This window comes from Ursus americanus, chromosome 12, assembly GCF_024610735.1.
Source record: "Ursus americanus isolate L20-20 chromosome 12, mUrsAme1.1.p, whole genome shotgun sequence".
Lineage (NCBI taxonomy): Eukaryota > Metazoa > Chordata > Mammalia > Carnivora > Ursidae > Ursus > Ursus americanus.
Window position 1 is genome coordinate 68401634 of NC_142138.1, and position 72089 is coordinate 68473722.

The window sequence follows — 72089 nt, forward strand, 5'->3', positions numbered from 1 at the left end:
TTGCCTTGAAGTCTATTTTTCCTAATATTATTAGTGTAGTCATTCCAGTTCTTTTAGTTACTGTTTGCACGGATTTTTCCATCCTTGTACTTTAACCTATTTCTGTTTTTGAATCAAAAGTGTGTCTTTAAACTAATGAATCATCGAGCCTTACATCGAAAACCGGGGATGTACTGTATGGTGACTAACATAATATAATAAAAAATCATTATTTAAAAAAAAAAGTGTGTCTTTAAAATTGGATCGTTTTTTAATCTAGTCTGACAACTTCTGTCTTTTATTTGGAGTGTTTAATCCACTTAATGTAATCACTGAAATTGTAGGATTTACATCTGCTATTTGACCATTTGTATTCTATGTATTTTATGCATTTTTTTGTTTCTCCAGCATATGTGTTAAATAGATGTTTTCAAGTATACCATTTAAATTCCTTTATTGCTTTTTTGTTTGTTTTGTTTTGGTGACTGCTTTTTTAAAAATGGATTTTATTCTTTAAAGAAGTTTTAGGTTCATGGCAAAATCAAGAGGGAGGTATGAGGTTTCCCATATACGTGGCTTTTTTTACTATATGTTTTTAAGCTATTTTCTTAGTGCTTGCTATGAGGATTGCAGTATGCCTCTTTATCTAAATCAAACTAGTTCAGATTTATTCTAACTTCATTCCAGTAGTAGAAACTTTGCCCCATTATAACTCCCTTATCTTCCTATTAGCTCATTAACACAGACTTGTAGTTATTCTTTTATATAGTAGTCTTTTAAATCAAGAGAAGAATTTAAAATACGTATTATAGGGGCGCCTGGGTGGCACAGCGGTTAAACGTCTGCCTTCGGCTCAGGGCGTGATCCCTGCATTATGGAATCGAGCCCCACATCAGGCTCCTCCGGTATGAGCCTGCTTCTTCCTCTCCCACTCCCCCTGCTTGTTTCCCTCTCTCGCTGGCTGTCTCTATCTCTGTCGAATAAATAAATAAAATCTTAAAAAAAATACGTATTATAATGTCTTCTGTATTTACTTATTTAATTACCTTTACTGATACACTTTGTTTCTTATGTGGAGTTGTTACCCTCTAGCGTCCTTTTTTTTTATTATTATTCTATTTATTTATTTGACAGAGAAGGAGAGAGAGAGAGAGCACAAGCAGGGGCAGTGTCAGGCAGAGGGAGAGGGAGAAACAGGCTCTCTGCTGAGGAAGGAGTCCAAGTGAGGCTCAATCTTAGGACCCTGAGGTCATGACCTGAGCTGAATGCAGATGCTTAACTGACTGAGCCACCCAGGCACCCCTCTAGTATCCTTTCTTTTAATCCTGAAGGATTGCCTTTAGTATGTCTTGTAGGACAGGACTGCTTATGATGAATTATTTCTGCTTTATCTGTGAATGTCTATTTCTCCTTCCTTTTTTTTGTTTTGAAATAATTATATTCAAAAGAGTTGTAATTATAATACAGAGTCTGTAATGATATCCCTGTGACGCTGTTGATTTTGATAATTGTGTCTTCTTTCTTTCTTTGTCAGTCTTATTAAGTTTGTCAATTTTATCAATCTTTTCAAATCACCAGATTTTTTCATAATTTTTTTGCTATTATTTCCTGTTTTCAGTTTTATTGATGTTTGCCCTGATCTTCATTATCTCTTTCCTTCTCCTTGATTAGGGTTTATTTTACTCTCCTTTTTCTAATTTTCTTTCTTTTTTGGTGTGTGCGTGTGTGTGTGTGTAGTGAGAGTTAAGATTAATAATTTTAAACATTTCCTCTTTCATAATGTCAGTATGTAGTGCTATAAATTTCCTTCTCAGCACTGCTTTAGATGCATCCCAGAATGTTTGATATTTTGTATTTTTATTTTCATTCCATTCAATATATGTATTAATTTCCCTTGAGACTTCTGTCACTCATGTACTATCCAGAAGTGTGTGGTTTGGTTTCCCAGTGTTTGGAGACTTTACTCTTACTCTTCTGTTATTGATTTCTGGTGTGATTCCATGTGGAGAGAGAACATACTGTGTATGATTTCAATTGTTATAAATGTAATAAAGTTTGTTTTATCATCTATCCTTGTGTATATGCTCTGTGGGCACTTGAAAAGAAGATGGTATATGCTGCTGTTGGATGGGGTGTTCTATAAATGAACATTAGATCCTGTTGGTTGATGACATTGTTGAGTTCTTTGACATCTGTGCTGATTTTCTGTCTAGTTGTTCTATCAATTACTGAGAGATAAATATTGAAGTCTTCCACTATAATTGTGGATTTGTTTATTTATCCTTTTAGTTCTATTTGTTTTGTTTAACATATTTCAAAAGTCTGTTTTTTGGTGCATGCAGACTTAGAATTACTTGATCTTTCCAGTGGAATGATTCTTATCATGATATAATGTCTCTCTCAATTACCGGTATTTTTTTTTTTTTGGTCTGAAATCTAATGTTAATACAGCCATTCCTGTTGGTTTTTGTTAATATTGGCACAGTATATTTATTTTCACTCTTTTACTTTCAACTTTATTGTTATTTTTAATGTGAGTTTCTTATAGACACATAATTGGGCCATGTGTTTTTTAGTCCAGTGTACCAATCTCTGCCTTCTGTTGGTATACTTAGTCCATTTAAATGTAATATACATATAGATATATTAGGAATTAAGCATGTTATTTTATTTTTTTATTTTCTATTTCTCTCTTTTGTTCACTTTTCTGGATTTTTCCCCCTGCCTTCCTATGAATTACTTTGCATTTTTAAAATAAGAAATAGGAAGATCAATAGGAGAAGGAAGGGAAGAATGAAGGGGGGTAAACAGAAGGGGGAATGAATCATGAGAGACTGTGGACTCTGGGAAACTGAGGGCTTCAGAGGGGAGGCGGTGGGGGATTGGGATAGGCTGGTGATGGGTATTAATGAGGGCACATATTGCATGGTGCACTGGGTGTTATACGCAAATAATGAATCATGGAACATTGCATCAAAAACTGGGGATGTACTGTATGGTGACTAATATAACAAAATAAAAATTATTAAAAAATAAATAAACCATAAATATAAAATTCCATTTTTATATATCTATAAAGTTTTGAGTGCATCTCTTTGTATAACAATTTTAGTGACTGTTCAAGGTATTATATTATATATGCATAACTTTTGTTATAATTACACAGTTCTCTGAGGTTCTATTAATTTTTTCAGTCTATTTTCTTGCCGTTGTTCATATTGATTAATTTCTATTGTTTTATTTGGACATTTTCTGATTCTTTCCCCTGTCACCACCATTCAGCTATTGTACTAATCCACTGCATTTTAAAATTTTGGTTATTGTATTTTTCAGTTCAAAAATTTTCATTACTTTTTTCTTTGTATCTTTCTTTGCTGGGTTCCATTTCCCCACCCCCACCCCTGCCCCACCCCAATTATTTTAGGCATTTTGTAATTGCTTGGTGACGTGGTTTTATGATAGCTTCTTTAAAATCTTTGTCAGATAGTTTTAACTTGTGTCATCTTGGTGTTCGTGTTTATTGATTGCCTTGTCTCATTAAAGCTGAAGTCTTTCTGGTTTGGGGTATGATAAATGAATTTCTTATTGAAATCTGAACATTGAGTATTGTTATGAAAATCTAGATCTCATTTAAACCTCTGTTTTCACATGCCACCCCTGACACCACCCTAGCAGAGGCAGAGTGCTGCCTCATTACTGCCAGATGGGCGTGGAAGTCTAGGTTTTCCACTTGGCTTCTATTGCCACTTGGTGATGGGTAGGGGAATCCTCTTTACTTCTAGGGAGGAGTGAGAAATCTGGCTCCCTACTAGGCCTCCACTGATACCACCATGGCTGGAAGTCAGGCATGCCTCATTACTGTTCCTCACATGCACTTCATTGATACTGTGGTGGGTAATCTTGTGTGGTGGTAAAAGTTCTGACTCCACTTGGCCTTCTCTAACACCATCCAAGCAAGGTGGGAAAGGGCCTTTTATTACCTTCAAGTGGGAGTGGAAGTAAAAGCTCCTCACATAGTCTTCACTGATACTGTAGGGAATAGGGTTGCAACTAGACAGTGTGCACTTCTATTCTCCCCACTTGGTCTTTGCTGGCAGGTTTGGGGTTGAGCCTGTTTTTTTCTGTGGTGCATAGCTAAAGTAGAGCAGTTATTATCTAAAAATTTTCTGTCTTCATATGCTGCACTTTTTCTGGTCTTAGACTGGAGAGAGCAAGATTTTGTTTTTGTTTTGTTGTCCATACCCATTGGTATTTCTGGGTTGCCAGCACTTAGTCTCAGGTATATATAAGACAGAATTCTCACCAGAGATTTTACTGTTATATATTTCCTCAGGTCCCAAGGTTCCTAAACAGTCTGCCTTCTTTCCACCTTTTAGAGTTTTTTTTTTAAATGTTTTCTAATATAAATATCCAGGTATGTGTATACAATGGAATATTATTCAGCCACAAAAAACCCTGAAATCTTGTCATTTGCAACATGAATGGACCTGGAGAGTATAATGCTAAGCAAAAAAGCCAGTCAGAGAAAGACAAACACGGTATGATTTCACTTATATGTGGAATTTAAGGAGCAAAACAGCCAGGGCGCCTGGGTGGCTCAGTCGTTAAGTGTCTGCCTTCGACTCATGTCATGATCCCAGCGTTCTAGGATGGAGCCCTGCATCGGGCTCCCTGCTCAGTGGGAAGACTGCTTCTCCCTCTCCTACCCACTCCCCCTGCTTGTTTTCCCTCTCTTGCTGCTTCTCTCTGTCAAAAAAAAAAAAGAAAGAAAGAAAAAGAAAAGAAAAGAAACAAAACAATGAACAAATAAAAAAAGAGAGAGAGAGACAAACCAAAAAACAGACTCTTTTAATTTAAATTCAATTAGCCAACATGTAGTACCTCACTAGTTTCAGATGTAAAGTTCTATAATTCATCAGTTGGGTATAACACCCAGTGCTCATCACATTATGTGCCCTCCTTAATGCCCATCACCCAATTACCCCACCCCCCCACCTCTTCTCCAGCAACCCTGTTAGTTTCCTATTGTTAAGAGTCTCTCATGGTTTTTCTCCCTCTCTGATAATTTCCCATTCAGTTTTCCCTCCCTTCCCCTATGATCCTCTGCACTGTATAGTCCACATATGAGTGAAGCCATATGATAATTGTCTTTCTCTGATTAGCTTATTTTGCTCAGCATAATACCCTCCAGTTCCATCCAAATCTATGTAAATGGTAAGTATTCATCCTTTCTGATGGCTGAGTAATATTCCAGTGTGTGTGTGTGTGTGTGTGTGTGTGTGTGTGTGTGTGTATACATATGCACACACCATATCTTCATTATCCACTCATCTGTCAATAGACATCTGGGCTCTTTCCACAGTTTTGCTATTGTGGACATTGCTGCTATAAACATTGGGGTGCAGGTGCCCCTTCAGATCACTACATTTGTATCTTTGGGGTAAATACTTAGTAAGCAATTGCTGGGTCATAGGGTAGCTCTATAAAAGACAGATTCTTAACTATAGAGAACAAGTAGATGATTACTAGAGGGCATGTGGGTGGGGGGATGGGTAAAACAGATGAAGGGGATAGAGTATATTTATCTTGATGAGTACAGGGTGATATATGAAAGTGTTGAATTACTATATTGTATATCTGAAACTAATAACACTGTATGTTAACTACACTGGAATGAAAGTAAAATAAAATAAAATAATAAAATAAAATATGTGCACAGAAGATATATGTGTGTGGCTTTTAGCTCTACTTAATGGAAGGCATAAGGAAAAAGTATTTATACTTTATCTTTTGAGGCAAAAACTTCCATATTTTATTCCAAAGGCAATATTCCTTTTTGTGAATATAGAATTCTTCATTAACTTTTTTTAAAAGATTTTATTTATTTATTTGACAGAGAGAGACACAGCCTGTGAGAGAGCAGGGGGAGTGGGAGAGGAAGAAGCAGGGTCCCAGCAAGGCAGGGAGCCCAATGCCGGGCTCAATCCCAGGACCCTGGGATCACGCCCTGAGCTGAAGACAGACACTTAATGACTGAGCCACCCAGGTGCCCCTAACATTTTTTTTTTTCTTTCAACACTTTGAATATGTTATCCCACTGCCTTGGTGCCTTTATAGTTTCTGATGAAAAGTTGGCTGTCAATCTTATTTATGATCCCGTGTATGCGATACATTATTTTCTTTTGCTACTTTTAAGATTTTCTCTTTGTTGAAGACATACAGATGGCCAACAGACACAGAAAATATGCTCAACACCACTAATGTAAATAAAAACACATGAGATATCACCTTACACCTTTCAGAATAGCTAGTATCAAAAATATAAGAAATAACAAGTGTTGGCAAGAATGTGGAGAAAAAGGAACCCTCATACACTGTTGGTGGGAATGTAAATTGGTACAGCACTGTGAAACAGTATGGAGGTTCCTAAAAAAATTAAAAATAGAGATACCATATGATCCAATAATTCCACTACTGAATATTTACCCAAGGAAAACAAAAACACTAATTTGAAAAGATATATGCACCTCTATGTTTATTGCAGCATTATTTACAATAGCCAAGATATTGTTCATTGATAGATGAATGGATATGGAAAATGTGATATATATACATATATGTATACACACACACACACATGCACACACAATGGGATATTATGCAACCATAAAAAAGGATGAGCTCTTGCCATTTGTGATAGCATGAATGGACCTAGGGGGTATTATGCAAAGTGAAATAAGTCAGACTGAGAAAGACAATACCATATGATTTCACTCATATGTGAAATCTATAAAACAAGTAAATAAACAAACAAAAAGCAGAATGAGATCTATAAATACAGAGAACAAACATGATTGCCAGAGGGGTAGGAGGTGGGGGATGGACAAAATGAATGGAGAGGAGTGGGAGATACAGGCTTCCAGTTATGGAGTGAATGAGTCATGGGAATAAAAGGCACAGCATAAGGAATATAGTCAATGATATTGTAATGTATTGTTTGGTGATAGATTGTAGCTGTACTTATTATGAGCATAGCAAAATGTGTAAACTTGTCAAATCACTAATTTGTACACCTGAAACTAATGTAACATTGTGTTAACTATATTCGAATTTAAAAAAAATTAAAGAAAGATTTTCTCTTTGTCTTTGTTTTTCAAGTTTGACAATGATATGTCTAGGTATGAATGTTTTTTAGTTTATTTTAATTGGAGTTTCTCGAGCTTCTTGCATGTGTATATATTAGTTTCCCAATGCTGCTGTAGTAAATTACCACAAATATGGTGGCTTAAAACAACTCTGGAGGTCAGAGTCGGCAACATGCTTCACTAGGCTAACATCAAAGTGTTAGCAGGTCTGTATTTTTCTAGATGCTGCATTTTTTTTCTACAGAGAATTGTTTCCTTTCTTTTTCTAGCTTCAAGAGACTGCCTGTATTTCTTGGTTTGTGGTACCTTCCTCTATCATGAAATTCAACAATTGTTACTCAAATCATTATCACATTGCATCCCTGTGATATTTCTACCTCCACCTTATAAGGATCCTTGTGATTACATTAAGCTCACACAGATAATTCAGGATAAATTTCTCATCTCAAGATCCTTAATTACATCTGCAAAATCCCTTTTGCCATGTAAGTTAATCTATTATGGGTTTTAGTGATTATGGACATGGACATCTCTGTCCATTTGTCTATCACAGTATGGAATAAAATTTTTTTTCAGTCAGATTTGCAAAGTTTTAAGATATCTTGTGCTTTATTCTAGTTGTTAAAAACTGGACATTTTAGGGTTGAAGATATTGTAACAACTTTGGAATCAGATCTTCTCTCTGTCCCCCAATTCCACTATCTTGCTTTTCTTTTCCTATTTGCAGTTTCTTGTTTCATGACTTTCCTGGATTGGTTCTGTTGATTTTTTATTTCTTGAAGTAAAGCCACTGAGTTCTCTGATTTCTTTTTAAAAGTTTTTGTTTTTACTTATGAGTCTAGGTTTCTAGGAATTACCCCTTGGTCAGCTCAGTTTAGTGATCAGCCAATGACTGGCCAGATAATTTCTTTAGATGATCCGGGAAGTTTTCACCTTTTACCACGAAGATGTGTGTGTGAAGGCAAATCTTCACATCTAAGGTAGTTTGCAAGTTAGCTGTAGTTTCCACTTTTTGCTTGCAAAGGGTCACCCAAATGTAAGTTACTAAGCCCTCTCTGGTTTTTCCTGTCCTTGCACATCTTCCTGTGTATGCATGTGCAGTCTTCTAGATCTTCTAGAACCTCAGGAATGTGAGAGCTTTTCAAAGTTCCTTGTGGTCTATAGTTTCTCTTCCCTAAATTTCCCTTTTAAACTTTGGGCCAGATTTTTTGTCATGGGCTGAATCGTGCCCTCTGTCAACAAATCCATATGTTGACACCTTAACCATTTGAGTATGGGACTGTATTTGGAGTTAGGATCTGTAAGGATGTAATTCACTTAACGTAAGATCATTAGGGTGAGGTCTAACCCAATATGGCTGGTTTCCTTATAATAAGAGGAAATTTGGACAGAGACCATGTGAAGACACAGAGAAAAGATGACTATCTACAAGTCAAGGAGAGAGGCCTCAGAAGAAACCAATCCTGCCAACACCTTGAGTTAAGACTTCCAGCCTCTAGAGTTGTGAGAAAATACATTTTTGTTGGTTTGTTTAAGCCATCTAGTTTATGGCACTTTGTTATGGTGTCCTAGAAAACTGATACACTCCTCTTTTCCCCAACTAAATCCACAGTTTCAACTAACTGCAATGTTAACATTTCCAGCTGATTGCTATTGTTTTCCGTAACTCCTATAAATAGAACTTCTTCCATGGAGCTGAACTTCAAGTTAGGTAAAATGTTGATAATGCCCTGAGAATAGGTTTTTTCCCAGGGAGCTTCTGAAAATATTGTCAAAATAGCGACAGTTCTTAGGGGATAGGGCATTTCACAAAGCTCCAAACAGATCAGCTGACTCTACTGCTGCTGATTCTTGACAGCTATCACCCTGGTGCTGGGTGGGTGGGAATAGTTGCAATTAAAACACCACAGGTGCCATTGTCTTATGAAGTTCAGTAGTTTTCCTTGAATAAATGCTTTTCAATTTATTCCATGCTATTAAAGGTTAGTTTCTGAAGTCTAAAATGATTGAGTTCTATTGTTTTGTCAGTATTTTTTTGCTTTTGTGGGAAGAGGATTCACTGAAGTCCTAATGCTGCCACTCTGAAAGTCTTGCCCTTCACCTTGTTTTTGAAAGGTATTTTTGCTGGACATAGAATTCCAGGTTTACAGGTTCTTTTTCTTCTTTCAGAACTTTATTGTGGAAGGAGCCAAGATGCCCTTCAATAAATGAATGGATAAAGAAGATGTGGTCCATATACACAATGGAATATTACTCAACCATCAGAAAGAACGATTACCCAACATTTGCACCAACATGGACGGGACTGGAGGAGATTATGCTAAGTGAAATAAGTCAAACAGAGAAAGACAATTACATATGGTTTTACTCATTTATGGAACATAAGAAATAGCAGGGAGATCGGTAGGAGAATGAAGGGAAGAATGAAGGGGGGATAAACAGAAGGGGGAATGAACCACGAGAGACTATGGACTCTGGGAAACAAACTGAGGGCTTCAGAGGGGAGGCGGATGGGGGATTGGGATAGGTAGGTGATGGGTACCAAGGAGGGCACATATTGCATGGAGCACTGGGTGTTATATGCAAACAATGAATCATGGAACACTTCATCAAAAACTAAGGATGTACTGCATGGTGACTAACATAACATAATAAATTTTTTTAAAAAAAACCTAAATAAGTAAGTAAATAAATAAATAACCATTCACATGTTTTGCTAAAAAAATAAAAATTAAAAATAAAGATATTGCTCCACATGGGGCGCCTGGGTGGCACAGCGGTTAAGCGTCTGCCTTTGGCTCAGGGCGTGATCCCGGCGTTGTGGGATCGAGCCCCACATCAGGCTCCTCTGCTATGAGCCTGCTTCTTCCTCTCCCACTCCCCCTGCTTGTGTTCCCTCTCTCGCTAGCTGTCTCTATCTCTGTCAAATAAATAAATAAAATCTTAAAAAAAAAAAAAGATCTTGCTCCACAGTCTTTTCACTTCCCCTGCTCTACTGAGAAGTCTGCTGTCATTTTTATCTGTTTTTCTGTACGTAGTGCCTTTTTTACTAGTTGCTCTTAAGGTTTTCTCTTTACCACTAATTTTAAGCAATTTGATTATGATTTTCTTAGTGTAGTTTTCTTTCTGTGCTGTCTGTTTGGGGTTTGTTGAGTTACTTGAATCTTTGGACTATATATTTTATCAAATTTGGGGAAATATTGGCCAGTATTTTCCCACATGTTTTTCTCCTCTTCTCTTTCTGGGCTCTGATTACAAGCATAGTAAACACTTGGTGTTGTCCCAAAGTTCCTTCATGTTCTGTTTACTGTTTTCAGTCTTTTTCTCTCTTGTTTCATTTTGGGTAGTTTCTATTGCTATGCCTTCAAGTTCACTGATCTTTTTCTGTGTATACTTCATCTCATACACTGTATGGTTTTTGCCTTAGAAGTTCAACGTTATATGTATATATAAATTTTAATTTTTTTGGTTGTCAAATGATCTTTTATTAAAATATTTTCTTTTGTTGTTCTTAGCTAGCTGGGCATTTCACTGAACCACTACTGATGTCATCTATGATGTCATCTATGATGTCATGAAGGTGGCAGACATCAACACTGCTGCCCACAGATTGGACAGTCCCCAGGATCTTTTTAATGGTTCCAGAGAAGTTCTCTGGCTAAAGATTGGTACCACATTTGTCAGGCAATTTTGACAGTCTCATCAAAAGTTATATTTCTACTGTGCTTAATGTTTCTTGGCTTCTTTCTGTCTTTTGGTGGTTCCTTGAGGACTTTGATAATCAGGGCAGAAGCAGAAGGTACCACTTAAATCTGGTCCTGTCTGTTCTGAATGGTCAGTTTCAATGTAATCCTTAGACCTTTCCACTCACCAGTTGCTTTGGTGATGTCATCACCAAACTTTTTGGAGACAGACCCAAGGGGCCAATCTTTGGGGCCAGGACAGGTGTGGCACCAACATCCCCATTGGTGTACCTCAGGTATATGACTTTGATCTTATTGGGGTCGAACTTAGGCAGCAGGGTGGAGGCAGCTGGTGTTAGATAAATCTGGATTTGGGAAAACCAGAGACAGTTGCCCCTTTGCCTGCTCTAAGCAGGAAGCCAAAAGTTATAAATTTTAATTTTTAGATTTTATTATTATATCATGATTTAAATATATATCAAATACATATATTTTTCCTTGTCTCTCCTTAATCATGTGCGTGCTTTCCTCTACCTTCTTGAACATATAAATGAACTTATAATAACTGTTTTAATGTCCTTGTCTAATAAGTTTATTACTGTATAATTTCCAAGTCTATTTTCATTTTTTTTTCCTTCTTACTTTAAGTTGAATTTCTTGCCCTTTTGTATGCCTGATAATTTTGGATTGATGCCAAACATCGTAAATTTTACATAGGTGATTGATGAATTTTTAATACAGTTGACCTTTGAACAACATGGTTTGAACTGCGTGGGTCCACTTACACACAGGGTTTTGGTGGGGTTTTTTTGATACAGTACAGTACTGTAAGCGTATTTTCTCTTTCTTATGATTTTTAATAACATTCTTTCTCTAGGTTACTTTATTATAAGAATACAAAATATGTGATATTATGTTTTCAAGAAGGCTTCCAGTCAACAGTAAGATGTTAGTATTTAAGTTTTGGGGAGCCAAATGTTATCTGTAGATTTTCAAGTGCATGGGAGATCTGTATTTCTTTAAGTGTTTTTGAAATTTATTTTTGGACATAGTTACTTAGAAATAATTTAAGACTAGCTATTAATTTTTGTTAGCTGGGTTCAGAATAGCCTTTTGTCTGGTGCTGTTTTGCCTCTTTACTAAAGCAATAGCCATCTGATGACTCTATGTGTGGTAAAAATTTACATTCTGATTTGTGGGACACAAACTATTCCTAGTTCTGTGTGAGCTCTGGATCTTATTCCACATGATCCTCTCTAATGATCTTTCCTTTGGCTGTCATGTGCTAATTAACATTCTGCTAAAGAGTTTAGGGGAATCCTCTGTGGAGCTCTAGATCTCTCTATATGTGCATCTCTCTCCTTTCCAGGACTTTGCCACATAAATTCTGGGTACCTTGCTCTCCTTGAACTCTGAATTTACTGAATGGAGATCACTGAACTCTGCTTGAACTCCTTGAACTCTGCTCTCCTTGAACTCTGAATTTACTGAATGGAGATCACTGAACTCTGCTTTCGCACACCTTCCTTGTGCTGTGGCCTAGAAACTTTCTCAATGAAGTGAACTAGGGCATTTACAGGGTTTATGTCATTTATTTCCCTTCTCTCAATGTTCCCTATCCCATACTACCTATTGTTCAATATTTGAAACCCTTTTTCTTTTTTTTATAATACTTTTTTATTATATTTTGTTAGTCACCATACAGTACATCCCTGGTTTTTGATGTAAAGTTCAATGATTCATTAGTTGCATATAACACCCAGTGCACCATGCAATACGTGCCCTCCTTACTACCCATCACCAGCCTATCCCATTCCCCCACCCCTCTCCCCTCTGAGGCCCTCAGTTTGTTTCTCAGAGTCCATAGTCTCTCATGTTTCATTCCCCTTCTGCTTACCCCCCTTTCTTTATCCCTTTCTTCCCCTACCGATCTTCCAAGTTCTTATGTTCCACAGATGAGAGAAACCATATGATAATTGTCTTTCTCTGCTTGACTTATTTCACTTAGCATTATCTCCTCCAGTGCCGTCCATGTTGCAGCAAATGTTGAGAAATCATTCTTTTTGATAGCTGAGTAATAGCCCATTGTATATATTGACCACATCTTCTTAATCCAGTCATCTGTTGAAGGGCATCTCGAAACCCTTTTTCTTTTAATTTTGCCCATTGTTAAGGCAGAAGGGCAAGTCTGGTTACTGTATTGCATCGTGGCTGGAAGCATAAGTCCTAAACCCTGATTCTTAAAATGCACCATTGACACCTGTGCTGATAGTCAATGACAGGTGAGTACAAGAGGACTAGGAACTTATTTTGTGGCTACTGCTGTTTAGATTAAATGATAATTTAAAGAAGACATTACAGGGCACCTGGGTGGCTCAGTTGGTTGAGCTTCTGTCTTGAGCTCAGGTTATGATCCTGGGGTCCTGGGATTTAGCCCCAAGTCAAGATCCCTGCTCAGTGGGGAGTCTGTTTCTCCTTCTCCCTCTGCCCCTCCCCCTGCTTGTGCTCTCTCTCCCTCTCTCTCTCTTTCTCACTTTCTGTATCTGTCTCAAATAAATAAATAAAATCTTTAAAAAAAATAAAGAAGACATTACAATTAATGCCACAGAAATAAAAAGGCACCTGGGTGGCTCAGATGGTTAAGCATCTGTCTTTGGCTCAGGTCATGATCTCCAGGTCCTGGGATAGAGCCCCATGTTGGGCTCCCAGCTCAGCAGGGAGCCTGCTTCTCCCTTTCCCTCTGCCTCGCCCACTGCTTGTGTTCTCTCTGTCTCTCTGTCTCAAATAAACAAATAAAATCTTTTTTAAAAAGCTTTGGAAGTCCTAGGCAGAGTAATCAGGGAAAGGAAGGAAATAAAAGCCATCCAAATTGGTAAGGAAGAAGCAAAACTGTCACTATTTGCAAATGACATAATAGTATGTATAAAAAACTCTAAGAACTCAACCAAGAACAAATAACAAATTATGTAGGTTGTAGGATAAAAATCAATATACACATGATATGATGAGCACTGGATGTTACACGCAACTAATAAATCATTGAAGAGTATATGAAAAACTAATGATGTACTGTATGTTGGCTAATTGAACTTAAATAAAAAAATCAATATACAAAAATCTGTTACATTTCTATACACTAATAATGAACTATCAGAAAGAGAAACTAAGAAAAGTATGCCACTTACAGTTGCATCAAAAAGAATGAAATACATAAGAACTAGGAAGATCGGTAGGGGAAGAAAGGGATAAAGAAAGGGGCGGGTAATCAGAAGGCGGAATGAAGCATGAGAGACTATGGACTCTGAAAAACAAACTGAGGGCTTCAGAGGGGAGGGGGTGGAGGAATGGGATAGGCTGGTGATGGGTAGTAAGGAGGGCACGTATTGCATGGTGCACTGGGTGTTATACGGAACTGATGAATCATTAAACTTTACATCAAAAACCAGGGATGTACTGTATGGTGACTAACATAATATAATAAAAAAAAAAAAGGAAAAAAGAAAAAAGAAAAAAAAAGAATGAAATACCTAGGGATTAATTTAACCAAGGTGAAAGACCTGTACTCTGAAAACTATAAAACATTGATGAAATAAACTGAAAAAGACACAGGTAAATGGAAAGATATTCCATGCTCATTGATTGGAAGAATGAATAATTTACAATGTCCATAGTACAACATCAATCTATAGATTCAATGCAACACCTGTCAAAATCCAACGCATTTTTCACAAAAATATATACACATGCACACAATGGAATAATATTCAGACATAAAAAAGAAGGAAATATTGCCATTTGCAACAACATGGTTGGTTCTTGAGGGCATTATGCTAAGTGAAATAAGTCAGGCAGAGAAAAACAAGTACTGTATGGCCTCACTTGTATGTGGGATCTAAAATAAAACAAAAACAAAACTGAATTCATAGATATGGAAACAGATTGTTGGTTGCCAGAGGTGGCAAGTGGGGTGGGTGGGTGAAACGATTGAAAGGAGTCAAAAGGTATAAACTTTCAGTTACAAAATAGATAAATCCTGAGGATGATGTATAGCATGGTGACTATAGTTAATAATATTGTATTGTATATTTCAAAGTTGTTAACAGCATAAAAGTTCACATCACAAGAAAAAATTGTAATTATGTATGGTGACGGATGTTAAGTAGACTTATTGTGGTGATTACTTGGCAATATATACAAATACCAAATCATTATGCTGTACACTTGAAACTAATGTTATATGTCAATTATATCTCAATAAAAAATGAGAATTTAAGAATTAACCTTCAAACCTAATATAACGTTCAGAAGCTAAAACACTAAGGAGTATAGTTAGAACTCAAATTCAGGTCTGTGAACATAGGTATATGATAAAGACTAAATAGGTTTTGGGCATTCCGACTGAGAAACCATAACAAATTACTCAAGTTCAGCAGCTTAAAACAATGTGAATTTATTATCTCACAGCTCTGTGGGTCAGAAATCTGGGTTCCACATGGCTTGGCTGGTTCCTTGACTTAGTGTCTCAAAAGACTGAAATCAAGATGTCAGCAGGGCTGTTTCTTTCTCAGGAATCTACAGGAGAACCCCTTTCTAGGCTTATTCTGATCATTGGCAGAATTCAATGTGGCTGTAGGATGTAATCCCTATTTCCTTGCTGCGTGCCATCCAGAGGTCATGCTCATTTTCTAGAGGCTGGCTGTAACCCCTAGTTAGTGGCCCCTTTCATAGGTAGATTGGGTCCCTCATGCTTTGAATCTCTCTGACTCTTCCCTTTGCCTCATCTCTCCTGTTATATCTCTTTTCACTCTAGTTGGAGAAATTCATCTGTTTTTAAGGGCTCAAGTGATTAGATTTGGCTGACCCAGATAATCTAGGGTAATCTCCCTATATGAAGGCCCATAGCCTTAAATACATTTGTAAAGTTCATTTCACCAAGTAACATAACATAATCACAGAATCCAGTGATTAGAGAATAGACATCTTAGGGGGGCCATTATTTAGTTTATCACATCAGTGTATTAGCTAAAATCCTCATCCTAAGAAGATGGAAGAATAAACAATTGTACCCTTGGGAGACCTCTGAATTTCTCACCCTTGCTGCCATTCAGTTTCACCTTGGAGACTGAAATAAACAGATATCAAATACCATCACAAAAAATCAAAGCTGGAAGGAATGTTATCAATCACCTAGTCCAGACCTTTTATTTTATGGATTAGAAAATTAATGTACAGAGACAAGAAGCTGCTTTGACTAGTTAATGGTAGAAATGAATATTTATTCTGATCTGCAGATCCTTGCCAATATGTGGTTTCATTAATTACCTGAGTAGGCATTTAACTATCCTTTCAAGCTTCAGTTTGTTCATCTGAAAAATGGGAATAATAATGATCTTTCCTTCTCAAAGATGTTGCAAGAATTAAAGGAAATTAGTGTATATAAGTACATAGTGCAGTAACTATACCTGGCATTTAGTAAGTGCCGGAAATGTGAGCTATCGTTGTTGTTGTTACTATTATATTATTATTTTATGAATCAAGGCTGCATCAACATATAGGCACCTTCTTTCGACTGAACTCATTCGATAACTGAATAATTTCATTGAAGTAATTGTGAATGTGAGACTTTTATGTTATATAACTGCTTTTTCAATATGATCACTTTTTTCTGCTTAAGTGACTTGAAAATTTAGATGGGTGAGAAAATCTGTACCACCTGGATTGAATCTTTATGTTAAAGTGATAAAGAAATATATAATCACTCTAATTCTCTATTTTAGTAAACCTGGTCATTATTGTACTCATAAAACAAATGTTTCTTGAGTGTCAGTTATAGGCCAGGTAATATATATATACAGGGATGAATAAAACAGACGTGATCCTTGGGGTGCCTGCCTAGCTCAGTTGGCGACACATGCGACTCTTGATCTTGGGTTTGTGGGTTTGAGCCCCATGTTGGGTGCAGTGATTATTTAAAAATAAAATCTTTAAAAAATGTTTTTAAAACAGACATGATCCTTGCTCACTCAGAGCTTATTGACTGGGGAGAAACTCACATTCATTGAGGAAATAAGTATGTAAATAAAGATCACTGTAAATTCTTTGAAGGAAAATAATAGGATGATACAAGAGATTTAAAAAGACCAATACTAGATTGGAGATCGGGATTCTCTGAGAAGTGACATTTTAGCTGAGACCCAAAGAAAGAGAAGGAATCAGCCATGTAGAGAGTGTTCATGTGGTTGGCCATGGAGATGGAAATAAATTCGTGGATTTGAAGGAGAGGAAGATGGAGAAGGAGAGAGGGGATGAGAAGGAGGAGGTTTTGCTGAAGAGTTAGATGAGGGCAGGTGATAAGAGAAAGGATGGCCTAAAGATGACTCCTAGGTTTCTGACTGGGAGTTAAGGAATATTGTTAGAAGGAAGTTTAGAGGCACTATGTCTAATTTTATCAATTACTTGTCATGTTGCATGTAGTTTCATATGATATTTGGCTTAATTTCAAAGGAAATCTTGTATAAAATATTGTGACAATCAAATCTACCTACCTCCCTGAAGGATTCTTGTGAAAAGCTGTTCAGAAAATGCAGTTGTAAAAAAGAAAAGAAAGGAAAAAAGAAAAGAAAGAGAGTAGATACAATTGTAAATATTTGTTTTACGAGAAAGAAATAAGTGAATTTAATTACAAAACAGTTGCTTAACAGTGGAGTTGATAGAGCTGATGAAATTAAAAGATCAGAGAAGGCAAGTCAATAAATAGAAAAGAATATTTTATTCTTAATACAAACAGTGTATCATTTAAGTCAATCTGGATGGAAGGGAAATAACATTTTTAAAGGGGAACTTGCAGTGGCAGAATGGAGAGACTTATGTGTTGAAGGTTAACTATATTCACTGATCTGTTGTTCAATACTTAATTTAATCTTAACAAAAAGTCTGAAATCCAGACATTATCTCACCTTAAACATGAACAAACTCAGGTTTGTAGTAGCTAAGTAAGTTGTTCATGGTCAAGGTTAACAAGTGACAAAGCTATGATTTAATCTCAAGTCTGTATCTTTGGGGTCAAGGAATGAACCATGAGAGACTATGGACTCTGGGAAACAAACTGAGGGATTCAAAGGGGAGGGCGGTGGGGGAATGGGATAGGCTGGTGATGGGTAGTAAGGAGGGCATGTATTGCATGGTGCACTGGGTGTTATACAGAAGTAATGAATCATGGAACTTTACATCAAAAACTAGGGATGTACTGTATGGTGACTAACATAATATAATAAAAAATATTATTTAAAAAAAACTAGAGATGTACTGTATGGTGACTAACATAATATAATAAAAATTATTATTAAAAAAAATAAATAAAACTGTATCAGTAATATAAATTAAATTAAATTATATTTAAAAAATCTGTGTGGAAACCCCCCCCAAAAAAACCCCAAAAAACAAACAAACAAAAAAACCAAATAGTGTAATTGCTAGGTCATAGGGTAGCTCTATTTTTAACATCTTGAGGAACCACCATACTGTTTTCCAGAGTGGCTGTATAAGCATTGGCTGGGTTTTTTTTTATATATATATAATTTTTATTTTGTTATATTAGTCACCATACAGTACATCCCCAGTACTTGATGCAATTCCATGACTCACTATTTGCGTATAACACCCAGTGCACCATGCAATATGTGCCCTCCTTAATACCCATCACCGGCCTATCCCAATCCCCCACCCCCCTCCCCTCTGAAGCCCTCAGTTTGTTTCCCAGAGTCCACAGTCTGTCATGGTTCATTCCTCCTTCTGTTTACCCCCCCCCTTCATTCTTCCCTTCCTTCTCCTACCGATCTTCCTATTTCTTATGTTCCATAGATGAGTGAAACCATATGATAATTGTCTTTCTCTGCTTGACTTATTTAACTTAGCATAATCTCCTCCAGACCTGTCCACGTTGCTGTAAATGTTGGGTAATCGTTCTTTCTGATGGCTGAGTAATATTCCATTGTATATATGGACCACATCTTCTTAATCCAGTCATCTGTTGAAGGGCATCTCAGCTCCTTCCAGAGTTTAGCTATTGTGTACAATGCTGCTATGAACATTGGGGTGCATATGGCCCTTCTCTTCACTACGTCTGTATCTTTGGGGTAAATACCCAGTAGTACAATTGCTGGATCATAGGGTAGCTCAATTTTTAACTTTTTAAGGGAACTCCACACTGTTTTACAAAGTGGCTGTACCAACTTGCATTCCCACCAACAGTGTAAGAGGGATCCCCTTTCTCCGCATCCCCTCCAACATTTGTTGTTTCCTGCCTTGTCAATTTTTGCCATTCTAACTAGTGTAAGGTGGTATCTCAAGGTGGTTTTGATTTGAATTTCCCTGATGGCTAATGATTTTGAACATTTTTTCTTTCATGTGTCTGTTAGCCATTTGTATGTCTTCATTGGAAAAGTGTCTGATCATATCTTCTGCCCATTTTTTGATTTGATTATTTGTTTCATGTGTATTGAGTTTGAGAAGTTCTTTGTAGATCTTGGATACTAGTCTTTTATCTGTAGTGTCATTTGCAAATATATTCTCCCATTCCATGGGCTGCCTCTTAGTTTTTTTGACTGTTTCCTTGGCTGTGCAGAAGCTTTTTATCTTGATGAAGTCCCACAAGTTCATTCTTTTTTTGTTTCTCTTGCCTTTTGAGATGTGTCATGAAAAAAGTTGCTGTGGCCAATGTCAAAGAGGTTGCGGCCTATATTCTCCTCTAGAATTTTGATGGATTCCTGTCTCACATCAAGGTCCTTCAACCATTTAGAGTTTATCTTTGTGTATGGTGTGAGAGAGTGATCAAGTTTCACTCTTTTGGATATAGCTGTCCAATTTTCCCAGCACCATTTATTGAAGAGACTGTCTTTTTTCCATTGGTTGTGTTTTCCTGCTTTGTCAAAGATTAGTTCCCCAAAGAGCCGAGGGTCCATTTCCAGATTCTCTATTCTGTTCCGTTGGTTTATGTGTCTGTTTTTGTGTCAGTATCATGCTGTCTTTGTGATCACAGCTTTGTAGTATAGCTTGAAATCTGGCATTGTGATGCCCCCAGCTTTGTTTTTCCTTTTCAACAATTCCTTGGTGATTTGGGGTCTTTTCTGGTTCCACACAAACTTAAGGGCTCTTTGTTCCAGTTCTTTGAAAAATGTCATCGGTATTTTGATCGGGATAGCATTGAAAGTGTAGATTGCTCTGGGTAGCATGGACATTTTAACTGTGTTTATTCTTCTGATCCATGAGCATGAAATATTTTTCCATCTTTTTGTGTCTTCTTCAATGTCTTTCAAGAGTGCTCTGTAGTTTCTAGAATACAGATCCTTTTTACCTCTCTGGTTAAAGTTAATTCTGGGATAATGTATGATTTTTGGTGCTATTGTAAATGGAATGGATTCCCTAATTTCTCTTTCTTCAGTCTCATTATTCGTGTATAGAAATGCAACTGATTTCTGAGCATTGATTTTGTATCCCGCCACATTACTGAATTGCTGTATAACTTCTAGTTGTTTGGGGGTGGATTCTTTTGGGTTTTCCATATAGAGTATCATGTCATCTGCGAAGAGAGACAGTTTGACTTCTTCTTTGCCGATTTGGATACCTTTTATCCCTTTTTGTTGTCTGATTGCGATTGCAAGGACGTCTAGTACTATGTTGAATAATAGTGGCGAGAGTGGGCATCCTTGTCATGTTCCTTAAGGGAAAGTCTTTCAGCTTTTCCCCATTGAGAATGATATTTGCTGTAGGCTTTTCATAGATGGTTTTTATGAAATTGAGGAATGTACCTTATATCCCTACACTCTGAAGGGTTTTAATCAGGAAGGGATGCTGTATTGTCAAATGCTTTTTCTGCATCTATTGAGAGGTTCATATGGTTCTTGACTCTTTTCTTGTTGATATGATCTATCACACTGATTGATTTGCAAATGTTGAACCACCCTTGCATTCCAGGGATGAATCCCACTTGGTCATGATGGATAATCCTTTTAATGTACTGTTGGATCCTATTAGCTAGGATCTTGTTGAGAATTTTGGTATCCATATTCATCAGGGAAATCGGTCTGTAATTGTCCTTTTTGCTGGGGTCTTTGCCTGGTTTGGGGATCAAGGTAATACTGGCCTCATAGAATGAGTTTGGTAGTTTTCCTTCTGTTTCTATTTTTTGAAACAGCTTCAGGAGAATAGGTATTATTTCTTTGAATGTTTCGTAGAATTCCCCGAGGAATCTGTCAGGCCCTGGAATCTTGTTTTGGGGGAGGTTTTTGATCATTGCTTCAATCTCTTCATAATTAATCAGTCTGCTTAAATAATCAATTTGTTCCTGTTTCAGTCTTGGTAGTTTATAGGTTTCCAGGAAGAAATCCATTTCTTCCAGGTTGTTTAATTTATTGGCATAAAGCTGTTGATAAAAGTTTCTAATGATCCTTCCTATTTCATTGGTGTTGGTTGTGACCTCTCCCCTTTCATTCATAATTTTATTAATTTGGGTCCTTTCTCTATTCTTTTGAATAAGTCTGGCTGGAGGCTTATCGACCTTATTTATTCTTTCAAAGAACCAGCTTCTAGTTTTGTTGATTTGCTCTACTGTGCTCCTGGTTTCTAATTCATTGTTCTCTACTCTGATCTTGATCACCTGCCCTCTCGTGCGTGGGTTAGGCCTGTTCTTCTGTTCCAGCTCCAGCTTCTTGAGGTGAGAATATAAAAACTGCATTTTAGATTTTTCTATTCTTTTGAGTAAGGCTTGGATGGCTATGTATTTTCCCCTTAGGACCACTTTTGCAGTGTCCCACAGGTTTTGGACCAATGTGTTTTCATTCTCATTGGTCTCCAGAAATTGTTTAAACTGATTTTTAATTTCCTGGTTTACTCAATCATTTTTTAGCAGGATGGTTCTTACTTTCCAAGTGTTTGAGTTTCTTCCAAAATTTTCCTTGTGATTGAGTTCCAATTTCAAAGTATTGTGGTCTGAGAATATGCAGGGAATAATTTCAGTCTTTTGGTATCGGTTGAGACCTGTTTTGTGACCCAGTATATGGTTTATTCTGGAGAAAGTTCCATGTGCATTCGAAAAGAATGAGTATTCTGTTGTGCTGGCATGTAGTGTTCTATATATATCTATGAGGTTCATCTGGTCCAAAGCTCTTGTTTCTTTGTTGATTTTCTGCTTAGGTGATCTGTCTATTGCTGAGACCAGTGTGTTGAGGTCCCTACTATTTAACGTATTATTGTCTATATGTGTCTTTATTCTGGTTAAGAGTTGGCTTGTATATCTAGCTGCTTCCCTGTTGGGGGCATAGATATTTATAATTGTCATATCCACTTGTTGGATGCATCCTTTAAGAATAATATAGTGTCTTTCTGTATCTCTCACTACAGTCTTTACTTTAAAATCTAATCTGAATGATGTGAGAATTGCTACCCCAGCTTTCTTTTGAGGTCCATTGACATGAAAAATGGTTTTCCATCCCTTCACTTTCAGTCTGGATGTATCTTTAGGTTCAAAATGAATCTCTTGTAGACAGCAAATGGATGGGTCATGTCTTATTATCCAATCTGCAACCCTGTGGTGTTTTATGGGAGCATTTAGGCCATTCACATTGAGACTGATTATTGAGAGATATGATTTTAATGATGTCATATTTCCTGTGAAGTCTTTGTTTCTATAGATTGTAAATTTCTGTTCTGTATTACTCTTGGGGCCTTTTTACTTTTATAGAACCCCCCTTAATATCTCCTGTAAGGCTTGTTTCATGGTTATGAATTTGGTCAGTTTCTGCTGATCCTAAAGGTCCTTATCTCTCCAACAATTCTGAATGACAGCCTTGCTGGATAAAGGATCCTTGACTGCATGTTCTTCTCAGATAGAACTTTGAAAATACCCTGCCAACCCTTCCTAGCCTTCCAGGTCTCTGTAGACAGATCTGACGTTATTCTGATATTTTTCCCTCTGTACGTAAGGATTTTCTTCCCCCTGGCCGCTTTCAATACTGTATCCTTGAATCTAATATTTGCGAATGCACTATGACGTGACCTGGTGTAGGTCTGTTCTCATTGACCTTGGGAGGGGTCCTCACTGCTTCTTGGACATGAATGCTTGTTTCCTTTGCCAGATTAGGGAAGTTCTCAGCTACAATTTGTTCAAATATCTCTTCTGGACCTCTCTCTTTCTCCACCCCCTCGGGGATGCCCATGATTCTGACATTGGAATGTTTCATTGAGTCACTGATCTCCTGTAATCTACATTCTTGAGACTGGATTTTTTTGAGGTAAGTTTCCGTTTTAACTTTCTCTTCTACCATCCCATCCTCCAATTCAGTAATTCGTTCTTCTGCCTCATTTACCCTGGCTGTTAGAGCGTCTAGTTTAGACTACATTTGATTCATAGCATTTTTAATTTCTGCCAGACTTGCTCTCATTTCCGCCCTTAGAGATTCTATATTCTCGTTAATATTTTCATTAATATTTTTTTCAAGCCTACACATCATCTTGACCATTGTTACTCTGAACTCCATTTCTGACAATTTGGTATATCCATATCCATCAATTCTGTGGCAGAGACCACAGACTCATTATCTTTTCTTTGCTGGGGGAGGATTTCTCCTCCTCATCATTCTGATGAGGAGAGGGTGCAGTGATGCCCAGAGCCCAAATTATTGACCAGGACCCAGGCAGTGTGCACTTGTTTTATAAGGGACCTTAGGGAAGTGGGCTTCTTGATTTTTCAGCCTGCCTTCTGGGGGAGGGCCCTGCCACCCTGATAGTCAGGCAATCCTGATTAGGTAGAGTCTCCGTGTCCCCTGCGAGGGGAGATGGGGATGGGCACAATGTGAGCTGGTATTTCTGGTCTTTTGTTCTCTGGCGGCTTTCCCTGGCAGTTTTCTGTGACTCTTCTGAGAGTCGGAGCACCAGTGGCCATATCCTGGCCTCTGTCTCAGAACAGACAGATCACAGTCTGCTCTCCACTGAGCTCTCTTAGGCACTTTAACTCTGTTTCTCTCAGTGCTGCTAAAAACTCTGCAGCATCCCGGGATGTGCGCCCCACAGCCTGTGCCCCAGCCCTCACTTCCAGGGCCAGCGCATCTCTGTCTTTTGTGCTTCTAACACCACCAGCTGTCCCCGTTCCCACACACGCTCCTGAGCTCCATGGTTTGGTATGGTTCGGGTGTGCTCCAGAGTGCTGGTTTTCAGTCTGGTCGCACACGCGCTCCCGAGCTCTCAGTTTCAGTCTAGTTCGAGTGTGTGCTCCCAGCTCCGGTTTTCAGTTTGGACACTCGTGCGCTCCTGAGCTCCCGGTATCAGTCCGGTTCCAGTGAGCGCTCCGGAGCTCCGGTTTTCAGTCTGGTCGCACGCGTACCTGGGCTCACGGTCTCAGGCTGCTCTCTCTCGGGTGCCGGTGCACGAGTCCGGCCCCCTCCCCAGTGCAAGTGGCTACTGCTTACCGGTGCCTGAGCCGGTCGGCTCCCTCTCCCTTCCGTTTATGTTCTGATATCTGTGAGCAGATTCACGGCTCCCCGTTTCATACCTCAATATTCAGCGCTGGAGATGTTCGTTTGTAGAGATCCAGATGTATCTTCCTGCGTCTCAGGCTGATTCCACAGGTTTTCGGGATGGTCTGGTAGATATCTAGCTCGACTTGGGACCAGCTGAAAAAGGGTCTCCTACTCCTCCACTATCTTTTTTCCTCCTTGCAGAAAGTGGTGCTTTTCTGTTCATAGAATTTCTGCTACTCTTTTCTTCGTTCTCCAGATGCATTCATAGGTATTCAGAATGGTTTGGTAGCTCTCCAGCTGAATTCCTGGGACCAGACGAACTTTAGGTCTCCTGCTCCTCCGCCATCATGGAACCTCTTTCCCTAAGCACTGACTGTTATGCACAACTAACGAATTGTTGAACACTACATCAAAAACTAATGATGTACTATATGTTGCCTAATTGAACATAATAAAAAAAACACAACAAAACAAAACTCCCAAGTCTGTCAAACTCCTAAACCCAATTGCTTACACCAGAGGCTGGCAAACTTTGCCAAAGGGGCCTGCAATCAGTTTAGGTTTTGTGGCCCATATTGTCTTTTTCTCAACTACTCAGTGCTGCCATTGTAGCACAAAAGTAGCCATAGATGATATATAAATGAGTGGGTGTAGCTGTAAACCAATGAAACTATTTATAAAAGTAAGTTGATATGCTGGATTTGGCTGCTGACCACTGGCTTACACTAAGAGATAGCTTAACAGTTTCTATGAAAAATGGCGATGCCAAGACACCCAAAGCCTCATTTGAAGATAATCCACTAAGAAAATTATTTCAGATGTAAGTTAATGAACTTTAATGTTTCTTAGAGTTTGCAATGGTTATGTCACAGCCTAACATACATTTGTTGTTCATGGTAAAGCAGAATGGCAGGACACTAATTAAAATTCTAAAATAATCTAGAAATATCATCTTACTCAACAGTTCCAAATTTGTCTTTCTCCCAGCCTTTTACTGGAGCTACTGACTAGGAAACTGAACATTGTGCATTTGACATTTTCCTTTGTTTTCCCTTTATCAATTTTTTTGAGAGGTAGTACTAGCCACAAGCATCATGAAGGAAAGAAGAGCAGACAGAGGGAGGGGTGGTCACAGATTTGAGAGTATACTGGATGACATAACTTCCGAGGCATCTAGATTGGTGGTCTGTCATAATTAGCCCCTGATAATCATAAGTTTTGCACGGCAAGTGAGATGATCAGTGTATTCATTTTCTATTGGTACCATAAAAAATTACCACAAACTTAGTGGCTTAAACACTCGCTTATTACCTCACAGTTCTGTGAGAAGTCTAGACACGGCATGGCTCAACTGGGTCTTCTGTCTCACAGAAGTACAGGCACAGCATGAGCATGACTCAAGCTAACATCAAGGCGTCAGCTGAGCTGGGCTTTTATTTAGAGATTTTGGGGAAGGTTACCCTTCCATGTTTATTCAAGTTGTTAGCAAAATTAAGTTTCTTATGGTTTGAGAACCAATGTTACTTTTTCCTTAATATGTTGCACCTTCATCTTCAAGCCAAAACTGACACCTGGAATCCTATTTGTGATCCAAATTTCTGACTTCATCTTCTGCTCTATTTTTAAGTGTTCATGTGATTAGATTAGTCCCACCTGCATAATCACCATATCTTCAAGTCATGCAAATAATAATCTTAATGACTCTTACAAATCCTTTCTGCCACATAATGTAACATATTCATGTGAGTAACACCAGGAGGCAAAGGTCATAGAGGCTATTTCCACACTAGTTAGAATTTGCTACTGTGACTTATTTCCAGGGAAGAGGAAGGTTGGGAGGAAAAGTATTTGGGTTCTAATTTAACTCATCAGCTGTTGTTAGTGTTAGTGCTGAAGACTGAAATTCCTTCCTTTCTTCCTTTTAACAAAAGTTTTACAGGGTACATATAAATTAAAGAGAGAGATAATAGAACTTACAGACTGGTAGGGAGCCTCACAGGTTAATAGCTAATAGTGATAGTCATGACAAGTAAACACAGAGCAAAGGAGCACAGCGGTGAGGGGGAGTGCATATATTCCAGTCTCAGAGTGTTGAGTATAACTATTTAGAAGAGATGCCATCTCATCCACCAAAGGATGAGTTAAGAGTGAGTTAGCTTTTCCAGTATTTGTCACTGTATCTCATTGTCTTTTTGTTTTCTTCCCTAATTTTCATTTCAATGAAGAAAGAGCTCAAAGAAATGGAAAATTGAACTGTGGTCACTGCATTTATTTTTCCAGGATTTTCCAACCATCCTGAATTACAAAGGCTATTTTTGGTGTTCTTGATCATTTATCTGATAACTCTTCTGGGAAATGCTCTCACATTAACAGTGATCAGAGTCAGTCCTGTCCTCCACACTCTACTGTATTATTAGCACTTGAGCTTCTTGAACTTCTGCTACTTGTCCACCACCATTCTGGACATGCTGGTGAACTTATTCCAGAAGAAGACTATGTCATATTAGGGCTGCCTTTCCCAGATGTTCCTGTGACCTGTGCTGAGGATATCTTGTTGGCTGCTATAACTTGTGAATGCTATGTAGCCATTTGCCACCTCTTTAACTGTCTGCTTCTCATGATTCCAAAGGTCTGTGTGTATTGGTTGACTGGAACTTGGCTGCGTGGCCTAGAGAATTCTGTGACACATTCAGTACTGGCAGTCATGTTCACTCTGTGTGGGTTCAACCAGATCAGCCACTTTCTCTGTGCTATCCCACTGCTCCTGGAGCTCTCCTGCTCAGACATCTCTCTCAATGAGTCTGTGCTCCATGTCACCAGCACCACCACTGGCCTGAACCCTTGCCTGTTTACTGCAATGTCTTATATACTCATCATCTCTGCCATCCATAGGATTCCCTCAGGGCAGAAACAAGGCCTCTATCTGGGCATCTCACTTCATTGTGGTGGTGACCTTCTCTGGGACAGCCAACTTCAACTATGACAATCCAATGTAGGCTACAACCCGGACATGGACATCTTTGTCTCTGTACTTTTCTGCATTGTGACCTGCATTTTGAACTCCATCATCTACAGCCTGTGAAAAAAGGAGGTCAAGGGTGCCCTGAGTAACCTGTCTGGAGAAGGTGGGTTCTGCAGTAATATTAGTGAGTAGATCAACATTTTTAATTCTGCAGAATTTTTCTTTCTTTCTTTTTAAAAAAGATTTATTATTTATTTATTTATTTATTTATTTATTTATTTATTTATTTATTTATTTATTTTAGAAGGAGAGAGAGAGCAGGGGGAGGGACAGAGGGACAGGGAAAGAATCCTCAAGCAGACTCCCCACTGAGCATGGAGCCCAATATGGGGCTCAATCCCAAGACCTGGGATCATAACTTGAGCCAAAATCAAGAGTCAGATGCTCAGGGCATCTGGATGGCTCAGTGGGTTGGGTAGCTGACTCTTGGTTTCAGCTCAGGTCATAATCTTAGGGTCCTGGGATCAAGCCCAGCATTGGGCTCTGTGCTCAGTGGTAAGTCTTCTTGTTTCTCTCCCTCTCTCTCTGCCCCTCTCCCTGCTCAAGTACTCTGTCTCTCAAAAATAAATAAATAAAATCTTAAAAAAAAAAAAGTCAAGTGCTTAACCGACTGAGCTGCCCAGGTGCCCCCAGAATTTTCTTTCTTTCTTTCTTTCTTTCTTTCTTTCTTTCTTTCTTTCTTTCTTTCTTTCTTTCTTTCTTTCTCTTTCTTACAAGTTGATCACTTTTATTTATATAATCCTTTAGTTACTTTATTAAAGTATCATGTTTATTAATTTTTAGACCATTTTAAAATTGTATATATTTAAGGTGTACAAGATAATAATTTGATATACATATGCATAGTGAAAGGGTTACTATAGTCAAACTAATTAACATATCACCTCCTCATGTAGTTACCAATTTTTAGTATGTGTGTGTGATAAGATCATCTGAAATTAATTCTCTTAACAGATTTCCAGTATTCAATACCCACAATTCCTAACAAAATAATCTGGCACTGAAATTCACTTGCCTATGTCCCAAAAGAGAAAAGAAGCTGATCTCCTCATTGTATGCTGGGCAAAGATGATTGCCATGACTTTAATGAATACATGAGAGAATTAATTGTTTTTCATTTCTAACAATTTCTATTCAGGTAGTTGCCCTTGAGTTGTGTTTGTACTCTGAGGAATCTCAAAACAGCTGCCTAGAGAGAGATTACATGGTTACTCCCAAATTGTTGGTCCACAATCATTTATAAAAGTCTATCCTAGAAAAATGAATTCATTGAGAGATTGAAGAAAGATTTTTGACTCTTGTATTAAGCGTTGAGTATACTCAAGGCACAGATTGATCAGTAGTAGAGAGTGGGGTCTCCCTGTTCCCCTTCAAGGCTGCTTTCTCCACCTTGCCACTTCCTCGCATTCTCCCGATCTGACAGCCAGGGCTCACGACCTCAGGGTTGGGAGCAGTCAGCACCAGACATGCCCACCCCCTGGAATGGCAGGTCTTCATCATGATGCATGGTAATTGATAGCCTGTTTTACCAGGGATTATCCTTTCCAGTCTGGGAAAGAAATAGAGCAGAAAGCAGGAAGTCCTGCCACAAAGTCGGAAATCCAAAGCTTTCAGCAAAAGTTAGTGGTAAGTAGTTTACCATTACAATTGAGAAAAACTGCCCAGTAGTTTTTCTGATATACCTACTTCCTAAGGGCATGTTATAAAATATAGTACATATTTTCATTACCATTTTTATGACATTTATGTAATGACATATATTAAATATCATTTTCATGTTATCAATGTCTACAATAGTAATAATAAAACCAGAATTGAAATGACCTGAGAGATTATTAACTTGAAAGCCTGGGAAGTGCCTTAATTCCTTAGGTGAGGTAATATGAGGGGAAAATTTGTTCATGGTAAATAATATATAATGCATAGTATTACTCCTACTCTAATTTTGACAAGTAAGATGGAAAGCAATGATTTTCAGGCAGATAGTGTATCTCCTATGTGTCTGTTATAGTATGACATTAAGGGCATACAAAATATTTGTTTAAATAAAATACAATTAAATTTGTATAACTTATATTTGGAAACTTTTTTGTTCAGTATGCCAGGGGTTCCCATATTTATATTACAATCCATTGATGTTTGAGAGGTGTCTTACAAGCAATTTATTAACTATCATAAAGCCCTGAAGTTTGTGAGTCATATTGACTGGTCAATTGTATAGCAGGGGGCAGGATTTTGAGGGATCATCTTAGAACTCTGCCTACCATAAACGGTGACTATCTTTCATCCTTCCTGTTACTTATGTCTTCCTATAAAAGAGTAACCTTTTCTTTTGTATCCTGTATATTGTTACTAACAATCATAGGACTTTTAGACAAAGCTGTGCAGAGATGGAAAGGAAGCTGGGATTGTTTGTACGCTGACTTTTTATATGGCCAATCTTACATGATATAAACAAAAAACTAGGACACAACCAAACTGTTCATGGTGGTGCCAGGCAGAATGTGGTGTGAATGTGAAGACATTTCACTTTCATTTGATATGCCTTTGACCCCGGTAAATTTTTCTGTAAGTATATGCTTTTTTGACATTTATTTTTTTTAAAGATTTTATTTATTTATTTGTCAGAGAGAGAGAGAGCACAAGCAGGGGGAGCAGCAGGCAGAGGAGAAACAGGCTCCTCGCTGAGCAAGGAGCCCAATGTGGGACTCAATCCCAGGACTTGGGATCATGACCTGAACTGAAAGCAGATGCTTAACTGACTAAGCCACCCAGGTGTTCCCTCCCCCCCCCTTTTTTAAATTTAAAATCCCATAAAATTTTTAATTTTAAAAATATGAGACCTCCTTGTACATTTCTTTGTAAGTCTCCATGAATCTATAAATATTTCAAAATAAAATTCTTCTAAAATGTAAAAGGTAAATTATTAAATAAAATTTGGGGTCTATCTATCTATGTATCTATCTGTCCATCTATCTATGTATTTATCTCTAACATAACTTTAGACCAGGAATGTTTCAGTCATGTGAAATGTTACCATTCCAGAGTATGTTCATAAATGTTAAATGGGGATTTTTCCCAAGGTAGGTGAAAACTAAGGATATGTTGGTATATTAGGTCTGAGTATATTCTTATGAATATGAAAATTTCAAGGTCTTAATAATGCCATGTTTTCAGGTGTGTAGCAACATTGGCAGAACAATGTAATACCAGGTCTGAAAGGAACTGTACAAACAAGTCAAACGATCTTCACTTGAGAACTGAATCAATGCTCTGCGAGAGATGTAGCAATCTAGACTTTGCTTGAATATCTCCCATGATAGGGTCTCATTATTCTCCATGTATTTTAAAATTATTGAATATGTAGTAGAAATACAGTTATTAAAACAACAAGTTGCAAGTCTAAATAAGATAAAGGAAGAATAGATACCAGGCCAATTAAGCACAAGGGTGAGAGGATTGCAATTCAACAAGAATTTGACAATTTGGTCAAGTGGATTACCAAGAAATACTTGAAATGAAGCAAGCAAAGGGAATTGTGAGCAAGTACCACATCATTCATATAGTAATATGGGGGGAGTATTGCTCAAAGGTCAAAACAGACTATCATGATAACCTTTTAATGATTTGAGCTTCTGTGTTCTCACTGCAAACAGAGTTAATAATTGTACTTACACTTTCAAGTTGGTAGAGAATTCATGGAACAATCATGAAAAGTGCCTGGCTCATAGGACATGTTCAACTAGCATTAAGTGGGAGGCATAGTGATGGTGTTAATGGTATGTACAAGAGGACAAGAAAACACAGTGTCCCACTTTGAGGTGGCCTTGACTAGATAATAACAAATTTGGTAGGAAGGTTGAAGCTGAACAGGTGAGAACAGGGTCATCTTTCATTGTCATCATTGTTTGAGATGAAAGGGACTTCCATCCAATTCACCTGATGTAAATACACATGATGTGCTTGCACATTAAAGTTTGAGAAGTATTGGCTGTTTAATGAACTCTGAATGTTTTATCTAGCTTACATGCCCATATGATGGGGAAGGGTACAAACAGAAATCTGGGCAAAGCAAAAATAGCTTTTATTTCATAGCAGTAAATTAACTTTGCCACAAACACCTCAAATATTCTGGATGTTCTTTTAGAAAAATTATCTTGACTACTCTTACTAATCATTGCATGTGTGTGTGTGTGTGTGTGTGTGTGTGTGTGTGTGTGTGTATCTGTGTGTTTTAAGTAGATAAACAAGTTACTGGGCAACATGAAAATTATATTTAAAATTTTTAATCACTGCTTTGCATTACTGGAATTATGAATAGATGTTTTCCTTGGGTGCTCTAAGGTTTTCACAATCACACCAATTACCCTGGTTTATATTATACTTATTTTGTTTACTTGAAGGAAATAAACCCCTAAGGTTAGTCAGCAAAACATTTTTTAAGTGTTAGCTATTATTACCTAATGTGTGTTTCTTCTCATTAGTTTGGAAGATCCTGGTTGAATTCAGGTATGTAAAAATGTTTCTTCTTTCCAAAGTAACTCATTGAGTTTTGTTTTATTTTTTAATTTTTAAATTTTATTTAAATTCAATTAGCCAACATCATTAGTTTCAGATGTAGAGTTCAGCTATTCATCAGTTGCATATAACACACAGTGCTCATCACATCAGATGCCCTCCTTAAAGTCCATCACCCAGTTACCCCATCCTGAGTTTTGTTTTGTTTTGATTAGGTGGGTTACACTGAGCTTATTTTAATCTTTAAAGAAAAACATACTTCTTTTAAACTAAGTTCAACAAGCTTTCTTTCAAGCTAGACATTTTTGTGTATAGAGCCAGCCTATAAAACCTCATCCTCTAACCTCTTTTTCCTGCAAAATACAGCCTCACTTAAGTGGAGAGAAAGGTCATTATCATAAAGCAGAGGGTTTGAGACTGAGATTGCCTATTCATACGCAATAGCATGTGAATTCCAAGAGGCAAGTGTCCAGAGTATCACATAAACTGCAGTGTATCAGTAGTGCTTGTTAATGGTGAATTTTGATGATGACGATGATGATGATGATGATACAGCATTGTTACCATATACAAACAGCATGAGCATCAAGAATATAAAAAAGCAAAACAGATGTCACTCCTCACTCCATCCTCCTGGCTCACAAAAAAAATTAGTCAGACCAAGAAAAAAATATTTATTATGGTTCTGATTCTCCTATGTGTGTGTGTATAATGTCCCATCAACGTGTTCCTCGGGAATGGACTTCAAATCATATTTTAAAACAATTAAAATAAGCAGTGTATACAACCTCAGGGACCATATTTTTTGAAGTCCTTAAACACTTCAAATTCACTTTTACAATTTAGTTATACACAGATCATGCATCAATTTCCCTTTGTGGAAGGGAAGGATTTCATTTCTTTCTATGACTAAATCTAAGTATTTATCTATAAAAAAGTATTTTACCTCTACGTTTTCAATATTGTGAACTAAGAGAAAATGCATATCACTGATTTTTAATGAAGTGAAATTTGTCTATGCAGTTGATAGAGAAAATAAAGAATAAAACACATGTATTACATAAAGGTTTTCTAAGAGGACATACAGATGGCGAGGCCAACCCTAACATTGCTCTACTGTGAAGTGATGCCCACAACTAACCTAGAGAGGGTGATCAATATAGGCAAACCTTCTTCTTGGGTATATCTTCCACCATACTTCCCGTGAACTGTGAGGATTCTGAGAGTTCCACCTTAGACTTCTCATCCATCTATTCTCTTTGGCTGACTTCTTGTACACCTATGGATTCAACAGCCACCTTCAAAACAATTACTCCCAAATCCATTTCTAGACAGGTCTACCCTGTCTCCTGAGGACAAATCTTTTTTTCAACTGCCTGTTGGGCATTTCCATGTGGATATCCCACAGGTGCCTAATACTCAACATTATCTTAATCCATTATCTTCCTTCCACATACCTACTGTACCTCATTTATTTCAGGTTTTAATTAATGATCCCTGCCTGCCTAAACTGATTCAGGGCCCTCACCATGACCTCACCACCCATCATATTCAAAGTGCTTCAAACACAGCTCCTTCTCTGTGTACTATTGCTTCATGGATTTTCTCCAACCTTCCAAACCCCATAGCTTCAGTTACAGACCATTTTATTTTGATCTGGTTTTAGTTCTCAGACTACTCTCTTGGATTGAACAAAGGTATTTTAGCTGAAGACACATGGACTATAAAGAACTCTGGAGGTGGGTTTCACAATTATATGACTCCATTGAAATGATATGGAAGATTCTGTGCATGGTACATATATATTTCTTCTAGATCTATAGATATTTAATAAGTTTCTCAAAGCTGAAAATTTTCTAAAATGCAGGCCATTACCCTCCAGATGCTGCCTGCTTCCAGTCTACCCTCACCTAGAATGTGATCTATGGGCCATTGTTGATACTTTGCAATCATTCCTGCCCATTCTCACACCAAAGCCTGGCTGCCAGACAGCCCAGATATCTAGACTCCCTGCTGCCACATAAGGGAAAAGAAGATATTTTTTGAGAGCCCTGTTGGAGGGTTGCTCAGTTTTTTTTTTTTCTAAAGTTTGCTCAGAGGGCAGGTCTGACACAGTTTCCACATGTCAATCCTATTCCCCAAAGGCAAGTGCTTCCCCTACACGTTCTCTGGGTTAACTAAGGAGGTTATGTTTGAAGTGAAAACCACTAGGCTAATTCAAATTAATGGTGGTGTTTGCTAGCAACCAGCCAGGGTTGACCTACCAGCTTTCTGCAACTAACAGGAATCTCCAGAGTTTGAGGATACAGCTGTAGGTGAGGGGGCTCCCAGCAAAGCTCAGAACCTCACAGTCTTTCTTCCTCTAGTAGCAACACAGTGCTTAGGGAAGTTCACTAGTGTTCCAAATACCTCTGGGTATTTTACTCAAAATTTCTGCCACCAACATTGCCTGGGATGCTAATCTGCCGTTTTTTGCTTATGGGACTGTACACACATGGCACCTCTCCCAATAAAACACACACATATACACACACTATGAGCATGACTTTTTTTTTTTTTTAGGGTCAGATCTTGGAGGATTTTGGTTTGTTTTGGTTTTTGTTCTTGCTTTTTATTTAAATTTTACTTAGTTAATATACAGTGCAATATTGGTTTCTGGAGTAGAATTCAGTAATCATCACATATGTACAACACACAGTGCTCCTCACAACTGCACTCCCTAACACCCCTCACCCATCCAGCCCATCCCCCCACCCACCTCTCTCCAACAACTCTCTGTTTATTCTCTATTGCTAAGAGTCTCCTATGGTTTATTTCCATCTCTTTCCCCCACCCTTCTCATGTGTTCATGTTTTCTTTCTTAAATTCCACATATGTTTTTCTCTGACTTATTTTACTTAGAATAATACTCTAGCTCCATCCGCATCTTTGCAAATGGCAGGATTTCATTCTTTTCCTGGGTGAGTAATATTCCATTTATATATATACCACATCTTCCTTATCCATTCATCTGTCGATGGATGTTTGGACGCTCTCCATAGTTTGGCTACTGTTGATAATGCTGCTATAAACATTCGATGCATGTACCCCTTTGAATCTGTATTTTTGTATCCTTTGGGTAAATATGTAGTAGTGCAATTGCTGGATCATAGGACAGCTCTATTTTTAACTATTTGAGGAAACTTCATATTGTTTTCCAGAGTGGCTGCAACAGTTTGTATTCCCACCAACAGTGAAAGAGGGTTCCTCTTTCTCCCCATCCTTGCCAACACCTGTTGTTTCTTGTGTTGTTAATTTTAGCCATTCTGACAGGTGTGAGGTGATATGTCATGATGGTTTTTATTTGTATTTCCCTGATGCCAAGAGATGTTGAGAATCTTTTCATGTGTCTCTTAGCCATCTGGATGTCTTCTGTGGAAAAGTATCTATTCATGTCTTTGGCCCATTTCCTTTTTTTTTTAAGATTTTATTTATTTATTTGACAGAGAGAGAGAGAGGGAGAGAAAGAGATAGAGAGGGAGGGAGGGAGCACAAGCAGGGGAGTGGCAGGCAGAGGGAGAAGGAAAAGCAGACCCCCTGCTGGGCAGAGAGCCTGATGCAAGACTTGATCTTAGGACCCTGGGCCCATGATCTGAGCCAAAGGCAGCTGCTTTAACCGACTTAGCCACCCAGGCACCCCTCTTTGGCCCATTTCTTAACTGGATTATTCATTTTTTGGATATTGAGTTTGATAAGTTCTTTATAGATTTGGGATACTAACCCTTTATCAGATATGTTGTTTGCAAGTATCTTCTCCCATTCCATAGGTTGCCTACTAGTTTTGTTGATTGTTTCCTTTGCTGTGCAGAAGCTTTTTATCTTGATGAAGTCCCAATAGTTCATTTTTGCTTTTGTTTCCCTTGCCTCTGATGATGTGTCTAGTAAGAAGCTATTGTAGCTGAGATCAAAAAGTTGCTGCCTGTGTTCTTCTCTAGGATTTTGATGGATTCATGTCTCACATTAAGGTCTTTCACTCATTTTAAATTTATTTTTGTGTATGGTGTAAGAAAGTGGTCCAGTTTCATATTTTGTTTATTGCTGTCTAGTTTTCCCAACACCATTTGTTGGAGAGACTGTCTTTTTTCCATTGGATATTCTTTCCTGCTTTGTTGAAGATTAGTTGACCATAGAGTTGAGGGTCCATTTATGGGTTCTCTATTCTGTTCCATTGATCTAAGTGTCTGTTTTTGTGCCAGTACCATACTGTCTTGATGATTACAGCTTTGTAATATAGATTGAAATCTGGAATTATGATGCCTCCAGTTTTGTTTTTCTTTTTCAAGATTTCTTTGGTTATTTAGGGTCTTTTTTTGTTCCATACACATTTTAGGATTGTTTGTTCTAGCTCTGTGAAAGATGCTGATGGCATTTTGATAAGGATTGCATTAAATGAGCAAATTGCTTTGGGTTGTATAGACATTTTAACTATGTTTTGTCTTCCGATCCATGAGCATGGAATCCTTTTCCATTTCTTTGTGTCCTCTTCAGTTTCTTTCATAAGTGTTCTATAGTTTTCAGAGTATAGATCTTTTACCTCTTGAGTTAGGTTTATTCCTAGGTATCTTATTGTTTTTGGTGTAATTGCAAATGGGATTGATTCCTTGATTTCTTTTTCCGTTGCTTCATTGTTGGTGTATGGAAATGCAACAGATTTCTGCACATTGATTTTATATCCTGCAACTTTGCCAAATTCATGTATCAGTTCTAGCAATTTTTTGGAGGAGTCTTTTGGGTTTTCTACATAGAATATTGTGTCATCTGCAAAGAGTGAAAGCTTAACTTCTTCCTTGCTGATTTGGATGCTTTTTATTTCTTTTTGTTGTCTGATTACTGAGGCTAAGACTTCCAGTCCCATGTTAAATAGTGAGAGAGAATGGACATCCCTATCTTGTTCCTGTCCATAGGGAAGAGGCTCTCCATTTTTCCCCATTGAGGATGATATTAGCTGTAGATTTTTAATATATGGCCTTTATGATGTTGAGGTATATTCTATCTATCCCTATTTTGTTGAGAGTTTTTATCAAGAAAGGATGTTGTATTTTGTCAAATGCTTTTTCTGCATCTATTGACAGGATCATAGGTTCTTATCCTTTCCTTTATTAATGAGATGCATCACATTGATTGATTTGTGAATACTGAACCACCTCTGCAGCCCAGGAATAAATCCCACTTAGTTATGGTGAATAATTCTTTTAATGTATTGTTGAATTTGTTAGCATTTTATTGAGAATTTTTGCATCCATGTTCATCACAGATATTGGTGTGTAATTCTCCTTTTTAGTGGGGTCTTTGGTTTTGGAATCAAATTAATATTGGCTTCTTAGAAAGAGTTTGGAAGTTTTCCTTCTATTTCTATATTTTGGAACAGTTTGAAAAGAATAGGTATTAACTCTACCTTAAATATCTGGTAGAATCTCCCTGGGAAGCCGTCTGGCCCTGGACTTTTGTTTTTGGGATATTTTTTTAAAAAAGACTTTATTTATTCATTTGAGAGAGGGCACAAGCAGGGGAAGCAGCAGAGGGAGAGGGAGAAGCAGGCTCCTCGCTGAGCAGGGAGCCCAACGTGGGGCTTGATCCCAGGACCCTGGGAACATGACCTGAGCCAAAGGTAGATGCTTAACCAACCAAGCGACTCAAGCACACCTTGTTGGGAGATTTTTTATTACTAATTCAATTTCTTTGTTGGTTCTGGGTCTGTTCAGATTTTCTATTTTTTCCTGTTCCAGGTTAGGTAGTTTGTAAGTTTCTAGGAATTTGTCCATTTGTATGTTTCTAGGAATTTGTCAATTTCTTCCAGATTGCCCAATTTGTTGGCATATAATTTTTCATAGTATTCTCTTATAATTGTTTGCATTTCTGTGGTATAGTTTGTGATCTCTCCTCTTTCATTCATGACTTTATCTATTTAGTTCCTGTCTCTTTTCCTTTTGATAAGTCTAGCTTGGGGTTTATCAATTTTATTAATTCTTTTGAAGAACGAGCTCTGAGTTTTGTTGATCTGTTCTACTGGGGGTTTTTGTTGTTTGTTTCTCTATCTTTATCTCTGCTCTAATCTTTATTATTTCCCTTAATCTGCTGGATTTAGGATTTATTTGCTGTTCCTTTTTTAACTCCTGTACATGTAAGGTTGGACTGTGTTTTTGACAATTTTCTTGTTTCTTGAGTAAGGCCTGTATTGCTATATACTTCCCTCTTAGGACTACATTTGTTGCATCCCAAAGGTTTTGGACTGTTGTGTTTTTATTTTCACTTGTTTCCATGTATTTTATATTTTTTCTTTAATTTCCTGGTTGACCCATTCATTCTTTAGTAGGATGTCCTTTAACTTCCATGTAGTTGAGGTCTTTCCAATTTTTTTCTTGTGGTTGACTTCAAGTTTCATAGTGTTGTGATCTGAAAATATGCATAGTCTGATCTTAATCTTTTGGTACTTGTTGAAGCCTGATTTGTGACCCTGTATGTGATCTATTTTGGAGAGTTTTTCATGTGCACTTGAGAAGAATGTGTAGTCTGCTGCTTTAGAATGAAATGCTCTGAATATATTTGTTAGGTCCATCTGGTCTAGTGTGTCATTCATAGCCATTGTTTCTTTATTGATTTTCTGCTTAGATGATCTGTCCATTGCTGTAAGTGAGGGTGTTAAAGTCCCCTACTATTATTGTATTATTATCCATGAGTTTCTTCATGTCTATTATTTATGGATTTATATATTTGGGTGCTCCCAAGTTGGGAGTATAGATATTTGCAATTGTTAGATCTCTTGATTGATAGACCCCTTTATTATGATATACTCATCTCTTGTTACAGTCTTTGTTTGTCTACAAACAAATCTAGTTTGTCTACATATGACTACTCCAGCTTTCTTTTGTTGTCCATTAGGATGATGGATCTTTCTACATCCTCTCACTTTCAACCTGCAGGTGTTTTTAGGTCTAAAATGAGTCTCTCTCATAGGCAGAATATAGATGAATCTTGTTTTTTTATCCATTTTGATACCCTATGTATTTTGGTTGGAGCATTAGTCCATTTACATTCATAGTGATTATTGAAAGATTTGAATTTAGTGCCATTGTGTTACCTGCAGAGTTGGTATTTCTGGTGATGTTCTCTGATCCTTTCGAGTCTTTGCTGCTTTTGGTATTTTTTCCTCCACTCAAAGAGTCCCCCTTAAAATTTCTTGCATGGCTGGTTTAGTGGTCACGAACTCCTTTAGTTTTTGTTTGTTTAGTTTAGTTTTCCTTCTCTTCTGAATGACAACCTTGCTGGAGAAATAATTCTTGGCTGCATATTTTTCCCATGCAGCATGTTGAGTATATCATGCCACTGTCTTCTGGCTTGCTATGTTTCTGTGGACATGTCTACTGCAAACTTCATCTGTCTTCCCTTGTAGGTTAAGGGTTTTTTCTCCCTTACTGCTTTCAGGATTCTTTCCTCATCTATGTATTTTATGAATTTGATTATGATATGCCTTGCCAATGGTTGGCTTTGTTGAATTTAATGGGAATTCTCTGTGCTTCTTGGATTTCAATCCTGTATCCTTCCCCAGATTAGGGAAGTTTTCAGCTATAATTTGCTTGAATAAGCCTTCTGCCCCCTTTTCTCTCTCTTCATCATCTGGGACTCCCATGATGTGAATGTTATTTCATTTTATTAAGTCGCTGAGTTCCCTAAGTTTGCCTTCATGATCCATTACCTTCCTTTCCTTCTTTTCAGCTTCATCATTTTCCATAAGTTTATCTTCTATGTCACTGATTTGTTCCTCTGTTTCACCCATCTTCGTTTTTATGGCCACCATTTGGGTTGGCATCTTGGTTATAGCATTTTTAATTTTGGCCTGACTAGATTTTAGTTCTTTAACCCTGTAATAAGGGATTCTCTAGTGTCTTCTATGTGTTTTTAAGCCCAGCTAGTATCATTATTGTTGTTTTAAATTCTAGTTCAGACATCTTACTTATATTTGCATTGATTAAATATCTAGCTGTCATTTCTTCCTGTTCTTTCTTTTGGGTGAATTTTTCCATCTTGTCATTTTGGAGGGAAAAAAAAGAAAAAATAAACATAAATATAAGTAAGTAAGTAAATAAATAATAAAAATGCAAAAAAATTAAAATAAAATACATAACGGAAGCTAGACCTTAGGTGTCTTTTGGTCTTCTTGTTATGAGATGCTAGGTAGGAAAAAGGTAGAAAGAAAGAAAAGAAAATTAAAAATTAAAAAATATATACCACATGATTTCACTCATGTGTGGAATTTAAGGAACAAAATAGATGAACATAGGGGAAGGGAAGGAAAATAAAATAAGATGAAAACAGAGAGGAAGACAAACCATAAGAGACTCTTAACTGTAGGGAACAAACTGAGGGTTGCTGGAAGGGAGGTGGGTGGGGGGATGGTGTAATTGGGTAATGTGCATTACAGAGAGCACTTGATATAATGAGCACTGGGTGTTATATGCAACTGATGAATCACTAAATTCTATCCCTGAAACTAATAAGACACTGTATGTTAACTAAATTGAATTTAAATAAAAAAAGTTTTAAGAGACTACTCATGAGAAAAAAAATATGTATGAATAAAATTTTTATATTTTAAAAAATGCTCTTTCTGTATACAAAACACAAAATTTAAAAAAAAACAGATTAAAAACAGAGACAAAACCAAAACCAAACAAAAAGAAACAAACAATAAACAAACAAAAAAACCAAAGGACATTAGATCCTGTTTCCTCTAGAGCTGACATTTTATAACACTCTGTAATCAGCAGACCTGGTGAGGGCAAGGGATTTATGCTGGTCTTCTGGGGAAGGGACCTGCTGCTGTGATTCTCAGGTGGAATTGCTCTAGTGGAGATGTGTCTGTGGGGATGGTCAGGGTGGGGGGTAGGTAGCGGCTCTGTTCTCCACTGGTGGCACTGTTTAGCTCACCGAGGTGGATAAAGCTGGTGGGTGCTGGGAAGAAAATAGCTTTGCCCCATTCTGTCACCTCCAGAGAAGGAAATGAGTGCCACTCCTCTTTAGTGAGCCCTCACAGATGCACAAGCGATGACCCCTCCTATGTCCCTGGTTTCCATCAGATCCCTGACTTCACCCTGTTTGTGTCAGAGCTGTCTGCCTACAAAACAGCACAGCACTCCTATGGTTTATCTCAGGTGCAGCTGTGTTTCAAAACCCCACACTTGCAGAGACCCCTGAGGTGTGGACCCACACTCATCCTCTGGGGGAAGGTAACCGAGCAGTGGTTAAGAGTTTATGGTAAATCACAACACACAGCCAGAGCTGGGGTTTGTATCCTCACTGGTGCCTTTGTTCCTATATTGGTGGGCAGTGTAGCTCAATGGCGCCCACAGGGTCTTTTGCTTGTGGAGAGGCTGTATCACCTCTCCCAAATGCATTCCAAGCAGCAGAATCACTTCTCCTTGTGTGACCCTGGGGATCGTCAGGCTGCCCACCACTGGGGCTCAGCTCTACTTCCACACCAGAGCACCACCCAGCTCCCCACGGGCGAACCTGGCTGTGTCACAAACTTCCAAAACCTCAGAATCTGCATTCTGCTGTTTATTGGAAAATGGCAGTATAGTAGCCCTCTCCTTTTCCTTCATCAATGGTTTTGAGCAATAGTTTTCTTGTGTATTCCCTTGAGTGTTTTTTGCTCTTTTTTTTCCCTCCATACTTTTTCTCTCTCTTCCTTCTCTCATGCTACTCCTTCTTCCATCAAGCCTCCTTCCCTGGGGAGCACCCACAACTCTTTTCTCCCACAAATCAACTCTCTGAAGTTCCATCAATATCATCCAGAGGTAATTACCATGTTCACTTTATCACCAGGAATTAGTTTTGCCCATTTTTGAACTTCTTTTAAATGGAAAATATAGTACAAATTCTTTTGTGTCTGTCTTCCTTCATTAAAGAAAAGTGTTTAGATTCATCAGTGTTTAACCATGTATCAGTATTTTAAATAACTGTAAAATTGCATAAATATACCACACTTTTTTTATCCATTCTCCTGTTGACAAGCAAACTATTTATTTCCAGTTTGTACTATTAGTAAAGAAATTGGTTTTGAACATTATCATGCAAGTTATTTTGTGATCATATACAATCATTTTTCTTGGCTGTATACCTGGAGTGGAATTTCTGGGTCATAGAATAACTGTATGTTTGACTTTATTAAAAACTTCCAAGTCATCTTAAAAAGTGGTTGTATAGATTTCTAGTTCAACTCAGAGATTTAGAGAGCTAGAAAAAAGTATTGCTTCCAGTACTACAACAATAACGGTAAAGCTGGATGTAATGCAAATAAATGACTTTTCTTGAACTCATTAGGGAATTGAGGTTTCAGGGCAAACACTAAACAGGAAACTGGGGAGATATAGCCTCTTACAGAGGAAATAGGATACAAGCATTTTTATTTAACCTGGGACAAAAGCCATCAGATACCATATAAGCTGATAAGATTCAGCTTCTTTGTGAACTTAATTAAAAATTTTTAAATGCTAAGTGTGGGCTAGTATGAGAATGTGAAGTCCCCGTAGTCCACAGACAAGAAGGTTTTCACCATCTTTCTTTTCCTCCATGAATTCCACCACATACTCACAGTGAAGACCAGGAAATATTCAACAGAAAATTTCTAATGTAAAGGGGCTATCTGGGAGAGGATGGTGGGAAAAGTAGTGGTTGCTCCCAAAACTTCTTCCAAACTCATTTACTACATTTTTCCTACAGAAGTAAAACTGTAATATGCAGGGCAAAAGCAACAACAACAAAAGAAAAACTGTCACCTTAGGACACTGTGGAAAAACATTGCAGCTGGGAAAGGGACAGAAACAAAACCTTCCCCGTCAGGGAAAGAAAGGAATATATGCTAAGCCCAGCACCTGCAGCTGGGGGAGAGGCAAGGCCACACTCCCAAGACCCAGGTTCACAGTACCAAAGACTATGGCTTAACCAGAACATTAGGCAATACTTCTTTCCTGGCCCACTAACAAATAATAAATAAAACTAACTGTTGAATACAGCTGGACAGTTGTCATGAAACAGATTATCTCTGGAGTTAGCAGTATAAAAGAAAAATCCAAAACCAAGCAGGGAGTAAAAATTGAGAAAAATAAAAACTCTGGCAAACTTGCCTAGCCCTAAGCTCAAGATCACTAGGGAAATTTGAAACCTGTCATGGACTGAGGGTAACCATAGCGATCACAAGCCAAATTCAGCCCAGCTCCTCACTCAATTAATTCAAATTCCTACACTAAAGGCCTGGCGGGAGGAAAGACATGCTCATCTCCAAGAACCACCCCCCACACACAAATTTACTTCAGTCTCTACTGTTCTATATGTTTCCAGTTTCAACAAAAAGTTTTGAGGTATACAAAAAGGTAAGAAAAAACAACCTAAAAAGACAAAGCAAACATCAGAACCAGACTCAGATATGACAGTGATGTAAAAAGTATCAGACAAGGAATTTAAAATTACTATCAATAAGAGGCTAAAAGAGTCAATGGAAAAGGTAGACAACATGCAAGATCAGATAGGTAATTTCAGATGGAAACAATAACAAAAGATCAAATGGAAATACAAAAGGGGAAAAAACAGTAACAAAGATAAAGGATGCTTCTTCTGGGCTCATCAGCTGAAAAAAAAAGAATCAATGAATTTGACAATATGTTAAAGAAATTACTCAAGCCAAAACACAAAGAGAAATGAGAGTAAAGTAACAACAACAACAACAACAACAACAAACACTCCAGAAATCTGAGGGTTATTGTACAATACCAAATATACATATAATTGGAATCCCAGAAATAGTATCATAAGAAAACACATCTCAATAGATGTAGAAAAATCATTCAAGAAAATTTAACATCCATTCACGATAAAACTTTCATTAAAGAATAGCTTTTAACTTCATTAACCATTAAAGACATATTTTTATAAACTCTATACCCAACATCATATTTAGCAGTAAAATACTCAATGCTTTCCCCCTAAAATCAGGAACAGGCAAGAATATCTTCTCTAACCTATATCATTTTGTTTTAATTTACATTTACCTAATGTTGATGTATCTTTTCCTAAGTTATTGGCCATTTAGATGTAGTGTTTTCTGAAGTGTTTGTTCATGTCTCCCATTTTTCAATTGGGTTGTTCTTTTACCTTTGGTGTTTGTGTTATTGTCTTATAATTATTTAAAACATATTTTGGATAAAGATGCCTTTGTGAGATAAATATAAATATTTTCCCAGTCTCTAGACTACCGTTTATCTTTTTATTTTTTAAAGATTTATTTATTCCCTTATCGATCTTCCTAGTCATCTGTTGAAGGGCATCTCGGCTCTTTTCACGATTTAGCTATTGTGGACATTGCTGCTATGAACATTGGGGTGCATATGGCCCTTCTCTTCACTACGTCTGTATCTTTGGGGTAAACACCCAGTAGTACAATTGCTGGATTATAGGGTAGCTCAATTTTTAACTTTTTAAGGGAACTCCACACTGTTTTCCAGAGTGGCAGTACCAACTTGCACTCCCACCAACAATGTAGGAGGGATCCCCTTTCTCCACATCCTCTCCAACAATTGTTGTTTCTTGCCTTGTCAATTTTTGCCATTCTAACTGGCGTAAGATGGTATCTTAGTGTGGTTTTGATTAGAATTTCCCTGATGGCTAATGATTTTGAACATTTTTCATGTGTCTGTTAGCCATTTGTATGTCTTCATTGGAAAAGTGTCTGTTCATATCTTCTGCCCATTTTTTGATTTGTTTATTTGTTTCTCGTGTATTGAGTTTGAGAAGTTCTTTGTAGATCTTGGATACCAGTCTTTTATCTGTAGTGTCATTTGCAAATATATTCTCCCATTCCTGGGCTGCCTCTTAGTTTTTTTGACTGTTTCCTTGGCTGTGAAGAAGATTTTTATCTTGATGAAGTCCCATAAGTTCATTTTCTCATTTGTTTCTCTTGCCTTTGGAGATGTGTCATGAAAAAGGTTGCTTTGGTCAATGTCATAGAGGTTGCTGCCTATGTTCTCCTCTAGAATTTTGATGGATTCCTGTCTCACATCGAGGTCTTTCATCCATTTGGAGTTTATCTTTGTGTATGGTGTGAGAGAGTTGTCAAGTTTCACTCTTTTGGATATATCTGTCCAATTTTCCCAGCACCATTTATTGAAGAGACTGTCTTTTTTCCATCGGATGTTTTTTCCTGCTTTATCAAATATTAGTTGCCCAAAGAGCCGAGGGTCCATTTCTGGGCTCTCTATTCTGTTCCATTGGTCTATGTGTCTGTTTTTGTGCCAGTACCATGCTGTCTTTGTGATCACAGCTTTGTAGTACAGCTCGAAATCCGGCATTGTGATGCCCCCAGCTTTGTTTTTCCTTTTCAACAGTTCCTTGGTGATTCGGGGTCTTTCTGGTTCCATACAAATTTAAGGACTATTTGTTCCAGTTCTTTGAAAAATGTCATCGGTGTTTTGATCAGGATAGCATTGAAAGCGTAGATTGCTCTGGGTAGCATGGACATTTTAACTATGTTAATTCTTCCAATCCATGAGCATGGAATATTTTTCCATCTTTTTGTGTCTTCCTCAATGTCTTTCAAGAGTGATTTATAGTTTCTAGAATATAGATCCTTTACTTCTCTGGTTAAGTTAATTCCAAGGTAACGTATGGTTTTTGGTGCTATTGAAAATGGGATGGATTCCCTAATTTCTCTTTCTTCAGTCTCATTATTCGTGTATAGAAATGCAACTGATTTCTGAGCATTGATTTTGTATCCCGCCACATTACTGAATTGCTGTATAACTTCTAGTTGTTTGGGGGTGGATTCTTTTGGGTTTTCCATATAGAGTATCATGTCATCTGTGAAGAGAGACAGTTTCACTTCTTCTTTGCTGATTTGGATACCTTTTATCCCTTTTTGTTGTCTGATTGCTGTTGCAAGGACTTCTAGTACTATGTTGAATAATAGTGGTGAGAGTGGGCATCCTTGTTGTGTTCCTGATCTTATGGGAAAGTCTTTCAGCTTTTCCCCATTGAGAATGATATTTGCTGTAGGCTTTTCATAGATGGTTTTTATGAGAATGAGGAATGTGCCCTCTATCCCTACACTCTGAAGGGTTTTAATCAGGAAAGGATGCTGTATTTTGTCAAATGCTTTCTCTGCATCTATTGAAAGAATCATATGATTTTTGAATTTTTCTTCTGGATAAAATCTATGACACTGATTGATTTGTGAATGTTGAACCACCCTTGCATCCCAGGGATGAATCCCACTTGGTCATGATGGATAATCCTTTTAATGTACTGTTGGATTCTATTAGCCAGGATCTTGTTGAGGATTTTGGTGTCCATATTCATTAGGGAAATCGGTCTGTAATTCTCCTTTTTGATGGGGTCTTTGCCTGGTTTGGGGATCAAGGTAATGTTGGCCTCATAGAATGAGTTTGGTAGCTTTCCTTCTGTTTCTATTTTTTGAAATAGCTTTAGGAGAATAGGTTTATTTCTTCTTTGAATGTTTGGTAGAATTCCCCAGGAAAACCATCCGGGCCTGGAGCTTTGTTTTTTGGATGGTTGTTTTTCACTGTTTCAATCTCTTCATAATTAATTGGCCTGTTTAAAAAATCAATTTCTTCCTGTTTCAGTCTTGGTAGTTTATAGGTTTCCAGGAAGGCCTCCATCTCTTCCAGATTGCTTAATTTGTTGGCATAAAGCTGTTGATAAAAGTTTCTAATAATCCTTCCAATTTCATTGGTGTTGGTTGTGACCTCTCCTTTTTCATTCATAATTTTATTAATTTGGTTCCTTTCTCTATTCGTTTGAATAAGTCTTTCCAGTGGCTTATCTATTTTATTTATTCTTTCAGAGAACCAGCTTCCAGCTCTGTTGATCTGCTCTATTGTACTCCTGGTTTCTAATTCATTGATTTCTGCTCTAATCTTGGTCAACTGCTTCCTTGTGCGTTGATTAGGCCTGTCCCTCTGTTGCTGTTCCAGCTTCTTGAGGTGAGAATATAAAAATTGCATTTTAGATTTTTCTATTCTTTTGAGTGAGGCTTGGGTGGCTATGTATTTCCCCCTTAGGACTGCCTTTGCAGTATCCCATAGGTTTGAACTGTTGTGTTTTCATTCTCGTTGGTCTCCATAAGTTGTTTAAATTGATTTTTGATTTCCTTATTTATCAAATCATTCCTGAGCAGGATGGTTCTTAGTCTCCAAGTGGTTGAGTTTCTTCCAAATTTTTCCTTGTGGTTGAGTTCCAATTTCAGAGCATTGTGGTCTGAGATTATGCAGGGAATAATTTCAGTCTTTTGGTATTGGTTGAGACCTGTTTTGTGTCCCAGAACATGGTCTATTCTTGAGAATGTTCCATGGGCATTAGAATAGAATGAGTATTCTTTGGTTCTGGGGTGTAGTGTTCTATATATATCTATGAGGTCCAACTCATTGAGTTTGGCATTCAAAGCTCTTGTTTCCTTGTTGATTTCTTGCTTAGGTGATCTGTCTATTGCTGATAGTGGAGTGTTGAGGTCCCCTACTATTAACATATTTTTATCTATATGTCTCTTTTTTGTGGTTAAGAGTTGGCTTGTGTGTCTTGCTGCTCCCCTGTTGGGGGCATATATATTTATAATTGTCATATCCACTTGTTGGATACATCCTTTAAGAATAATATAGTGCCCTTCTGTGTCTCTATCTATAGTCTTTAGTTTAAAATCCAATCTGTCTGATATGAGAATTGCTACCTCAGCTTTCTTTTGAGGTCCATTGGCATGAAAGATGGTATTCCATCCCTTTATTTTCAGTCTGAATGTATCTTTAGGTTCAAAATGAGTCTCTTGTAGACAGCAAATGGATGGGTCATTTCTTTTTATCCAATCTGCAACCCTGTGGCATTTATGGGAGCATTTAGGCCATTCACATTGAGACTGATTATTGAGAGATATGATTTTAATGATGCCATGTTGCCAGTAAAGTCTTTGTTTCTATAGATTGTGATTTTCTGTTCCGTATCCCTCTTGGGGCCTTTTTACTTTTATAGAATCCCCCTTAATATCTCCTGTAGGCTGGTTTCATGGTTAAGAAATTGGTCAATGACTGGTGATTCTGGACGGTCTTTATTTCTCCATCAATTCTGAATGACAGCCTTGCTGGATAAAGGATCCTTGGCTGTATGTTTTTCTCTGAAAGAGCTTTAAAAATGCCCCCCCCAACCCTTTCTCTCATTCCAGGTCTGTGTAGACAGGTCTGACGTAATTCTGATACCTTTGCCTTGGTACGTGAGAAATTTCTTTGCCCTGGACACTTTCAATACTGCATCCTTGGATTTAATATTTGCGATTTGCACTATGATGTGACGTGGCATAGTTTTGTCATGGTTGAGCTTGGGAGGGGTCCTCTCTGCCTCTTGGACATGAATGCTTGTTTCCTTTGCTAGATTAGGGAAGTTTTCAGCTACAATTTGTTCAAATATCTCTTCTAGACCTCTGTTTTTCTCCACCCCCTCGGGGATGCTGATGATTCTGACATTGGAATGTTTCATTGAGTCCGTAATCTCCCGTAACCTACATTCTTGAGAATGGATTTTTTTGAGTCCAGATTCTATTTTAGCTTTGTCTTCTACTAACCCATCCTCCAGTTCGCTGATACGTTCTTCTGCCTCATTCACCCTGGCTGTCAGAGCCTCTAGTTTTGACTATATTTGGCTCATAGAATTTTTAATTTCTGCCAGAGTCACTCTCATTTCTGCCCTTAGAGATTCTATATTCTCATTAACATTTTCATTAATACTTTTTTCAAGTCTACACATCGTCTTGACCATTGTTTCTCTGAATTCCATTTCTGATAATTTGGTTATATCCATATCCATTAGTTCTGTGGCAGAAGCCACAGGCTCATTGTCTTTTTTTGCTGGGGCAGATTTCTCCTTCTCGTCATTCTGATGAGGAGAGGTTGTGGGGTTGTCCAGAGCCCAAATTATTGACCGGGACCCAGGCAGTGCGCACTTGTTTTATAGGGATCTTAGGGATGTGGGCTTCTTGATTTTTCAGCCTGCCTTCTGGGGGAGGGGCCTGCTGCGCCAATACTCAGGCAACCCTGTGTGGGTAGAGTCTCCGTGTCCCCTGCGAGGCGGGATGGGGATGGGCACACTGTGAGCTGGTATTTCCAGGCTTTTATTCTCTGGCGGCTTTCCCTGGCGGTTTGCTATGCCTCTTCTGAGAGTCAGAGCAGCAGTGGCCAAATCTTAGCCTCTGTCTCAGAACAGAGGAATCGTGGACCATTCTCCACTGATGTTCTGGCCACTTTAACTCTGTTTCTGTTGGTGCTGCTCAACCCTGCAGCATACTGGAATGTGCACCCCACACCCGGCGTCCCAGCCCTCACTTCCAGGGCCGGCACATCTCTGTCCTTTGTATTTCTAACACCACCAGCTGCCAGCCACCCTCGCATGCTCCGGAGCTCCCGGTCTCAGTCTGGTTCCAGTGAGCACACCAGAGCTCCATTTCAGTCTGGTCACGTGCATTCCCCGACTCACAGTCTCAGTCTGCTCTCTCATGGGTGCCGTCCGTGAGTTTGCCCGCTCCCCAGTGCAGGTGGCTACCGCCTCCCGGTGCCCAAATGCAGTGGCTTCCTCCCCCTTCCTTTTACCTTCCGATATCTGTGTGCAGTTTCATGGCTCCCCGATTCATACCTCAATACTCAGCGCTGGAGATGTTCATTTGTAGAGATCCGGATGTATCTTCCTGCATCTCATGCTGATTCCGTGGATGTTCAGGATGGTCTGGTACTTATCCACCTCGACTCAGAAAACTGGCTGAAAAAGGGGTCCCCTACTCCTCCGCCATCTTAACTCCTCCTCCTCTGATTAGCTGTATTTTCATTGTCATTACTTTCAAAATATTTTCTGTTTTTTTATGAGTTCTTTGACCCATAAGTTTGTAGATATGTTTGCTTGATTTCAAAATATTTGGGGATTTTCAGATTTCTTTTTGTTATTAATTTCTAATTCAATTCCATCATGGTCAGGAAACATACTCCATATCATTTCGATCTTCTTACATGTATTGAAACTTGCTTTCTAGCCCAACGTATGGAATACTTTAGTGCATGTTCCATGTGTATTCAAAGAATGTTTATTCTGAAATTATTGGATATAATGTGCTATAAATGTCAGTTATGTCAAGGTGATTAATTGTGTTGTTTAAATAGTCTATATTACTGAATTTTTTGTCTACCTATTCTATAACTTTTAATGAGAGAGGAGTATCAAAGTCTTCAATTATGACTGTAAACTTGCCCAACTCTTTTGTTAATATTTTGGTTATGTTATTAGATGGTTTTATAATTGTTATGTCTTCTTGAAGAACGGATCCTTTTATTATTATAAAAGATTCCTTTTTACTTTTGGCAATCTCTCTATCTTAAAGCATACACATCAACTTAATGTTTGCTTTTAATTTATATATTTGTTCCCATCCTTTTACTTTGAACATATCCAAGATCCTATATGTAAAGTCCAATGCTTGAAAAGGGGTGTGGTTTGTTTATTTTTAAATCCAGTCTAACAATCTATCTTTTTATTGGACTGTTTAGTTCATTTATATTTTCTGGTATTACTAATATGATTTAATTAAGTCTAGTATTTTACTATTTGTTTTCCATTTGTCCCATCTGACCCTTTGTGCCTTCTTTAGATTGAATTTTTATTTTTGCTTTATTCCATTTCATCTGTCAGTTTTTGGATATGCTTTGTAATAGTTTTTAGTTCTTGATCTATGTATTTTATTATACATTGTTTACTTAATAAAGTCTGCCTTGAATTAATATTTTATGTCAATGTATAGTGCAAGAACAATACAAAATATTTTATCATGTTCTCACCCAGCCTTTGTGTTGCTATTGTTATATATTTAATTTCTACCTATGTTACAAGCTCTTCAATGCATGCTATTCTTTTTTCTCTAAATGGTTAGAGTCTTTTGAAATTATTTTTAAAATATTATAATTGCCCACTTATATTTTTGAATTGATTTTTTATTATTAAATTTCAGATATGAGCCCTTTTATTTCAATCCTTATTTTAGACATGAAAATATTAAACAATGAGAATAAGTAACTTACCCAAAGTCTCATAACTAAAGGATAACAGAAGCGACTTTTGATCCCAAGAAATTTAACTCTAGAGCTCACAACTTGACCAGTAGTAGGCTATCCACCATTACTGCATTTGGAACAAGCTTCAAGGTTGTAGTTTGCAAAGACCTTTTCTATAGCCTTGGATGGTGCCCTAGAAATCCATTCACATAATCAGGTTGCTAGAAATTTTACTAAAGTAAAATATTTTCACATGAAAAGAGAAAGCCCCCAAAATGGTACATTTCAAGACTTGGCAAATCTGGATTTCTTCCCGAATCCATGTAAAATAATCTGAACTTCATTTGATAGAGAATGTAAGCCAGTGAAGGATTTTAAGGTAGAGAGGGGCTAGATATATTTTAGGGTTTAGAGAGATCACTGCTTTCAACAGGAGAGCATCTGAGAATATGATTTCCAGTTTAATGTTGATTGAACATATTTGTAGGGAGGCTGCCCTTCAGGTTGAGAGCAAGGTTGCTGATTAAATAATTTGATTAAACTTTTGTCCCTTTAGTAGTTTGGAGAGACAAATTTGGGTCACATTTAAAAACCAATCAAGTAACATATATCAGTTGGGGTTCTAACAAGAGAGCTTTTGCTGCAATTGATAACTTATATGAGAGATATAAAAATAAGCTAGGTTTTATCTTTGTTTTGTTACTAATGAGGATTATTTAGTATATAAAAAGCCAGTATAGAGTAAGATGTTAAAAATTCCCAACGTGTAAAGTTTTCTACTCTAAAGATTAAAATAGACTGATTGGCATGATGGGCTGATATTCACGGGTCAGGAAAGAGATATATAGAAGACGAAGCATAAGTAGGCAAAATGGAAAAGAATTAGACTAGATTTTCTCACAGGAAATATAATGAATTCTATAATCACCTAAAGATATAGACTTATTTATTCATTCTCAAATATTTATTTAGCATAAGCTGTATGCCAGGCTCTCTCTTAGGTATTAGGGATAGAGAATGACCAAAACTGAGCCTCTGGCCTCATAGAACTTACACTAAAACCAGAAGTGAATAGATCAATAATTTCATGCCAAGCATAGCATTAAGTGCCACAAAAAGAGATAAAGCAAGGTAAGGGGATAAAAAGTGATGTGACTTTTATTTTAAATAGAATTGTCAGGGAAAGTATCCCTAAGGAGGTAACAGTTCAGGAAAAACCTCAATGAAAATAGGAAATGGAACATGCAAATATCTGGGGGAAAGTGTTTCTGGCAAAGGAAATAGCAAGTACAAGCCCTTGAGATGGGAAGGTGTTTAATGTAGTTAAAAACAGAAAGCAGCTCTGTGTAGCTCTAGCTAAGTGAGCAAAAGGGTAGAACAGTGAGAAGTAATAACAGAAAGGCAGTTAGAGGTCAGATTCCATAGGTTTTGTAGGCCAAGGTGTGATCTTTAGATTTCAAATAAGTGAGATGTTAAAACATTGGAAGGTTTTGAGTTTAGGAGTGGCATAATTTAGCTTACATTATAAAAATTCACTCTGCCTGCTGCTGTGTGGAGACAGATTAAGTGGGAATGGGGATGGGAAGAAGGTGGAAGTCTGTTGCAGCTGTTGATGCAAGAGAAAATAGTGGCTTGGACTGGGGTATCACTAGTGATTGTAGTGAAAAGTGATCATACACAATTTGGAAGGCAGAGTCAAAGAAAAATTTTACCTTGAAATCTTTTTGTATAGATTAAAATAATAGCAGTGATAACTACAGTTGATTCAACATCTATTACATACAAGACACATTACTTATATTACATCACGCCCCTTCGTCCAACAACTCTGGTATAGGCACTATTGACATGAGAATGCAGTTAGCAAACTGGGAAACAGAGGAATCAGTTGACTTAGCCACTGTCTACATCTAGTAAGCAGAAGTAGGATTTGAATCCACTTCTATCTGACTCAAGATATCCCACCTCTGAGATTGAAAAAGCTACAGAAATCATAGTTCAATGGCTGTGAACCTATCAGAATGGATAATTTAACAGAAAGCTAGTAATTGTAGGAAACATGCAATGTTTGAGGTTAAATCTTGGCTTAATAAAGTTTACATTAGTAAGGTAATAAGATACCTTTAATAAGGTAACATACCTAAGTATATATGATTATCTAAAAATTTTCACATCTTTTAAACCCTGAAAAGATAAATGATACAATTGATTAAAAAATCAGTATATTTAAAAACACAGAGACTTGAAAATTTACCCTGAAAAGATAATCAGATATGCTCACACATATTTTTCTTAAAAATGTCCAATCCAGTATGTACAATAAAGCATCTGAATGTTTAATCAAAGAAGAGATATTACATTTGTTTTGTATAATGAAAAATAAATCATACCTGGGAAATTGGGCTTCCAACATTTTTTCCTCTATTTTAAAAATTGTGGTAGGGCCTCCTGGGTGTTGCTATTGGTTAAGCATCTAACTCTTGGTTTTGGCTCAGGTCTTGATCTCAGGGTGATGAGATCCAGCCCTGCATTGGGCTCCATGCTCGGCATGGAGTCTGCTTGAGATTCTCTCTCCTTCTTCCTCTGCCCCTCCCACTCATGCTTTCTCTCTCTAAAATAAACAAATAAATCTTTAAAAAAATAAAAATAAAAATGTGGTAAAATATATACTATTCATTATCTTAAACATTTGGAAGTGTACATTTCAGTAACATTAAATATATTCACAATGTGTACAACCATCATTTCTATCTATATCCAAAACTTTTTCACTGTCTTCAACATAAACTCTGAACCCATTAAACAATAACTCCCCCCAATTTCACCCTCCTTTCAGCCTCCGGTAACCTTTACTTTCTGTCTCTATGAATTTGCCTGTTTCAGGCACAAAATATAAGTGAAATGATACAATATTTGTCCGTCTGTGTCTGGCTTAGCATAATGTTAGCATAATGTTTTCAAGATCCATTCATGTTGTAGTATATATCAAAATTTTGTTCCTTTTTATGGCTGAATAATGGCCCATCATATGCAAATACCACAGTTTTGTTTATCCTAACATTATTTGATGAACACTTGGGTTGTTTTGGTTATTGGGAGTAATGATGCTATGAACACCAGTATACAAACATCTGTTGAAGTCCCTGCTTTCAATTCTTTTGGATATGTACCAAGGAATAGAATTTCTGGGTCATATGGTAGTCTCTATGCTTAACTTTTTAAGGAACCGGCAAACTGTTTCCCATAGTAGATGCACCATTTTACATTCCCGTCAGCAATTCTTCATATCCTTGCTAACATATTTTATTTTCCATTTTCTTTATTATAACCATTCTGATAAGTGAAAAGTGGTAGCTCCTGCTTTTGATTTGCATTTCTCTAAGACTAGTGATATTAAGCATGTTTTCATGTTCTTATTGGCCATTTGCATATTATCTTTGAAGAAATGTCTATTTGAGTCCTTTCCTTATTTTTGAATTGAGTTCTTTTTTTATTATTATAGTTAAATTGTAGTAGTTCTTTATATATTCTGCATGAGTCCCTTATCAGATATATGATTTACAAATACATTCTCTTATTTTATAGCTTGTTGTTTTTGCTTTCTTGTTAGTGTACTTTGATGATACTTTCTTAATTTTGATGAAGTACAATTTATCTATTTTTTCTTTTGTTGCCTGTACTTTTGGTGTCATATCTATAAAATAGTTGTCAATCCAATGGCATAAAGATTTTTCCCCAATGTTTCCTCCTAAGAGTTTTATAGTTTTAGCTCTTAAGTTTAGGTCTTTGATCCCATCTTGAGTTAATTTTGTGCATAGTGTAAGTTAATTTTGTGCGCTTCATTCTTTTGCATGTGGGTATCCAGGTTTCTCAGACCATTTGTTGAAAAGATTGTCCTTTTACCCATTGAATGGTCATTTTCAACTTTTGTTGAAAATCAATTAACCATGTATGTGAGAATTTATTTCTGGGTTCTCCATTCTAGTTCATTGGTTTATATGTCTATCCTTATGCCAGTACCATACTGTTTTAATTACTGTAGCATTGTAGTAAATTTTGGAGTTAGGAAGTGTGAATCCTCCAACTTTATTCCTCTTTTTCATAATTGTTTTGGCTATTTAGGGCCCCTTGCAATCCAAAATGAATTTGAAAATTGATTTTTCCATTTTTGTGGGAAAAGGATACTGAAATTTTGATAGGGATGGCATTGAACCTGTATATCATTTTGGATAGTATCAACATCTTAACAATATTAAGTCTTTTAATCCATGAACATAGGTGCCTTTTTATTTAGTTTTCTTCAATTTCTTTCAGCAATGTTTTGTCGTTTTTAGTGTACAGACCTCTCACTTCCTCAGTAAGATTTATTGTAAGCACTTAATTCTTTTAGATATTGTTTTAAATGGAATGGATTTCTTAACTTCTTTTTTGGATTGTTCATTGCCAATGTATAGAAACATAACTGATTTTTGTGTGTGCAACTTTGCTAACTTTGTTTATGAGCTCTAATAGTGTTCTTGTGGATTCTTTGGTTATATATATATATATATATATATATATATATATATATATATATATAGAGAGAGAGAGAGAGAGAGAGAGAGAGAGAGGATCATATCATCTATCAATAGAGATAGTTTACATCTTCCTTTCTAATTTTGGAAATTTTCCTCCTAATATTTTATTTTAATTCCAGTATCATTAACATAGTGTTATTATTTTCAGATGTACAATATAGTGATACAACAATTCCATATATCATCCAGGGCTTATCATGACAAGTGCTCTTAATATTTTAAAGCAATAAATAGATATCAAGAATAACATAACTGCAAAAAAATCCAAAAAACAAAAAACAAAAACCCACCATAACAATTGTGAACACCAAAGGGTAACACTGGCTCTGATTCTGCAGTATCAGAGAATAAAGAATCTTATTTATATCTTTATACATTTATTTTATTTTTTAAAAAAGATTTTATTTATTTATTTGACAGTGAGAGAGAGAGCACAAGCAGGGGGAGCAACAGAGAGAGAGGGAGAAGCAGGCTCCCCACTGAGCAAGGAACCCTATGCAGGGCTCAATCCCAGGACCCTGGGAGGCAGAGGCTTAACTGACTGAGCCACCCAGGTGCCCCTATCTTTCTACATTAAAAAAATTTTTTTCAATGAAATCTTATTTCTTAGAAAAAAATAAAAGAAAAAATGAGATGCTTACCAGAAAGGGCAATGATAGGTAGATATTACTAAGACAATGAGACTAGGCTACACAAGTTCGCTCTAATGAAGAGGTTAGTGTTACCAACATTTATTTTCACCCACCAACAGTTATATAAATACATGGGAAGTCCCTGGGCCTGAACTGGCTGGATTTGTTGAGTCAAAAGTTGTGATCTCTCTGAAGACTTTCCTACACACCTCTTCCACAGTCCAGACCATTCTATATCCAACATTGTTTGATACGAACTTGCAAGTTAACATGCCAGTTTGGGATGCTCTTTGTACATTCTCATTACGGCTTTTATTTTTCTCATTGTTTTGTAGCTAGGACACCATTTGAAATGAACAACCAAACAGATGTCACTGAATTCATCTTCTTGGGATTTTCCAACCACCCCAAACTACAGGGTTTGTTTTTCCTGGTTTTCTTGATCATTTACCTGACAACACTCCTGGGGAACATGTTCATAATGACAGCCACTAGAATCAGTCTTGCTCTCCACACTCCAATGTATTATTTCCTCAGCAACCTGAGTTTCTTGGACATCTGCTATACATCCACCACCATCCCGGTCATGCTGGTGAACTTCTTCCGGGAGAAGAAGATCATCGCATATGAAGGCTGCCTTTCCCAGATTTTCTTCCTTGTGACATGTGCTGGCACTGAGGGTGTCTTATTGGCTGCTATGGCTTATGACCGCTATGTAGCCATTTGCCACCCTCTTCAATATCCAGTCCTCATGAATGTGAAGGTCTGTGTTTTTTTGGTGAGTGGGTCCTGGCTGTGTGGGCTGGTGAATTCTGTGACACACACAGTGCTGGCAGCCACACTCACTCTCTGTGGGCCCAACCAAATCAGCCACTTTCTTTGTGATATTCCACTGCTCCTGAAGCTGTCCTGCTCAGATACCTCTCTCAATGATTCCATGCTCCATGTGGCCAGTGCCACCATTGGCCTGAGCCCCTGCCTGTTTACTGGAGTGTCCTACATACTCATCATCTCTGCCATTCTTAGGATTCCCTCTGCTCAGGGTAGGAGCAAGGCCTTCTCTACCTGTGCATCTCACCTTACTGTGGTAGTGATTTTCTTTGGAACAGCCAATTTCAATTATGACAGAACCAACATAGGCTACAACCTGGACATGGACATCCTGGTTTCTGTGTTCTTCTGTGTCATAACCCCTATGTTCAACCCTATCATATACAGCCTGAGAAACAAGGAGGTCAAGGGTGCCCTGAGGAAGCTAGCTAGGGAATGTGGGTTCTATAATAAGATCAGCAATTAGATTAACTTTTAATTTTGGAAAACTTCTTACATAATAAAAACATGAGCCTTCTAGCTACAATTATAATAGTGCTCTCTATATAGGATCTTCTGACAACTGTAATGCTCCATCCCACCACACCTGTGCCAAACATTTCACACACTGTGATCTCAAATTTCCTGTGTTCTCCAATCCACTGATATCTGAGAACATTTTCATAATCCACCACCCCCACAAAAAAATATCCAGGACCCACATATTAAAAAAAATCATCCCCCATATTTGCCCAATTTAGTAGCAATAGACAACAACTAATCTGTTGTATGTAACTATGGATATACCTATTCTGAATGTTTCATATAAATAAAATCATATAATATATACCTTGTGTGTCTGGCCTTTTTCACTCGGGGTGTTTTCAAGGCCCATCCATATTGTAGTATGTATTGGTACTTCATTCCTTCTTATTACTGAATGACTTCCATTTTATTATAGGCCACATTTTACTTATCCATTCATCACTTGATAGACATTTTGTTTGTTTCCACATTTTGGCTGTTATGAATAATGCTTCTATGAACATTTATGTACCAGTTTTTAGTGAACATATATTGTTATTTATATAGAGTTTATACCTAGGAGTGGAATTGCTGGATCTTATGATAATTCTATGTTCACCATTCTAAAGAACTGCCAAGTTGTTTTCAAAAGAGTGGCACCATTTTACATTACTAAGAGTGAAGATTCTACTTTCTCTACTCCTCACTAACATGTTATTATATGTTCTTTTTAGTATACCCATCCTAGTGTGTGTGAAGTACTATATTAATGTGATTTTGATTTCTATTTCCGTGGTGGATAATGATTCTAAGGTCCTTAATAAGCACCGCTTCTGTACTTCTCCTTCACATACGGAAAAATTCATGTTGCTAAGGGAGTGTTTGAACTTTAGACACTTAAATCTTAACACCATCTAATGTTTTTATCCTAATTTTGGTGAAGTAAAATACTACAAGATTTTCAACCATACAATCTTTTTCCAAACTATGACCTACAGAGCTGTTTGATGGCTCTGCTTTTTTCTTCTTTAGAACTCTATATCAATAATGTCATCATCAGGTTAGAGTACTGACAGAACCAGAAATCTGGGGACATGAAGACATAAGGATGTTGGTGAGGAAAAAAGGAAGCACCATATGCAGGTGAGCAGCCCTAACTAGGAGAGGCTTACTGCCAAAAGAGTAGGTTGTTAGTATTATAGCTCCAATACACATGCACTGGCAGAGGATACAATATGGAGGAGTCCAAGTCTGAGAGTGAAACTCCCCATGCTGCGTGGAATCCAACCAAATAAGCTCACACCCACATTTACCTCTCTTCTTCCTGATGGTAATGAGGAGAAGCCAATCTCATAGGCTTCTGCCACCTCCAGCTTCCAAATAGAAATCTAGTACTGAACTTTACTCATCAATGTCCCCAAAGAGAAAGGAAACTGAACTCCTCATTGCATGCTGGGAAAAGATGTTTGCCGCAACTTTAATGAGTCCAAGAGAGAATTAATTGTTCACCACTTCTATACTTTCTATTCAAGATGTTGCCCTTGAGTTGTGTTTGCACTCTAAGGAATCCCCGAACAGCTGCTTAGAGATTACATGGGTATTCTCAGAAGACTGGTCCACAGGCATTAATAAAAGTACATTCTAGAAAAATGAATTCATTGAGAGATCAAAGAATTTTTGACTCCTGCATTAAGCAATGAATATGCTCAAGGCATCTCCTGGAATGACATGTCCTCCTCATGCGGCATGGCAGTCGGCAGTCTGTTTTACCAAAGAGTATCCTTTCCATTCCAGGAACTAGAGTAGAGAGCAGCAAGCCCTGATAACAAAGCCAGAAAGGTTTTCTTTCTTTCTTTTATTTTTTTAAAGATTTATTTATTTATTTGACAGAGAGAGAGAGAGCAAGTGGGACAAAGGGCAGGAGAGGGAGAGGGGAAGCAGACTCCATGCTGAGCACAGAGCCTGACCCAGGGCTCAATCCCACAACCCTGAGATCAGGATCCAGCTGGAACCCAGAGTAGGGTGTTCCACGGACTGAACCACACAGGCGCCCCCTGAAAGGTATTCTGTGAGAGTCAATGGTAAGTAGTTTATTTACCATCACAAATGAGAAAACTGCCCCGTGTCAGGATATATCTACCTATTAAGAGTATATTACAAAATATTGTGCATATTTTCATTATCATTTTGATGGCATTTATGTAATGACATTTTAAATATTTTTTTCCATTTGTATGTCAATTTCTACAATAGTACTTATATAAACAACCAGAATAGAATTACTTTAGCAATTATCTACTCCAAAACCTGAGGGGTGCCTGAATTCCTTCATGAAATAATGTGATTAAAAATTTTGTTTATAGTAAATAATACAGAATGCAATGTGTTAGTCCTCTATTTTTCAAAAACAGGACATAAAGGAATAATTTTCAGGGAGAAAGCATAGGGACATTTTTTATAAGATAATTGATATTAGGCACACACAAAGTATTTGTTTAAATTAATATTATTAAATTTGCATAACACTTGTATTTGGAAACATTTATTCACTGGATGGACATTTTTTTAAAAGATTTTTATTCATTTATTTGAGAGAGAGTATGAGTGGAGGGAGGGGCAGAGGAGGATGGAGAGGGAGAATCTCAAGCAGATTCCCTGCTGAGCTTGGAGCCCGGTGTAGGGCTTGATCCCAGGACTGTGACCTGAGCCAAAACCCAGAGTCTGTCACTTAACCCACTGAACCACCCAGGCACCCCCCACTAGCTGGACATTCTTATCTTCATGTTGCAACTAACTGATGTTTGGGAGGCATACTGCAAGCAATTTATTAACTATAATAAAGCCTGAAGTTTGTGAATGATTTCTTTCCCCCATAGTCCCTATGTTAGAAATCTCATAGATTCAGGGTTATTCCTATATAATTTCATTCTCAGTCATTTGCCTTTGAGGGGATTTATTAACTGGGAAAGGAAGAAGCAGAATTGCTGCTGTCTGTTTGGAAACAGCCAATGCCTCCACAAGGTTTCCACTGGAACCACTGCTCTTATGGGAAAGGAGGATATCAAGATCAGCACAGGCCAAGGGGTCATGATGCCACATTTCTGTCCCTGCAGGCTGTTATTTTTCTCAGACAGCTGGACCTAAATGTCCTCCCAAGTTTAGCTGAAATGTACCCTCTCAACCCCTTCTTTCTCAGTGGACCTGACTAAAGTGCTGGATTTTGTATTTTTCTTGTTCTACTGACTTCAGTCTGGGTTGTTATGAGCAGACTTTATGCCTCAAGGTTTGGTTCCCCATTCAGCTTAATAGGCAGGGGAATCAGATGCCATTGGGGTATCAGGCTTCATGATGGCAGGATCAAGGACCTGATGTGTCCCTCCCTGGAGAGGTAATTGGTGAAGGCCAGCCCTTTTCTATTCTGACAATCATATTCATAAAAAGAAACTCAAATTTTAACAATGGCTTTATATTGTCCATGGGATAGGCTAGGGTAAGAATATGATTTCCTATGAGACCTGTATAGGGCCACCTTCTTCTCAAACCTAAGACTAAATACAGTGGTTAAGAGATGCTGATCTATACCATGTTTGAGGCAGAACTGAGGCTGAGAAATCCTAGCCTGATGAACACAACAAGCTCTCATGTTAGGACCACCCAGGGAGAGGGACAATTGGTGGGAAAGTAGTCAATAATTTGACTCTTTTTATATGCAGAATTCTAAGAAATTGGTTTGAATGGTGTTAATGTTAACTTTCGGTTTTTTGGTTTCTTTAATGTTGATTTGGCTGAATTCTCAGGAAATTCAAAAGATATAGATATTTTTCCCTATTTGGTTTTCTGTCTTTTCATTCCATTGAATGTTCTCTGTAGACCACGAGTTGAAAAGATAATGGCCTTCAGAATCAAATAGACCTGAGTTAAACTCCAGGCTTGCTTAAGTAGCTGTGCAACCTTAAGTATCAGTTTTCTCACCTACAAATCCTACTAAATACTTTCTATATAGGATTGTTGTGATCATATGTACAAATATCCAGCCCAGTACATCCTGGTACACTCATAAACAAGAGCTAATATTATATTTGGGGCTGTTGTTACAATCATAGGGCTTCTAGACAAGGCTATGCAGGGATGGAAAGGAAGCTGGGATTGTTTGTTACACTGGCTCCCTTTATTTGGTCGTCATGTATGCCGTTAAACAAAGGACTGGAATGTCACACACCACACTGTTAATAGTGGTGCTGAGCAGAGTGCTTTATGAAGGTGAAGATACTTCATTTCCTTTTCATGTACTTTTGACTTAAGTAAAATTTTTCAGAGAACGTGTACTACTTTTGACATAAAAATCTCATACATTTTTCGTTAAAAAATGTAATAACAATACTCTGTACATTTCCTTGCAATTTCTTACATATCTATAATTGTTTCAAAATAAAAACTTTGAAATCTTTAAATAAGATAAATAACATAAAATAAGGCAATTTGTATATTATGTGTATATATAACACAATATTGGAGCCAAGGAGCCTTTCAGTCATGTAAAATGTATACCATCTTAGAAGATGTTCATAAATGGTAGAAGGGGATGTCCTTGGGATAGGCTAATATTAAGGAGTACATTGATATATTGGGTCTGATACAGCCACATGAAGTATGAAATTTTCATGGTCTTACTCATGCCATATTTTCAGATGTATAATGACATTGGTAGAACAATAAAATCTCAGGGCTGAAAGGAGCTATTGAAACAACTTGAATGATCTTCACTTAAGACCTGAATCAATCCTCTCTGCAGGAGATATAACAACGTAGCCTTCACTTGAACATCTCCACTGATGAAATCTCATTACTATTTCTATTATAAAATGCTTGCTGATGTAGTCTAAGTTCAGTTTGTGAAATGAGAAGTTGGAAGGTTAAAAACAAAGAAATAATACATGTAACACTTTTTACTTACATTTACACATCTCAATTAAGTGGAAAGGTGAAGAAATTTCAATTCAGAATGCCAAGAGGATTAACAAGAAATGCTTGGAATGAAGAGAGTAAGAGAGTTGTGAGCAGCTATCTGAATCATATATTAGTGTGGGGAGGGTGGGTTATTCGGTGGTCACAACTGAGACTTTGGGATAACATTTTGAAGCCTCAGTTCTTTCATCTGCAAAATGGGGTTAATAATATTTAACTTTAAATTTACTTTGAGAATTTATGGGGGTGATCCACAAAGAGTGCTTGACACATACCATGTACTCATCAAGAATTAAATAAAAGGCATAGTTGTGGAATTTATAGTATGTACAAAGGATAGAAAAACACAGTACCCCACTTTGAAGTGCCCTTGACTGGCTAATCACAAATTTGGTAGAAAGGTTTCCCAAACTGAGCTGGCGACAAGAACAAAAGCATCTTTCCACCATCACTATAGGCTGTTTGAGGGAGAGCCCTCACAGGTGAATTAGTCTGGGTCTTTGCTTTGAAAATATGACACAAAAGCCTAAATCATGTTGTATGAAAAACATCTATAGGTTTACTCTTCCTGTTTTTAAAGGGATGTGTGATTTGGGACAAATGTGAGAAGGAAAAAACTTGGAGTAATTCAGGAGAAAAGAACCAACTCCAAGCATCTAACCTCCACACCTTTGCTTCTCTGTTTTCACTACCCCAAATGCCCATTCCTTTAGGGTCCAGAGCAATGCCATGTCTTTATTTTTTTTTCCTTTGAAACTTAAATTTTATTTCAGCATGAGTTTTATACCTTGGGCATATAAAATCAATAAATTGGATAGATTTTTTAATATTAAAATATATAGTTGCCAGAGAAGTTTTTTTAAGTTTTTTAATAAAAAAATTTTATTATGTTATGTTAGTCACCATACAGTACATCCCAAGTTTTTGATGTAAAGTTCCATGATTCATTACTTGCGTATAACACCCAGTGCACCATGCAATACGTACCCTCCTTAATACCCATCACCAGCCTACCCAATCCCCCACCCCCCTCCCCTCTGAAGCCCTCAGTTTGTTTCCCAGAGTCCATAGTCTCTCATGGTTCATTCCCCCTTCTTTTTACCCCCCCTTCCTTCTTCCCTTTCTTCTCCTACCGATCTTCCTACTTATGTTCCATAAATGAGTGAAACCATACGATAATTGTCTTTCTCTGCTTGACTTATTTCACTTAGCATTATCTCCTCCAGTCCCGTCGATGTTGCTGCAAATGTTGTGAAATCGGTCCATGTATACAATGGAATAGTTTTTTAAGTTTTTATTTTAATTTCAGTTAGTTAACATAGTGTTATATTAGTTTCAGTTTTTAAGTAAACCTTTCATCTCTACTCTCATAGACGTTCTTAATGACCCTTCTTTATTTATCGAACATTTATACACTATAGGCCAGCCCCAGACTAGTTTTTAGCACAGAATTGAAAAGCCCAGAACATGATCTCAGGGAACCCATATTCAAAATGGGATGAGGAGAGGTGCCTGGGTGGCTCAGTTGGTTAAGAGTCTGCCCTTGGCTCATGTCATGATCTGGGGGTCGTGGGATCGAGCCCTGCATTGGGCTCCCTGATTAGTGGGGGCGTCCACTTCTCCCCCTCCCATGCTTGTGCTTGCTCTCTCTCTCTCTCTCTTAAATAAACAAACAAACAAATAAATAAAATCGTTTTAAAAATGGAATGAGGGGATTGGATCAAATAATGAGTGCCCTATTCCTAGAGCTGCTCAAAAAGAGGTTGTATGACCAAAGATGAGTTTTAAAAAAATTACCATTTTAAAAGTAAACAAACTGTTATAAAGATTTCAGCCTCATACTACAGTTTATCTGCCCATTAGATTATAAGTTTGGGGAGGACAGGAATTTTATCCCTTTGGATTTCTTCATAATACCCAGCCTAGGGCTATAATAGACCTTGTGGAGGAACTAAATTGGTTTGAATTGAAAACTACTCACTACCAATTGAAAACTACCCACTTCCAAGACTGTTGGAAGATATTGAAAGAGAGAATTTCACAGCTTGAAGAATTTTATAGCTGGAAGGCTCCTTCATACCAAAAAAGGTAGTAATTTGTCTTCCCTTCTCCCTTTGCATTAGGAGAAGCACAGGTGAGGTATAAAGAGCCAAAAAAAAATGGTTAATGCTGGAATGAATTTTTGAGATAAGATGTAGACTTTTCCTTGGTAAATTTTTAAAGAAAAGACTTTTAACCTACTGGTTAGAGGTTAAGGCAGCTCTTATTATCAGGTGGGAATAGCCTAGACCCTTGGCACTAAAGCTTGGTCCTTCGGTCAGTAGCCTGAGCATCACCCAGGACCTTCTTGAAAATGCAGGTGATTCACATGTGCATTAAAGTTGGGGAAGCCCTGGTCTACACAATGACCTCTGATGATTTCATCTGTTCCCAGGCACCTGTATTACAGGGAAACGTACAGTAGGAATCTGGACCAGGTGAAAATAGCTCATGTAATCCATAGCATGAATTAACTTTGCCACAAGCATGTGAAATCATTGGATTTTCTTTTAGATAATTTTTCCCATTTGATGATATTTTGTGTGTGTGTGTATTTTAAGTAGATCACAATTTACATGAAAATTAGATTTAAAAATTTCATCATTGCTTTGTGTTTTGAAATAAAATATGAACAGATGTTCCCTTTATGTGCTGTAAGGGTTTTCACAATCACACCAGTTACCCTGATTTGGTTTTTCCCCCTTTTTGTTTCCTTTGAGGAAATATATTCCTTAAGGTTAGTCAACAAAACATTTCATTTATTGCCAAGGCAAAAAAAATTGTTTTTTCCCTCTTTTAAGACTTCTAGGCTTATATTCCACAGTTTATATTTAGATTTTAAAAATTATATTTAACTATATTTAAATATTTTAAGTTCCTCAAGGATTTGAGGATTTGAAATTTTTAATGAATGTTGTGCTTGCCTTTTACTCATATACTTTGAATTATTATAATAAAATATAAGAATGCACGAGCTTTGAAGACTATAAAGCACTTTATAAATATATCATTACCAGGTAACAAAGTGTCATTTTTAAAAACAATTATGATTAGGAGAAGGAGTTAAGATGGTGGAGGAGTAGGGGCCCCTAAGTTCGTCTGATCTCTGGAATTTAGCTAGATAGTTATCAAATCATTCTGAACACCTGTGAAATCCACTGCAGATCTGAGAAAAGAAATACTGCAATTCTACAAATAGAAAACTGATCATTTTTGGAAGGAAGGAGGGATGGAGATGTGAGTCAAGAGTAATATATCAGAAGATACAGCAAGGAAAGGGAGCCAGCTTAAGAAGGCTACCGCAAAATATTATAAGCAGTTGGAGTGAAAAATTGGAACTTTTATAAGTCTGCTATGGTGGGGGATGTCCCTGGCTTAAAAGTGCTCTGACGGTGAAGTGGGGCAGAATCCCAGGTGGGACAGTGTGGTCTCAAGATCCCCAGGGTCACAAAAAGAACAGGGATGCCTGAGTGTGACAGAGTTCCCAAGCATCCAAGCAGGGAAGCTGGCTGAAAACAGTGAGTCTAGGTGCCAGCTTTCTGCTTGGTGTTGCCTTAACTGCAAATCACTACACAGTCATGGTCATGTGATGCTTTCCAGGCAGAGGTCCAGCAAAAGGCAGAAGTGCAATGAGACCCTGGGAGGAATGGCACCAGGCTGTGCTGCAGGAGTCTGTAAAGTTTGGAGACTTGAAACTGGGTCACATGCCTGGGATGAAAATTCTGGGTGAACACAGAATTGGGTGGAAAACAGGGAGACAAGAATGATTGACTGCTTTTCTATGAGAGCTCACTAAAGAGTGAGGGTGTGTGAACTTTCAGCTCTGGAGTTAGAGATTGGGGTGCTGCCATTTTCTTCCTCCCCATTGGTGCTGAAAGCCTTCGGGGAGCAAAACAGTGCCACGTAGTGCAATCTGGAGCCGCTTACACTGAGCCCAGTCCCCTGGCAAGTGAGGCACAATTCCACCAGGGCAAGAACACCTGAAAATCAGCACAACAGGCCCCTCCCCCAGAGGGCCAGCAGGAATAACTGGCTTGTACCAAGCTTACTGATCATAGAGAACTGCAAAACTCAGCTCTTGGAGAAAACAATATATAGCAGTCATAGTTTTTTTTTTAATTATTATTATTCTTTAGTATTTCAGTTTTATTTTTTCAGGTATTTTCTTATTTTTTCTATTCTTTTTTAGTTTTTATATATATGTTATATATTTTTTATTTCCTTTCCTTGTATTTTATTATATATATATTTTCTTTCTTTCTTTCTTTCTTTCTTTCTTTCTTTCTTTCTTTCCTATTTTGGGATTTAGTTTCTTTTAACAAACAGACCAAAATACACCCAGGATCAAGTTTATTGTTTTGTCCTATTTTACTTCTTGTTTGACCTTTTCTTATTTTGTTTTGTTTGTTTTCTTTCCGTTTTTTTTTTTTTTGCCTGTTCTTTTCTGGTGTTTTTGTTGTTATTTTTGTCTTTTCTCTCTCTCTCTTTTATTATTTTCTGGACATAATGATGAAATGGAGAAACTCACCCCAAAAGAAAGAATAGGAGGAAGTTCTCACTGCCAGGGATTTAATCAATATGGAGATAAGTAAGATGTCAGAACTAGAATTCAAAGCAATGACTACAAAAATAATAGCTGGGCTTTAAAAAGCACAGAAGACACTAGAAAATTCCTTACTATAGAAATAAAAGAACAGAAGACACTAGAAAATATTATAGAAATAAAAGAACTAAAGTCCTTACTATAGAAATAAAAGAACCAAATTCCTTACTATAGAAATAAAAGAACTAAAGTCTAATCAGGCCAAAGTTAAAAATGCTATTACTGAGATGCAGTAAAAAATGGAGGCTCAACCAGGTAGGATAAATGAGGCAGAAGGGAGAGTCAGTGATATAGAAGACAAAATGATGGAAAATAAGTAAGTTGAGAAAAAAGAAAGAAACACAACTACTGGATCATGAAGGGAGATTTTGAAAATCAGCAATACCATAAAGCAAAATAATATCCAGGTAATAGGAGTCCCAGAAGATGAAAAGAGAGAGAGAGAGCAGAAGGTTTATTTGAACAAATTATAGCTTATAATTTCTCCTATAATTCAAATTATAGAACTTCCCTAATCTGGGGAAGGAAACAGGCTTTCAAGTCCGAGAGGCACACAATAGTGAAGCTTACAAATTTCAGAGATAAAGAGAAAATCTTGAAAGCAGCTCAGGACAAGAGGTCCCTATTCTACAAGGGTGGAAACATAAGGCTGGCAGCAGAACTATCCACAGAGACCTGGCAGACCAGAAAGGACTGGCATGATATATTCAATGTGCTAAATGGGAAAAATATGCAGCCAAGGATACTATATCCAGCAAGGCTGTCATTCAGAATGAAAGGAGAAATAATTTCCGAGACAAATAAAAACTAAAGAAATTCATGAACCAGCCCTGTGAGAAATATTAAAGGGTATCCTTTGAACAAAGAGACAGCCCAAAAGTAACAAAGACCAGAAAGGAACAGAGATGATCTACAGAAACAGAGAATTTACAGGTAATACAATGGCACTAAATTAATATCTTTCAATAATTACTCTGAATGTAAATGTACTAAATGCTCCAATCAAAAGACACGGGGTATCAGATTGGATAAAAAAGCAAGACTCATCCATATTCTGTCTACAAGAGATTCATTTTAGACCCAAAGGCACTTCCATGTTGAGAGTGAGGGGGTGGAGAACCATTTATCATGCTAATGGATATCAAAAATTAGCTGGAGTAATCATCAAACTAGTTTTTAAACCAAAGATTGTAATAGGAGATGAAGAAGGACACTGTATAATAATAAAAGGGTCTATCCAACAAGAAGATCTAACAATTATAAATATTTATGCCCCTAACTTGGAAGCAGCCAAATATATAATCCAATTAATAACAAAATTTAAAAAAACACATTGATAATAATACAATAATAGTAGGGGAATTTAACACCCCACTCACAGTAATGGACACATCATCTAGGCAGAAGATCAACAAGGAAACAAGGGCTTTGAATGACACACTGGACCAGATGGACTTCACAGATATATTCAGAGCACTTCATCCTAAAGCAACGGAATACACATTCTTCTTGAATGCACATAGAACATTCTCCAGAATAGATCCCCTACTGGTCACAAATCAGGCCTCAACCAATATAAAAAGATTGAGATTATACCATGCATATTTTCAGACCATAATGCTTTAAAAGTTGAACTCAGTCACAAGAAGAAATTTGGAAGGAACACAAATACATGGAGGTTAAAGCGCATCCTACTAAAGAATGAATGGGTCAACCAGGAAATTAAAGAAGAATTTTAAAAATTCATGGAAACAAATGAAAATGAAAACACAACTGTTCAAAACCTTTGGGATGCAGCAAGGGCAGTCCTAAGAGGGAAGTATATAGCAATACAAGCCTCTCTCAAGAAACAAGAAAGGTCTCAAATACACAACTGAACCTCACACCTAAAGGAGCTGGAGAAAGAACAGCAAATAAAGCCCAAAACCAGCAAGAGAAGAGAAATAATTAAGATCAGAGCAGAAATCAATGAAATAGAAACCAAAAGAACAGATGAACAGATCAATGAAATCAGAAGCTGGTTCTTTGGAAGAATTAATAAAATCGATAAACCGCCTAGCCGGACTTATCAAAAAGAAAAGAGAAAGGACCCAAATTAATAAAATCATGAATGAAAGAGGAAAAATGACGACCAACACCAAGGAAACACAAACAATTTTAAGAACATATTATGAACAAGTATATGCCAACAAATTAGGCAATCTGGAAGAAATGGATGCATTCCCAGAAACATATAAACTACCAAAACTGAATCAGGAAGAAATAGAAAACCTGAACAGACCCATAACCAGTAAGGAAATGGAAGCAGTAATCAAAAATCTCCCAACAAACAAGAGTCCAGGGCCAGATGGCTTCCCAGGGGAATTCTACCAAACATTTAAAGAAGAACTAATATCTATTCTTCTGAAGCTGTTTCAAAAAATAGAAAAGGAAGGAAAATTTCCAAACTCATTCTGTGAGGCTGGCATTACCTTGATCCCTACACCAGACAAAAAGCCCACCAAAAAGGAGAATTACAGACCAATATCCCTGATGAACATGGATGTCAAAATTCTCACCAAGACAATAGGATCCAACAGTACATTGCAGTACATGCAACTGATGAATCACTAAATTCTAACTCTGAAACTAATAATACTCTGTATGTTAATTGAATTGAAATAAAATTTTAAAAAAATAATTATTATGATTATATGAATTAAACTTTTGATGCCCATTTACTTGAGCTACAAAATGGGCATATTAGGTTGTCTTACTCATTGTTGTGAGAACTAAATGAGTTAATACTCATAAAAAAAACTTAGATATAATATATGTGAAAGGTTACCACACAGAAGGGATTTAATAAGTAACAAGATAATTATTTTCTAATGTGTGTCTCTACTCATTACCCAGTTTGGAAAATCCTGGTTCAAGTATGTAAAAGTGTTGCACCTTTTCAAAGTAACTTGTGTTTTGTTTCATGTTTTGATTGGATAGGTTATACTAAACTCAATTTAAATCTTTTAAAAAAGTCTACCTTTTAAAAACCTCATTAAGCAAGACTTTTCTTAAAGCAAGACAATTTTGTTATAGAACCAGGGTAAGAAATCTTACCCTTAAATGATTTTTCCTGTGAAGTCTTTCCCACATGCTCATGGAAAATGAAGTCATTAGTATACAGCGGTGGGTTTGAGATGGAAGCTGCCTATTCATATGTAACAGCATATAAACTCTGAGGGGGTAAGTGTCTATTGTATCAACGTGTAGTGCATAAATGGTGCTTATTAATGATGGATTTTGATGATGATGCTGATGATGACAGTGATGATATTGATGAGGATGATAATGGTGATAATTCAACCTAGTTGTTCTACAATGACAGAATGAACATCAAGGATTTTTAAAAAATGGATTGGACACTACTTCATACCCCATGCTATTCTCCTGACTTGCAAGAAATCAGTATCATCATCATCATCATCATCATCATCAAAATCCATCATTAATAAACACCATTTATGCACTACACTTTGAATTAGTATTTTTGTATCCTTTGGGTAAATACCTAGGAGTGCGATTACTGGGTCATAGAGTAGTTCTATTTTTAACTTTTTGAGGAACCTCCACACTGTTTTCCAGAATGGCTGCACCAGTTTGCACTCCCACCAACAGTGTAAGAGGATTCCCCTTTCTCTGCATCCTCGCCAACATCTGTTGTTTCCTGTGTTGTTAATTTTAATCATTCTGAAAGGAGTGAGGTGGTATCTCATTGTAGTTTTGATTTGTACTTCCCTGACAATTAGTGATGTTGAGCATCTTTTCATGTAGACATCAATCTCTAAAAAAGGTTGTCATATCTACCTTTTTAATATATATCACTCTGGGAAACAAACCGAAGGCTTTAGAGGGGAGGGGGGTGGGGGATTGGGATAGGCCGGTGATGGGTATTAAGGAGGGCACATATTCCATGGTGCACTGGGTGTTATACCCAAATAATGAATCATGGAACATTGCATCAAAAACTGGGGATGTACTGTATGGAGACTAATATAACAAAATAAAAATTATAAAAACAAAAACAAAACCCAAAAAACCAAAAATATACATCACTAATTTTTTAATGTCTTCAAGTTCATCGATGTAGTTGATAGCAAAAACAGAGAATAATACACATAATAACAGAATAAGAACTTTCTAAGAGTACTCATAGAATCCCAATTCAATTGCAATATTGAATTACTGTAAATCAATGCTAATAAGACTCAGGTGGAGAGGCGCCTGGGTGGCTCAGTCAGTTAAGCCTCCAACTCTTGGTTTCAGCTCAGATCATCATCTTGGGGTCATGAGATTGAGTCCACATCAGCAACAGGCTCTGTGCTGAGCATAGAATCTGTTTAAGATTCTCTCTCTTCCTCTCCCTCTGTCTCTACCCTGCTCACGCTCTCGAAGGAAGGAAGGAAGGAAGGAAGGAAGGAAGGAAGGAAGGAAGGAAGGATTAAAGAGAGAGAGAGAGAGAGAGAGAGAGAGAGACTTAGTGGGAAGGAATGCTTACAACTAACCTAGACAGAGTGGTGAGTATTTTTGAATCTTTCTTGGATATTTTAGAATCTTCCACCACATTTCTTGTAAACATCAAGTATGACAAGAGTCCTGCTTTATCCTTCTTTTCTCAATCTATTCTCTTTGGTTGATTTCATGTACATTCCTGGCTTCAACAACCACCTTCAAGGCAATGACTTCCAAACCCATATCTGCAGCTCTAGCCCGTTTCTTGAGGACAAATTCTTTTTCAACCACCTGTTGGGTATTTCTACATGGATATCCCACAGGTACCAGTCATTCAACATCACTCAAATCTAACCCACTGTCTCCTCTCCCCATATCTGCTATACCTCATTTTCCCCTGTTTTATTTAATGATCCCTGCCTGCCCAAACTGATTCAGTGTCCTCACCACCCATCAACCACAAAGTGCTTCAGA

At 37.4% G+C, this 72089-nt stretch overlaps 1 protein-coding gene and 2 pseudogenes across 1 annotated transcript; 2 read left to right on the forward strand and 1 right to left on the reverse strand.

Moving 5' to 3' along the window:
- Positions 1-10635: 10635 nt before the first annotated feature.
- On the reverse strand, positions 10636-25662 carry LOC123802703 (large ribosomal subunit protein uL11 pseudogene; annotated as a pseudogene).
- An 896-nt stretch (positions 25663-26558) lies between these two features.
- LOC123802704 (olfactory receptor 5V1-like) lies at positions 26559-27472 on the forward strand (annotated as a pseudogene).
- A 29059-nt stretch (positions 27473-56531) lies between these two features.
- On the forward strand, positions 56532-57482 carry LOC123802705 (olfactory receptor 5J3-like). Its single transcript, XM_045813573.2, has one exon. The coding sequence runs from the start codon at positions 56538-56540 to the stop codon at positions 57480-57482; it is 945 nt and encodes a 314-aa protein (XP_045669529.2). The 5' UTR covers positions 56532-56537.
- Positions 57483-72089: the final 14607 nt, after the last annotated feature.

What these genes read in the sequence shown, in the direction of transcription:
- LOC123802705 (XM_045813573.2), top strand. Translation starts at nt 56,538, where the DNA reads ATGAACAACCAAACAGATGTCACTGAATTCATCTTCTTGGGATTTTCC.